We start from the raw sequence: 72,089 nt of genomic DNA, 5'->3' as shown, positions 1-72,089 counted from the left end.
GGAGGTACGTGGCGCTCTTCCCACTGCGCTGCAAAACCGAAACAGGAGCAAGTGCTACGAACACGCCTTATGTCTTTGACTCATTCAAACTACGTCAAGAAGCTACTGATACAACGAAGGCACGCGAAGCTGAACGTCAACGAAAACGACGAACAGAAAACTTTAGAGGAAGATGTTGAATTTCCCGTGGGAAAGCTGTGGCGGGAAGCGCCATGAGCCCTGCAGCTCAAACAGAAAAGAGTACAAAGAGGGCGGGCAGCGGGGTAGTAGCGTGAGCACGCAAAAAAGAAAGACAAGAACCAGGAGGTGTTCGATCAGGTAATGCCGGTGTCGGTCTCTTCGCTGTCTGTACATTTCTCTACATTTCTTTGTCTCTACATGGGGGTTCACACTACGTTCCCATTCGTGCTGCGATAAATAAAACAACATAACGGCAACACAATTGAACCTACACGGAACCCCTATGAGTCTTCGCATCCTCCTCATGGTTCTCCACGGGAAGAAGGTGTCATTTTCTTTTCTCTTTTCAGTCACCTTAAGAGGTGGCGGATCTTTGGCGAGAGAAGTGTAGGCATTTTCGCAGACTGCAGTGCGTGTGCATCTACAACGCGCGCGAGACAGACCGTGTCGGTGCACACGCGGCGACGGTTCATCAAGTTAGTGTCGGCCGAACATGCGCGCTCAAACGCCCGCATCACTGAAGATCGAGGGGCCACAAAAATGCGGTGGTATAAGACAGAGGGCGGTGGTGCGGGGTGTGCATGCCCAGAGGTTGGTGGAGGCCGGGAAGTGTGTGGTGGCAGATTGCGTAGGTGAACGAACGGAGCAGCATGGAGTCCCGTGTCCCGCAGCGACGTTCTCCCGGCCATCTGCTCCTAGACTGCAGCACACTACCTCCCGCCGTGACTTCTCAAGCATACCGCGACTGTTTCACCGTTCACCAGTCACGCCAAAGGCCGCCGGTTCTTATGGAATTTAGTTTTATTAGGGTAGGACAATAAAACCGTTACTATGGTTGCTCAAACTGCTGTGTTACTTTTTCGCCGGGTGTTCTGATGCTTACGAACCTGTTTTTACGAACGGTAATTTTTCAGCATGAATTACCGTTTCTGACAAAACGTCCACCAGAGATTGGCAGTATGTATGTTCCAGCACCCAGCGGAAACCAACCTTTCAGAGCACCGTATCGAGCAGTCTTTGTCCCCACGCGCGTCCACAAAAGTTGTTGGGCATCAGCTTCAGCCGCGGGAGACGGGCACTTCTGACAAGCTCCTGGATCATATTGTGAATGTGTCGAGTCCAAGTCGCTGAAGGCATGAGGGCCACCATAGTCCGAAGCCTACTGAGAGAAACTTCCCCCACCCGGGAATCATTAGGGTGCATAGACGCCTGTGCACCTGATCAATACGCATGGTATCAAGTTGACCAGTCACACAGGACACCAATAATATTGATATTTAATCCATTCAGATGGTGTGCCTGTTTAGCACAGTAGTTAGCACACCTGGCTCCACTCATCCGACCTGGGTTTTAATCCCACTCTAACCCAAATGTGTTTTTGTTCATTTTCTGTTTAACGCGGCTCCTACTTTGGATTCATTGGAGTTGGCCAGGACGACTACGGCCAATCGTCGCATTTAAAAAAAACGCCAAAGGTTTTTTTTTGTAAAACGAATTTTGGCTTTGTGCACGGGATTGCACATGTAATAAATATGCGCACACGACGTTGAGCTATGTGTCTTGGGAATCTTCAGCGTGAATTGCGGCCGGTCGCCCTGTCACTGGTATTTGCACGGAAAGACGAAGAATCGGAAACGAAGGAAGAGACGCAAGCAGAATGCAACAGTGGAGAAATCAGGAAATCATTGTCTTTCGCCTTCAGAAGATATATTCCAGGGTTTAAAACAAGCAGTGGTCGGAAGGGGAGCTATCGTCAGCCACCAAGAAAAAAAAATATTGCTACGCCACATCGTTCTGTCGAAGTTTGAAATCTCTGAATCAGGGCCAATCAACAAAAGAATGATGCGTGGGAAAGTATATACGTGGACAAGTCGGTTTGACGTTGTACGCAGGAATGCTTGAAGCACGACATCTTGTACACTGCACTGCCCTCCTGCGCTCCCTGCGCTCGAGTAGTGCTGCTCATATTCAACTTAGCAAAATGACTTTCGAACTGAAATAATATCACCTCAGAAACACTACCCATTTTATTTCTGATGTTACAATTACGTATACCGACCAACATTTAGCAACTCTCGTATGGCTTATCAGCGATAAAACAATTCTCAGCGGTGCGTAACCTCAGTTACCACGGTTATGTGTCATGGGCCAGTTAAACGCAAAAATTTGTATCTGTCTGTCCCTTGATTCAGCCGTCCGACTAAAAGATAAAGGCATTCTTAAAGTACATCTTTATATAGGAAAAAATCGAGCAAAAATTGCAATGTTCATTGTTCATTTTTCATTGCTTGAAACATTGTGCAGCTACAAATTCTGGTGGCAGTGTTTATACTTGCAAACTGTAGCGGCATAATAAAATAGTACGCATATTTGAGGCAAAACATCAATACATAGGTGATATTTCTCGTGTTCTTATACGCGTAAAGTTCGTGGCTGCTTGATTTCAGTCAGTTCAGATAAAATGCGCCTTTAACGTGTGTTTTTGACCCAACAAATCAGAAGAGATCTCCTAGCGACCTCGGGGCGGGATTCTAAGAAGTCACATCGTAACAAAACGTACCATCAGATTGCGCGAGCCCTGAAACGCGGCAAGATTGAGTTGACTCAAGCAAACATCTACTGTGTTTATCGTGGAAGGAATACGATGGGGCGGGAAAGCGGGAGAGGTAGCCTGGAAAGAGAAGAGATGTAGCTATGTGGCAAGGGTTGCAAAAGACTATCGTCCTTCAACCACATTGGCAGCGTGCTGAGCAGATCCGTGGTTATTTTTTATTTGGGAAATGTGCGCAACTTTAGCGCCAGTTTTCCTTTTAAATGTCAACGTAATGTCATTGTCAATTTTTGGAGACTATCGACTCGTGCCCTAATTATCACGTAATTTCTCATGCCTGTTCGTTTTATACCTTCAGACCATTGTGGCAACGGTTTTGTGTAGTTGTATTTTACCCTTATTTATACGGCTTCGGATATGTCTAGTGTTGTAAAGACGCAATAAAAATGTCGAGGTTTTATTTTTCTGTTGGAGACACCTTTCCTAGAACCTCTGGAGCAATATGCACTCAGCTTTACAGTGATGTAGGATTTCTTGGTATGCTTATATATCTTGCCAGAGTGAAATTCGCGAATATTAAAAAGAACAATACTTTCTGATGTTTTATTTGGTTTGTTTTGGGTGTTAGAGCGCGCGGAACCCGGTTTTTATTTTTTTGCACTTTAGAAAGCCGTACGGCAGTGTTAGAAAAGCTTCTGTCGAAGCTACTACTGCTAACTTACTGTCCTTTCCGGTTTAATATCACGCAAGTGAACGGACTCATCGCTCTCCAGTTGTTCTTCAGAACGCATTTATACTTTGCGTGCGCTCCACTCGCCTTGAAGAATTTTTTTAAGGAGCGCAACCGAGCGACCACTATATCGGAACACTTCCAAGCGATAATTACAATTCGTATAAAACGGGTACACGTGTGGGATGTTACTACAAATCTTTTTTTTCATATGTACCTGACTCGTATGTAATTCAGGGCCAATAGTGCGCGTCCAGTAAAATACACAGAGAGAGAGAGAGAGGGAGAGATAAAACTTTATTTGTCATCGTGTCTGAGCGAATACACAGAGCCTTTGTGCAATTTCAATTCGCCTAACAAGGACTGGAACGTCGTCATCGGTCATTCATTCTCCCAGACAGTGAGTCACACTATATTAAGTACAAAATAAAAAACGTAGCCTGCTTCGGGCAAAATAAAGTTTAAACTATTACAAAGCGTTCCCTGGTGTAGGTTTTCTGAGCACCTGAAAACCTTATTGATGTGGTTGTACCACCAGGGCTGTCCTAATTTGCCCTATTTGCTTCCCGGGGGGTAGACTTTGACTGTCAGCCTGAATCCAACGACATTTCCTTGTGAGCGCAACTTCAGGGCGTAGCAAATGTGCATCTACGTACACTTAATGAAACAATGAGCACCGTCTGCTCTTGACAAGATGCCAATCATAGCGGCGGTCAGGTTATTCAACACGTAGACATGAACTGCCGGAACTATGAGTGCTCGCCATGAGTAATAATTCACTGGCGTTTCAAGCCGCCAGGTTTCGCGCCTAACACTACAATCCGGATAATACCTTGAAGTGGAACGTTACTGGTATATGAAAGCTGCAGCTGCAAGGCCAAAAAAGTTAGAGAAAGCGGCTTACGTTTTTCTCGCTGACGTCAAACTTGTCAACTCATCCCTAGTGACAGGCAAATTAGCACCGAGTCGAAATTTTTGTGCGGAGTGGCTGAACAATTTATCTGAGCAGTGACGTATTTCACTCTTTGTCGAAATTCAAGCGTTTTCTATAAAAAGTGCCATTGGCGTGTAACACACATATGCCCTTCACCATGAATTCTGTCATGATGCTAGTTTTGGTCGCGCTTCTTGCCTTCGTTGCTTTTTCAACGGTGGGAGCAGGACCCGATCCAAACAAACTCCAGAGAGATGTTCCTGATGCTTTCAAGGTAAGAAAACATCAAGTAGACTAGAAATAAGACATTGACTTGAAGCGTCGCGGTAGGGTTACTACATGGAGGAAAGAAAAGTTTAGGAGAGGCCCTGGCGTCACATTTGTGAAGCCGAGTCCCGCCATGACTTGAGCTCACTGAGCCCAGCACTCTATCCCTTCATCCTTTGCTGTTTCCGGTTTGATTTGACTAACATGGCGTCGCCCTGTCCTCCTGCTTCGAAACAAAAACAGCTTCGTCGCTAATTCCTCGGTGCGATGCCATGTTCTAAGCTGTTGAGTTCGCCTTCAATTTCCCCATTCTAACCCTCACCCAAAGTTTCAATCGAAAAACGGCATTCGTTTTTGAGATAGAAGGACGATTTTTCAGCTCTTAAGCTTGGCAAAGTAGCGTTGGTCGTCGTCATAGCAACAGGCTCGCGGGATGGTGAACGCAGACGACGGGAACATTGTTTGGGGTATGTTTGGAGTCGTACACCACTGCGGTCTTTGCGCGCTACGTCTCAGCAGCGATAAATTTCACTTCACTTCACAACGGAGAAAAGCAAAGTGAGCAAAGAACGAACTGTGGCTCTCGCCAACGCTGAGCGAAGGGGATTTTCCCGGCAGGTCGCCGGCGGCGGCAGCGGTTCGCTCCGCCGATCTCGACGCGACGTAAGCGCCGCTGCGGCCGGGGTAGTTAAAGGGACACTGAAGTGAATTTGTCAAGCTTCCGTTTTTGCTTGCACTGCGTAGACTGGCTCAAATTAGCACCCTTTTCATCGTTTATCCGGTTGACAAATCGGTAATTATTTTACAAAGCGCGAAAGAAGAAAAACTACCATGCGCGGTTTGCGGCGGCCGCACCAACTAAGGCTGTGACGTTGAGAGGAGGGGCGCCGTGATTGGACGATGCCCAGGGTTAGCAATCAAACAAGTTTCGGTTTCGGTTCTGTAAAACATAACCAATGGCGTTGTTGGATGGGCATTCTCAATATCTCAGTAATCATCGTACCGCGCTTCTGCCATGTTTGCGGCTGTAAAATGCACAAGATAAGCCTCCCAGGACGGCTTGTAGTCGTAGCATTCACTAGCCGAGACCTACGCAGTGCATGAACGCCCTCCGCGTACCCGCAGACGCCCAAATGTCATGCGCTTTTCCCCCATATTTGGAGCTTGCCTCCCTCATGCCTGTATCGTAAAAAGCGTGTTCGCACCAGGCCAAGGGTCTGTTCATTCTGGCCTGTGCCCACTGCCTGCAAGCAGTCGGTGATTATGGCAACAGCACGCCAACGAGAACTCGCTAGCGCGCCAGTGCCAGCCTGCGCGTGTTTTGTGAACTAGTTCGTGTAGACATGAACGTTGCGGCCCAAAAAAAAGTGAACTCAATATAGAAAACATCGGCGGAAAACATAAAAGTTAACTTACAAAAAAAAAAAGCACGTACCCGCGGGGATTCGAACTCGTGACTTGCAAAACATTTGCGGGGAACTACATAACGCCTCAGCCCACTCGGCCACGAAGCCGGATCCGCAGGCCTTCCTAACATAGGGTATATATTGCACAACTAGTTTACACTTTCATTTAGTTTTGGCATTTCAAGCAGCTTAGGTGACTATTTGTTGTACTGCGCTCGTGCAGTAAGCGTCGCCCGAGTTTCCACAGTAGCTCACGTCTAGCAATTGCATTTCGTAGACGGAAAAGCGTTCGCAGTGCGTAGTCGTGCTGCTGACCGCTGTTCTTGTTCGCCCAGCGCAAAAAAGTGCTTCCCGCGCCCTAGTTTTACGTTGTACGGTAAAAATATCAGTTGATTTTATTTATTTAGTACCTATATTAACTTCGCTGACTCTTCTCCCGCCTTCAAGAGGCCTTATATTTTCCTACTGGCGTACCAGTCAGCGAAGCGTCGCATGTGCGCTTGTGCAGCGCCTGTGTGAAGCGACCTTGACTTGGAGCTAGGTATACAGTGTACAAACAAACCAAGTAAAGAAAGGCACATTCTTCCATTCACAAACGTGTCCTGGCTTCGTTTCAACTAAGCGAACGAATTGCGGCCAAGCAATTTTTTTTAACCTCCTTGATTGCGACGACCCGCCGGCGGCCGGCGGACGAAACGCTGGGCCGACTGACTCTGTCTGAAGGCCGGGGAGCCGTGCAGTAGCGCAGCCAGCCAATTGCCACCTCATCCCCTCCTGACGTCACACAAAAACGCCACAGAAAATGGGCGAGCGTAAAGAGAGGAGGACAGCATTTTCGAATTAGTTTTTCTACTAAATAAAATCGCGTAAACGCGCCTAGAGTGGTCGAAACATGGCCTGGGGACTCCGGACTACAATTTGCGCTAGTAATCCCGCAATGTTTACATATCACTTCAGTGTCCCTTTAAGGCCGCCTCCGACGGCAGAGTTTTCAAACTGGCTTAATCTAAAAACGTTTGTCGTAGCGACTGCGCTGGTTTGCAAGCGTAGCCAGGCGGCACATACCAAGCGCCTTACATGTTTGTTCGTTCTATTCACCGAGATTTGGCCACCGCAGTTGTAAACAAGTAAGCAACATTGTCCATGGGCTCAAGAAAAATGACGCCACTTCCTCCTCACTTTTCGCAATGCATTGGGATCCTAGGGGCCTCTCCTGAGTATTCTTTCCTCCATGGGCTACTACATACTTAGTTAGAAGACGGTAATATCAAAAAACGCAATAGAAACGCAAAAGTCCTTCTGTCTATGCACATCTTCTAGCTTACCCCTAGGAACACCAGATGGCGAAAATTACTCATTCCTAAACTAGTCTACATAAGCCTACAAGAGTGAAGACCAGTATTGCCACACAAACACAATTTAAAAAGAACTACGTTGCTTCTTACTACGCACACGGTAGTTTTGTACGTGTTACACGACACTGATTCATCTACGAATACTACAAGCCAGAAATTGCTCACTGCACAAAGCACTATTTTCTGTCTAAAAAAGTTCGTAGAATGAGGAACTAAGTAAATAAGAGCGATGCACTAATTAGGCAACAGCCTACAAACTGCATAAATATGTTTCCCAAGCTATGCGATACCTTTGGTTTTCTGGTTTTGCTACCGAAGGTGATGTCAAGAATAATAAGCATCTTCCGTTAAATGGGTGTCTTGTTTTGTTGTTTAAGCATGTTTTCAACTTTATGCTCACTACCGCTCAATATGCCTTCATTAAGTGACCTACTTTTTATTATACTGACCTCCAACCAAGAAATGTGTCCGTGGTGACCAAAGCCGAAAAAATGAAGTAAAATGAAAAAGTAATTTGGAGAACAGATTGTGAGCAAGAACAATTTTAATAGCACAAGTGTGTTCATTGCATTACATTTTTACAATGCAGGCGAAGACCCCAGGTTCTTCCCTTTTCTGGTACATAGGGGCTGTCGACCACGGTTCTTTAAAATGCATTTGGTTAAGGCAAAAGCTTTCGAATAAGGCACCTCTTTAACTAGGTCGAAAAACTCGTAAATAATAACCACTATAACTTATTCATACCTCTCCTTTCGACAAACCGATAATGTGCAAGTTTGGCTGTTTGAAATACAAATTGATCATGCGGCAGGCGTAAGTGTAACATGTTCTTTCTTATCGTTTGAACGAAGCGAATAGTCGAATTGGTGTCTTTAAAATCTACCCGGCATCTTTCTCGTTTGACCATGCTACCTTTTATGAGTCGGCTTGAAGACTTTTCATAGAGAGCTCTATGAAAAAAGCCAACTAAAGAAAACAAAAAAGCTTAGGGCGCGAGAAAAAAAATATACCGTGGGATAACAAAGGTACCTCATAGCAAGCAGCATTGTGCCAATGAACCTTTGAAGTCAATGGTAAAAATTGCAAACAGGGCATTCGAAGCTTTTCGAAATATTGTGCCATGTGTCAGACAACACACCTACTCTATTGTAATCACAATACTCTCAGTAATTCATTTAGGGCCCATGACATCAGACGAAGGACGAGAAAAAAAACCGCGTGAATAATTTTGCTGCACAGCTTTAGTAGCGATGTTAATGCGACACCGAAGCACGATAATATTTGCGTCTATTCTTGCCCACACCTATTTACAGGAAATGATTATTCTGCACAAACATTCGTCCAGGCAGTGCGAAACACAACCGCAGTATGCGTATTGCAACATACACACATTCTGTAGCCTTCAAATAACTCACACGACATGTATACTCCAACAAAATACCTAAGCAGCGGGTAAACAGTGTATTACATAGGTGGAACGCCTTTTTAAAGAATTCTTTTAATCTGCAATGCTATTTCTCACCTGGACAAATAGTGGTGGAAATTTTTGTTGGCGTGATTTCAAGAATTGCGATGAATGAAATTGTCATGCTACCTTTGGTAATACCAATATTATGAAGAGTTCGATTCAAATATTCCCCAATTTCCAGGCATTCGCCATTAGTGACTACTTCATTGCAATCAGTGACATAGACAACGACCAACGGTTGGAATGCCTGACCGTGGTGCGCAAAGATTTGGATCCAGAGGCCAAGACAGTGACGTACATCTGGTCGATTAACCAAGGACCCGGACAAAAGAGGTAAACGCCACAAATATAAGAGGACATGTTTCCTCTTAGGTATATCAAAACAAAAATGCTGCTTGCTGAACAGTTCAAAACGACGCTTTGCACGTTTGATATTTGTATTGCTAAAGCATTTCCCGCAGGCAATATTGCTTTTTCTGCACTATGAGATATTTCGCTTTGTCCTTTTCCTCACAATTCTGCTGCTTCGCAGACCTTTCCACATATATGGTTGTTGTGTTTATAAATCGCCTGCACAACGGGCAACGTCTCGAGCTTTAAAAAGTATCTTCGTCTTTCGACACCCTGTAGTCAGGTTCAAAATTACAGCCAAACGGCACAGTTTCACCGCGAATAATACTCAAATGTTGACCTAACGCGGTGGCCCTGTGGGTAAGACGTTGTGCTGCTGAGGCCAAGGACACGCAGCCGGTCCCGGCCGCGTGGCTGCTTTTCAGATGTCAGCCGTTAGCGAAAACGCCCGCGTGTCGAGATTTAGATGCACGTAACGATGCCCAGGTGGCAAGACTTGGAACCATCCACTATGGCTTGCCTCTTAAACCTGGCGTAGCTTCGGCGAGTTACGCCCGTTCTACGTTGGTTCGATTTTACCCGCGAAGTCCAGCTGGGGCACCGCCCGTGCGGCAAAAACAATCTATTCTCGCTTCTGCCCAAAATTAAGAAAATGTCCGTTTGTTGCATGGCCGGCACTGCAGCTCCGACCTCGGACAAAAATTCGCACAATGTAGAGCGATCTTTAAACCCCACCATCAATCGTTCTTGGTGTAGCATTAGGTTATTGCTACACATTCTCGCCTCACTTTTATGTCTGCAAGAAGAATTTTCAGCCATATCTATGTACCGGTCACATTGAAGTACATGCAAAATCGTAATTCACCAATCGCCAAATGTTGCTGTACTTACCAAAAACATCTTTTTTTTTTCATTTTTCGCAGCTTGCTTTTGCCGCGTTACCGTAGCTTGCGTGCTATCTGCTAGGGCAGTGTCGTAGAATAAGCGGCGTTCCTGCATTGCGCACACTCGTTATGTTCTTCTTAAGCGGTTATTAGGATAACGCTATGTTCAATTCAGTTTCACTGTCAAAAACGTTATTTTGCTAGTAATCCTGGCAAAATCATCAGCAACTAATCCAAGAACAACCAAAGCCGCTGATCAAACTTTTTCGACCAACAAGTAACCAGTGAATGTGTAGAGAAGATTCCCGGTGAATGTACATCAGATGCGCACCCAATTCTTTCAGAAGCTATGGTAAAAGATTACGCTAACTCATCAGGGGCGACACTGGCTGTAAGTTCGGACATAGCCACCACAAATTATACGTGCGTGTTTTAGGTGTGGAGTACCTTATGACACCACAATGTACGCCCGCGTCCGTGCGCATAGCATTTACAATCGCAAAAAATCACAGAAGCGCAAGAAAAATTCGAGCGTGTGTCTTGTTGACCAGACAGAGTTAGTGTCAGTCCTCTTAACCATTGGCCTACGACAGGGAGTTAGTACCCGAGAGTCAAACGGCTTACTCCCTCGCCTGTAACGGTGCGGAGTACCTGAGGACTTCCCAATGTCCGTCCGCGTCCATAGGCGATCACACCACCATCAAGCGAAAATCAAGCGAAATTTGATTTGAGCCGTGAGTTTCAGTTTCGTTTAAGAATAATGACGTGCAACTCACGGCTTAAATCGAATGATGGTCGGAGCGCAAATCGGAAGTCGTTCGGTACACAACTTCGATGTCATTTCGAGTCGGCGTACTCCGCTCCCTCGCCATTATTCACGGAGTGGAGATGCTGCAATTTTTTTTCCGGATACTTCACCAATTTCAGAAGTGTTTTAACACTGACTGGGAAAATAAATAGGTGTTGGTTTACAATAAGACACAAAACAAGCTCACATGACGTCATTTTTTAACGCAGAAATTTGGGCTAGTTGGTGATACGACTTCGACATGGTAAACGGCGCACTAGACGGGGGCACAAGAAAAGATAGTGACACGGGACGAGCGCTAATCCCGTGTCACTGTCTTTTCTTGTGTCCCCGTCTAGTGCGCCGTTTAGCATGTCGAAGTCATTTTTTAACAGGCATAATACTTTAGTCTTATCCTTTATAAAGCGCCAATGAACTCGGTGTTGCAGATATGCGAGCTAAATTAAAAGGTTATGTTTTTTCCATCTTCCTAATTTACCTCAGTGTAGCATTTCAAATTGCTACTATTATTTATAAGAAAAGAAATCGCAAGAACACCTAAATTGTCACACTTAGCAAGAACTAAAATATAAAATCCAGTTTGCTTTATCAAAATAATAACCACTGCTTCTGGTTGCCTGTTGAAAAAGATGTTTCATATTTCCCATGCTTATCGCTCGACAGTTTCTGGTGGTTTTCACGTTGTTTCCCATACAAGGAGCTCATGACGTGCTTATACATACTGATCTAAACACTCAGCTTTCTTGAAAATGCACAATGTGATGTAAAATGTTTTGGCGTTGGCCATAATTACTAATTACGGATTCAGAGCAATGCTGATGCGTTAAATTTGTCTGCCTTTTTCAACACCTACGCCAGCTTTGCATAGAGAGCATTTATCTATTTCTCCTAGCTTCCTAACGTGTCTTCAATGAAACACCGATAACCTCATTCTGATTGAAGCACATCAAATAAAGATTTTTCTGACTTTTTTAGCGGCAAAACACCTTAAGGCAGAGACTTGTCCGGAATCCGGCGTTCGTGCTCACGGGGCAGCACCGCGCAAATTAAAACATCTGTCAACGAAAGGTTCACAAAAATGTTAGACAGACAGAGAGAGAGAGAGAGAGAGAGAGAGAGAGAGAGAGAGAGAGAGAGTGAGAGAGAGAGAGAGAGAGAGAGAGAGAGAGAGAGAGATGCACAGCACCGTGTGAATCGAAACATCCGTGACAAAAAGGTTCACAAAAGATTAACAAGAACAAAGTAAGAGGTTCAGAAAATGTTAGAGACAGAGAGTAAGAGAGAGAGAGAGGTCCTGGAGAGCTGAGCTAGGCATGAGCGAAGAGGAGTCGATTGGATTCGATTTAAATGGATTGAATTGGATTGATTTTAAGTAAATTGAATTCTATTGGATTGGATTAGATTGGAAATCGCTTGAGTAGCAGTAAGCGCTCTCACGGGTGATTTGCGATAAGAACGATCCCCATTGCTTCCCCCACACATCAGGATTTCTTTTGTGGAGATACGTGAATTTTATTGACTACCCTTTAGGATACGCAAAATTTTAAAATCTGGTCTTTTTCAGAAAGCATTACGCCTTTCACTATACACAGGGAGACTCGCCCGACACTGCGTATTTCACTGTTGGAAATGGTAAGGATGATGGCGTTTGTTGCTTGCACATCAGTGCTTTTATGCAAACGTTGTGGCCAAGTTCAGGAATGGGTACTTTTTGAAATCTCCGTACCCCAATTTCAAGTCACACGTCCCTGCTCTTTTACCTCCTGACCTTTTGTACTTCATAAAAGTACAGAAAATCAACAAAATAAAAAAATCAAATGTGGCAGTATAGTTCACTGACAGAGCCTTTTTCATTGGGTTGAGTATATAATTATCAAGTGATAGGCACTTTTTATCTTCCTTCTGCCGGAAGATTCAGAATAGTCCTGCAATGTACAGCACAGTATTTGCGACTTCATTCGTAGTGCTGGCAGAAAAAGCACTGTTAATGCCAAATACAAATACATTGAGTGGTTTCGCACAAACATTTTTTAAACGTTCTTGCTCCCAGTCGAGAAAGTTAGCAACATTGTACAATTTATTGGAGCCGGCTTCGAAAGATTTCTACTTGTAGTGTGGTGGCTGAAACATCCGAGCTCGAAACTGCGGAAGCAAAGGTTACTACAAATTCTCTCCGTGTTTAAATAATTTTTGTTGATTTGAGACCTCGCCGGTGTTTTTGCTGATGCGCGCGCAAAGAAAATAGCGGTGCAGCCCTGATAGTTGATAGTTCACTCACTCGAGGTAACTTTCTCTGCTGAAGGATTCTGAAATCGTACGCAAAAATTAGGTATACAGCCTCATTGCAATAATTAAGGGCAAGGGCAAAGCTTACATAAACTCAATGATTATTCGAAATCTAAAGATATGGTATTTTTTCTTCCAGAAGATATGTAAAAACTGCAACACGCAATCGCCACAACCATTGTTGAGTGCTTTTTGCTATGCATGAGCATGCACAGTGCTCTGCAGGACAACACCAGTCACGGCTCCCGAGGCAATCGTCAGAGGCGACAACAAACTGTTTTGATTCTGCCTTCAATGCACATCAGCTGCCCGGCCAGGGCTTTGTCGTATCGCTCACCAACACCTCCAAAAGGTGCCCGTTGGGAAGGACACACACAAGATACGTTTTAACTGGTGTGACAGTGAGAAAGATGTTTTTCGATAACCCAGGGTGCACGGCCATGCTGGCATTCCTGACTGAATGTGACAGAAATGCTTCCGGCGTGGTGCGTAATCATGACATCAAAGAGATGGGTAGCTAGAAAACTTGTGCTCCACGAAAAGGTCTGATGTAAGATCACACAACATGGCCTCATCTCGTTCTGCCAATTCACAAACGCAATTTGTGTTTGTGCATTTATTTGTATCCGAGCACCATTACGACTCGGTAGAGTGAACCCGATGATAATAAAAATCTCATTATTTTAAGCAAAATTTAGGGTAGGGTATACGTCGTCGAAACATCCGCAATAGTTCCGGCGAGTCATGTGGCCGGGAAAGCCGGTATGTGCCTGGACGATGCCTCCTTTTGTTGTGAAACGGGTATACAGGAGCCTGACGACCGTGCTGGTTGTGAACGGCATCCACCAATGGCTTAAAATTTGGGCTGCGTTGGCTCGTGGTATTCTACCATTACTCGTAGATTGATGTTGAATACGTTTCAGTGCTTACCACGTTGGTTTGCGAAACCTTTAGGTATGTAGCTTAGAAGTGAATGGGGCGAAACGACGTACACACTGTTATAAAATTACCTCTGTCCGTGTAACCTGCAGTGAGACGCTAACGCCTATTCCCTACTTCCCGTTTGGTTTCGATGCCAAAATAGCCACCACAATTCTCGCAATCTAACGCTAGGGGATTGGCCAAGTATGTCGACAGCTGCCACAGCGTCCCAAGAATAATGCCCCAAGTCCCCTTTTTTTGCTGTGGCAGTACACCCACACACGATTCTCGCACGTCTACTGGGCTGTATTCGTCAGGGTTCAGTACCCCTCCTGTCGAAAGTTGAAGACGAATTAGCAATTGACATAAACTACGCATAAACCAGCTACCCACAGTGAAGCTTTCGTACCTGTAAAGATGTGTTCTTGTTCTTGTTTGCGAACTGAGGTAATTGTTAGAGGCTACACCCAAAAAAGTCCCTTCTTTTCTTTCAATACGGTCTGGCGTAATAGATTACGCTGGCTTTGTATTCCGTGGGAGTTGCTCGCGGCCGAAATCCTTAGCCCATTATAAAATATATGGATTGTGTAAGCTGCCCTGCGGAACTGGGCTACACGACTTCTAACAGCCAAAGCGCTGTATCTGTGCCTAAACTGGGTTCTAGGCCACCTATACTGCTCCCCCTATTCGAAAATATTTTAACGCCTTAAATACACCTGATTCCGAACAATGCAGTAATATGTTCTCAGGAGAACGTAATTATGCGACTGTGAACTTCGTAATTTCTTTCGCAGATACCAGAGTGGAAGTGAAGCGGGTCAGGTTCAGTGACTACAAGAATTGCGTGATAACAGAAAGCTCGCACTTTCTTGAAGGTAAGTCTCACATTCTGGCATTGCTCTAACGGTGACTGCCAAAATCTTTTCTCGGAGTTCTTTGTACCGCATTTGAAGAAAACTCTAAGACAGGCATAAAATCACCGGCGCCCTCACTTCGACTGAGTTACGGGAAAACAGCGTTTTAGGCCCAGCGGATATACTGAAGATAGGGATGCCAACTAAGTGCCCTGGATGACTGTTGCCTGCTGCGGCAGGTTGTGGACGCGTCCGAAAGGGAATCAAGGCGTGGAAAGAAGGCGCGGAAAGAAGCCTTGTTCTGCAGCATTATAATCGTCTACATTCTCTTTTTCTTATGTTCGTTTGTTGCAATACTGTGACTGTAAGTATTGGGCCTTCCGAAAACTTTGTATAGGGATAATAATAGGTAGCAGGACGCCAAACAGTGCGGTGCCAAGCAACGTTAAACTAATATAACTCGAAGCTGCGGCACCACTTGAGAACGCGAGTATACAAAGCTTCACACTAGCCCCGAATTGAGCCGCATGAGTACTCGGTTTCCAGCCGCCGAGCAAAAGAAACTATACAAAAGGTTGCGTAGCTACTTCTAAAATTGCAGTTCTCAATCACTAGATTAAAATGACTAAATGCCTAAAATAAAAGTATCCAAGTCAAAGGTGACACCGCATTTACTAGATTAATTTCAGTCCCCTACAGCCTTCGAGCATTCCTGGAACTGGTAATCATTGTGGTCATTTAGCATTGTGGAGGCCGATGCTTCAGTTTATACGTAAAAACAAAATTAACAAAGTTTCACTTCAACACAATTCTTTAGTTTTAAAGAAGATTTCGTAATAAAAGAGTGTGACAAGCAGTACCAGTCACTTCTTAAATCTACTCGTCGCAATTTCTACTCTCACACCCTAACATCTATGATAACTAACAACCTTCGGAAATTCTGGCGCGTAATCAATCTTCATTACCGATTATTACCGATCACAACTACTTTCATGGAGGTCACGATGCCTGAAATCGTCATTACTGAGGGGGGAATCTTACCTTTACTCAATAAACTTCCAATTTCATCAACGTGTGAGCATATGGGCATTAACAATATAGTACTAAAAATAATTCATTAAGCATTGCTCCAGTACTAGCAGCACTTTTCACTCAGTCATTATCTGAGGGTTCAGTCCCGCATGACTGGCGTATAGGAAAAATTGCACCCTTCTTCCAATCGGGAGATTGTTCTTCACCACTAAACTACCGACCCATCTGTCTGACTAGCACCGTTTGTAAAATTATCGAGCATAGCATACATTCTCAAGTTATTAGGTACCTGGAAGATCATAACACCATTTTTAAATTCCAACGCGGTTTCCGCAAAGGTTACTCGTGCGAGACCCAATTGGCCGGATTTACTAACGATTTATACACTTCAGTAGACTCCGGGTTGCAAGTCGATGCAGTCTTCTTAGATTTTTCTAAAGCCTTTGATCGCGTTCTTCACCATAGACTACTCCTCAAGCTATCTAAATTTAACCTACATCCCGACGTTCTGGCTTGGATAAAAGATTTCCTTACTTCTAGACTTCAGTTTATATTTGTCAACAATCACGCATCTGCTTTCGCTTATGTAACATCAGAGGGGCCTCAAGATAGCGTATTAGGCCCATTACTTTTTCTACTTTACATTAACGACCTTCCCTCGTGTGTATCGTCCCGTGTTCGCCTATTTGCTGATGACCGTGTAATTTACCGTACCATTTTTTCTGATAACGACCGTTGCAGTCTCAAATCTGACCTAGATACTATTAACTCTTGGTGCTTAAGATGGTTGACGCCCCTTAATTTATCCAAAACAAAGCAAATGTCGTTTTCAGGTGGAACCCCCCATTTTGCAACTTCTTATACTATAAGTCAAAATGCAATAGAAGTAACGAACACCTATAAATATCTTGGTCTTCACTTCAGAAATGATTTAACATGGCACCACCATATTAACGTTATCCTTGCCTCAGCAAACCGCTCTTTAGGACTACTCAGGCGTAATCTAAAACAAGCCCCATCTCATGTAAAAAGACTGGCATATGTCACCCTAATTCGTCCAAAAATAGAATATGCCTCTGCAATTTGGGATCCTCATCAATCATATCTTACAAATAACCTCGAGTTATTACAGAACCGTGCTGCTCGCTTCATCTTTTCTGATTAATCTACATTTTCAAGCGTCACAACATTCAAACCGCGAGCTGAACTGGATAAGTTATGCGTTCGTCGCGCTCATGCTCGCCTGTCCCTTTTCCATAAAATCTACTTCCACCCAACACTTCACAGCGATTTCTTTCAGCCTCCATTAGCCCCATTTTTCCACGCCGGGATCATCCCAACAAAGTTAAGCGCCCACTGTGTCACTCGTCCTTGTATGCACACTCATTCCTGCCCCACACCATATCTCACTGGAACGATTTACCCTCACATATAGCAACTCAAACTGACACTACTAAATTTCAAGAACTGCTTCGCCAACCGTGATGATTTGAATTGTACTGTTTTTTGATATGTATTATTGTTTACCCACCGCTGTTCACTTTTTTGCCCTTCCTCGTTTTTCTGTATTCGACTGTACTTAACTAATTCCGTAGAGCAATTTTCTTGTCACCTTCTTGCGCAAGCGCAATCCGTTTATTCGTTCAAATTATTTTTTAACACATTGTAGTCCTGCCATATTTTGTAGTATTAAATTTGCTTTTTTCTTTTCTTTTTTTTCTTGTTCATTTCTATCCTTTTTTTGAACCCAGGTTTTCTTGTTCTTTTCTACTTTTTCTATTTTGTCTAATACTGCTTGAACATGTGTTTTCAGTGCGTGCATGCAACCCCCCCCCCCCTATGTAATACCCCCATTGAGGGCCTTTAGGGGTAATATGAAATAAATAAATAAATAAACCTGCCCGAGTATTCCCTGCCACGATTCCCACATTCTTTCTGCTGTCGGCCAGTTTTTGGCACTCTTACCTTAAATGTCAAACCAGTTACTTAGCGCTTTCGCATTGTTCCGGGCCACAGGCTATATCACTCCTGAGTAAGGCAAGCCACCCGTTCATGGGAGATATACTGAGCCCCTTAGTGGTTGTGACTAAATCTCGAAAATGAAATTATTTTCTGAGGTGTGTCGATTCTTGCTATGTACATAAATTGATGCTGGTACAAAACAAGTGGTTCGAACTTTTACTAAAATTGAATGAACAAATCTCTAGCACCAGAACTCTGCTAAACACTGTTTGCACTGGTCATTCGAAAATCGGAAAAATAGATTGGAACTATATTACTTTGAAATACGCAGAAAGCACGCGATTGCATTTATTCCGGCGGAAAGTTTCAAGTTCTGAACGTCTGTATGTTTCCTACATTGAAGGGCACCCAACGCTGCCCAGTGAAGTAAGCGATTTCCCACAAACATGGGCACCTTTTCTTGCATTCCAGCTATTCATGACGTTCCGATAAAAATCTTGCCTGTCTTTTTTTACCAGAAAAGGTGTGTCACTTTATTGCATTAGGTAAATTGTCTCGCAACAAACTGGATAACCCTTACTTTTAACTACTGCTCGCTATACCTGTCGCTTTTCCGCGTACGCAGAATGCACGCTGTGGGTTACGAAGGACGTGGTGGACCAGGTGCCACAGAACTGCATCGAGCAGTTCGCTGACATCTGCGGAGAGGCTGTGAATCTGCGTGCCAACAATATCTGTGAGGACGACTACACTGACACCGCAGATGATGATATTTAGGAGCAGCATTAAAGCCGACCCTATTTGTCATTTGTACAAGGGTGGCCCATTTGTAGCTGTAGCATTTCTAGCGTAAACAACTGACCTGGTTCCGGCAAACGAATTTTTCGCATACGATGTGACTCATCACGCTTGTATGAGAATAAATAGAAACATTTTTCCATGAAAAATAAAAATAAAACAAAAAAGAAACATTGCCATTTCACAATGTATAACAATAACCATCGAAGTTCGCCACACTGCAAGCAGTGCGCGAAAAAAAATACGTTTGTTTCCAATTTGCGATTTAGTATACTTTCTACGTGAATAGCTGAATGAAACTTGACGAACTCCAGTTTTACTTTAGGGGGCAAAGTTGGTGCTTTGTTTTCCCCTGCGTCGTAAGCATGTTACTGTTTGCGTAACCGACCAACTCCACAGAGAACTGCACACAAGTCGCATCGGGCCGTGGGAAGCCCACTTAAATAGGTCCCTCCCAGCAGAATGGGTGTTTCAATAGTGTTCGTGCGAAGCCTGCATGCACGTGCTGTCCTCCAAATCTACCCTAAATGACGCGTAAAAATGACAGTGGGGTGATAAACGCCACGCTTTGCGAGCAGTATACACGGCTCCGTGGAAGAAGCGGCACCGGTGGAGAGGAAACTTAAAGTTGGGCTGTATCCATACTCTCTCCATAGAGAGGCATGCTTCACAGTGTAACACACAATGTGTAAAAGTCAGCTTACAAAGACAAAGCTGATACAGATCCCCTTAAAGATATGGTAATGCCGTCGCATCTAGTTTAAACATGGAGATGAGAAGGCCTAAAGTTTTTTCAGTTATGATGCTCTCTTAGAGCAATAAACAAAACACACAATTGAAGTGCACAAGAACTTCAAGGGAGTAGAGAACTGCGAGTGTTTTGGTCTCGCCTAATTATATCTAATTGCCTAATCAAACTAGAATAAGCGGAAGATATGGATTTATGGTTGATGGTGTCCATACACGCCTTCACAAGGGGCAGGGTGCATTCGAACTAACAGTCCATTGAATGCTTTACACAGTATTGTTACATGCAGGCAGGACAATGATGAGACGAACAATCAGTGATGGCGAATCGATGTATTTAGAATGGGTTGGGATCTATTTGCAAGAGTTCACGGCGGAGCCAGCGAGGCAGCGTGAATATTGCGTGTGTGTCTACGCTACAGACGCCCCTATTCACTGTATGGGTATGTGTTATGAAATGCCGCCCTTTGTAAAAACGGATTTCCGAAGACGACGTTGAAGAAGCGCTTGCTTGTGCTTTGGTTGCCATATTGGCCACACCTGCGGTTACTCACGTTTGGCTTAGCCTTCCATCTAGGTGTATTGCCTAATAAACCCCCTTCGTGTGTGCTTGGAGACAACTTGCGTCTCCATTTCGCTGGACACCACAATATCAAACACCATGCGCATAGGAACCATGAGGAATAAGTCATGATATGCTGCCTCGGAATATACGTAAGATAGCCTAATGCAAATGCAAGAGCAAATTAGTGGAGATGAGGAGTATCCAACGGAAACTGGGAGTCTATACGCCAATTTTACTGTAAAGGGACGGTAATAGTAAGAAGAGATCCGAACCTTAAGGGTTGTAGGACTACACACTGTGCAATGTATTTGATGGTGGGTCGGGGGAGTGATAAAAATGACTTTATACGCAAGGTACGGAATCATATTCATAAACTAAAATTACAGTTTTGAAGCACCCGAACTGGTTCGGAACAATTCTTTCGATTTGTGCCCGTTCGGGTTCAGTTCCGAAATGGCTGAAAACTACAGGTTCGCTTCGGTTCCCCTTCTGGGCGTAAATTCGGGCTCGGATCCTGTTTTCAGTTTGGTTCCGGCTCCGATTCAACACCCTGGTTTCTCATGCCTGCCTTTCTGCACAATTGATGAGCGCAGTATCTTTATATACCAGTGATTAAAACCACGCCTAGTCCCGGGATTTTATTGGGCTATAGAGCAAACGCAGATGGCCCAGCCGCCGGCGGATGATAACGCGCAAGCCAACTGGCCGTTTCACTCTGCCCTATCACGTGGCACCGCAGCAATGAAGCCCTCAGCAAGAGTGTTAAAGGTGCAGCTTGCGCGCTGGCGGCTGTAGTTCATTGCGCCTCGTTGAAAAAAGAAGCAGAAGAAGAAGATTGAGTGCGCAAAAAATTGCATATGTCAAAACACCACATACAAGAGTACCAAACTCAGTAACTGTACAGGAACCTTCGAATAGTTAATACAGCCGTAATTATTACACAGAACACTGGCAGAAACAGCGCATTGGCCCCAACATTGTTTGGCAGGCGAGCTGTCCTACCCTAAAAAAACATTGGCACCAGCAGAGGTAGCGTTGGAGAGCTCTCACTCTAAAATGTTTGTAAGCAACTACCGGGTATAGCAAAAAGTCTAAAAGATATCCCCGCAACTAAAACTGAGCAGACGTTTCGCACGTGTAAATAGCACCGAATAGCCATCAAAAATACAAAATTCAGTTTGAATGCAACACGTTACAGGAATTTGTTATTCGGCTCTCCTGTAAGCCAATACACGAAGACTAAAAGTTACACACAGCCCTTAGAGTTCGCACACCCGCTTCTATGCCCACAAAATTGTGTATTCAACACCTATTGTGTACACAAAGCATGTCCCTCACAAGACGAAATACCTTCGGATTTGCGGCCTCTAAAATGTGGAACTACGCACGAGTAATGTCAAAAAATAACATAATTTGTCGATTCTACACCCAATCACTTTCTGAATTTGTCTTTTAATATTACTGTCCTTGAGCCCTTTGTATCGCATGGATTATGTTCTTCTGTCCTTTTGTTTGTTTCCTTCCTTACATATTCGCACCATATCGTAGCGTTTGCCCTGTATCTTCGCACTTTTCGTCCAGCTTACATACCGGTGCTGTTTTTAGAACCAATCTTATTCCGTATGAGCTTTTCCGTATTCTTGCAGTAATTGTGGTATTACACTTTTGTTATTTCATTGTGTTTCGATTGCTACTACGTGTTAACTTCATTGTCTCTCTAAAAAGGTAAAATTTGTTTTGCTAATCCTACGATGTGTAAGAATGATGGGCGTTGGGTTGCTTAGAATCATGAGATGAATCCGGCATGGGACAGTTTTTCTAAAGAAGGGGAAGGACTAAGCTCCTGTGTTTAGAATTATAGGAGGACGTTAAAGGTACTGCGTGATCTAAAGTATTCTGTGACTCTTTACGGTTGCGCGCTTCATGACCCATGTGGAGCGTCGGGGCGTACACCCTCAAATTTTGGAATTTAAACTTTGTTTTGCATAGAAACAATCCATTACTCTCTTATGAACGTTGGAAAAAAATATCTTAACAGGCCGTACCCCATCTTTGTAAGTATAACATTAATACAGCTAATGCATTCGGATAACCCTGAATTTCTTCATTTAGCCGTAATTAAGGGACGCAAGATGGCTGCTCCGATGGGCAGTTTAGGGTACCCTGCCAAATGAATGTGAGCCAGAAATACACTGGTCTTGTGTGATGTTCCACAATGGGTAAAACGTACTTCTGGGAAAAGTTGTAACATTTTTGTATACAGACGCACTGTTCTGTGTCGTGTTGCTTTATAAGCTTAAATTGTCATGATGAAGGAGGGCCTCTAGCAGCGCGTTACTTCTGAGACCGAGGTTCAACAGCCAAGTTGCTTGTTTGTGGGGGTTAACAGGCCAACAAATAGTGTGGTAAAGACCCTCAATGCACATCACCAGAAAAGGCACGAGGGCTGCGCCATCTTAGGGTGCCACAGCCCAGTCCACCTATTAGCTTACGTTTCTAAGCTCAAGCCAAAGCTGAACCAGAATAGTCCGTTTATTAATGAATTTTCTCCCTTAGGTCGATGTTGCGCGCGATACTTTGAGTAGGGAATCAAACTGACATGCCGGAAGAAGCACTGCGAAAATGTGTTCGGCTTTCGGACGTTAACATTAGGTGCGCTTTAGTTGAACATTGCGGCCGTGAAGAAAATTAATTTGCTTGTAGGGTTATTGGAGAAGGAAAGAGAGTGCTTTAGTGAGGAACGCCTAAGGAATTTCGTAACGACCTCTCGAAGCACTCACTTAGCATGGCATATATTTCTAGACGAAAAAAACAATTAGCATTCTAACAATGTTTCTCGCATGTATAGCTGTTTACACATACAAGGCATCTTTTTGCGTCTGCTGCTACTGAACGATGAACATATTCACATACAAACACGACATACATGCTTGCGGGTTGTAGCTGCACTCTTTGTTGATAGTTTGTGACCACAGAAATTCTTAACAAACGACAGTAAACATGGACACCATAAATAATTTATACTCCAGGTGATGAACAGACAAAATGTGGGCGGAATCACTAAGGGCAATGTCCACGAAAGCGGAGCATGTAGAGAACGGCCAAGAGCTTTAGAGAGAGAGAATTAGAGAGAACATACTTTATTTTCACCCCAACTGCAATATACCCGACCCCAGTAAAGGGAATACGGGGCTGAAAAACGAGGAAAGTTTATCATGTGTATACCCGGTACTTAGATGAGTGAAGCGTTGGTGCCATAATCTAGGTGTTGGCGAAGAGCCGGCTGTGGGGCTCTAGAAGGGCGATTTCATTTGACGCCATTATAATTATCCACATCTTAATTATTCACACTGCACTTCGAAGTTTACTCCCAAAAATTTCTAGCCATGCCTGTAGGGGATTTCTCGAGTTCACGTTTCTGACTGCAATTTTTGTTGGCGATTTTGCTTTCCCGCCTATTGACATGCTCTATTTAGTTATTAATTAATAACCAAACGGTTAAACAGATAGCCCACTCATCTCCCGCAATGTGCAGTATATTCTTGGCCCACCCGCATTTATTTCCTGTACTTTAACTAGAATATCTTCCGCGGGGGATTTTCGCTACTTTACCTAGGTGTTTTCAAATCTCAAGTCAAACCAATATGACTTTTTGTGTAGCAGCCGGGAAGGTCGCCTTCCGAAGGAAGCGAGAAGCAGACGTGGTGCTGGTTTGGAGTTTCAAGACGCATTTTCCAAAGATGCGAGTGCCGAGAGTTCCCCCCGACGAGGGAGAGGAGGGGGAACCACCCCGCGTTCTTCTAAAAGAGAGGAAAAAGGGGCCCCCGAGAGAGCAGACGTAGCATGCCGCCAGGGCTAATCCCAGGAGTCGTCCGTACAACAAGTTGTTTTCCGAAGCGGGTAGGGAGAGGCGCCGGCGCCGCGAATACCAGTGTTTCACAAAGGCGCGCTGTCGACAGCCAGCTGCAGACCGGAGAAAGGAATGCGGCGGTGCAAAGCAGCTTCCGCTACATTTGTATGGGTTGCTAGAGTGTACTTCCAAGGTGCTGTGTGGGGCCTGAAGGCACTGCCCGTATACTCTACTGGACGTACTGACTGTACACCAATTGTTTAAGTGTGTGGAAAATTCAGCTTTAACGAAAACCACAGGACTCAGGAAGGAAACACGGATACTGCCAGCCAGCATTGTGTCCGTGTTTCGTTTCCGAGTCCTGTGTTCTTCGTTTAAGGTGAATTTTCACGTCGATATAACAACTCGGCCCAACCCAAGCAATTCTACTGTTTAAGTGACACAGGAACCTTTGCAAGCGAAATTATTCAAATTTTCCCGAATACAGCGAGGGCCATACAGCTTGTGCACAATGTCTTTTTTAAAATTTAGACCATCGCTAGAAATTTTTGAAGTGCATATATAGTAATTTCGATGGTATGCAATTTCTTTGACTAGTTAAAAGGCATTTTTCGAACGTTGTTTAGTTAACGCTACTTTGAATTTCTCAGCCTCGGTTTATATTCCCGTAGCTACACTTTTCGAGCAGTGTTCATGGCACATGTTCTGTGTGTCCTTGCGCAACTGAACCCACGAGAAAACGACATCCGCACACACCACATGCATTTGATTTTGATTCGTGACCCGCATGATTGCCATTGGTTATTCTAAATACCCCTTCTATACCGGCACTTTATATTTTTGATTAGATTACGCCTCTTTATCTGACACCGTTTGTTATAGGGAACCATGTAGGGAACATTTTGGTCGGCCCTTGAAGATAACGGTGCACGTGGACTCTTCGTACTATTCCTATACCACTGGTAGAGGACTATTATTTATTGTATGACTCCTGAATGCACCCACAATCACGGTTACGTCTACTGAGTCGTATTTGTTTTTTGGTGTGTTTTTCTAATGATATTTATGTGTGTTTATTTTAGTATGCGCACTTTATTACCTTCTTGATTAAATAAATAGGATCAATGGTATTTACATGCCAGAAACGCTGTGCAAGCTCGTGTGAGTTGTTGAAAGTCTGCCACGTCACTCATTAGAGTAAGGGCTTTTGTGTAAATAGGTTTTGCGGAAGGATGCGTGGTCCGATGTTATCGTCTTGACTTTTGGGCCTCATCTATTCATAATAAATATTTCTGTTGCGTTTCTCTCCTAACTTGGCAATTTTACAGGCGAAGCTCCTCTTGCTCGGGCCCTGTCCCGTCCCTCGTTGCTGCTGTATACGGCATGGCACAATAATGCTGATTGTGGCAGGATCCAACTAGGTATTGGCCAACCAAAGATTGGCCGAAGAGTACAAAACGTTCAACGCACTCGTTGCTACCCAACAAGGAGAAGAGGAAGAAGAAGAAATTGTCGTTTGTCGCCCGCGAGACGCTCTGCAGAAGGCGACGAACGACGCTCTGCAGCAGGCAACAAGACGCTCAGACAAGACGCTCTTCAGAAGGCGACGGCCAATGTGGCTAAAATGTCACACACTGAATTCGCCAACTTACCCATGGAGATTCTCCTCGTCCAAAACAACCCCAACATAACCACCACAAACATCGACGTCGTCGACGGGCTTGTCAACGGAGCGGTGGAAAACTTGACGTTTCGAGTCTTTATATGATGTGTGGGCGAATGTTTCACGTTGACTACTTTAAGCATTGGAGCTTCGCCCCGCTCATCATCATTCACTTCGTTATGATGGGGGAATGTTTTTGCACTAGTCCTTGCGGCAATGATTCCGTCACCTGTTCCACCACAGGTAACCCTCTGTGGTTTAAAATGTAGGCTGTTACCTGACATCACTACTAGATTTTCTTATTTCGTCCTCGGAGGGCCGTTTTACCTCACCCTTTGTTACGTTTTGACTCTGTCCACTACGATAATTTGTATTAAAGAGTTTCCTAAGTAAAGCTCGTATGCCTACGAGTTTGAATATAATTTTCTGGTATTGTTCAGTATATTTTCCACTTGACGGTTTGAAGGTTTCAGGTTACAGTCAAAATATATTTTTAGAGTACATATACCCTCAAGGATTATACACTTTCCCGTATGTAAAAACTGTATGTCCTTTCACAGTGGACAATAGCACACAATAGAATCTGGAGTGATAAACACGCAGGTGGATTTGTAGAAAAGGATGTTCCAACGAAAACACAGCCAGGGCGACCTGGTGTTCATGAATACGAAATTTGCCTGTAAACCATAGAATTGCTTGATATTGAAAGCAAAGTTATTGACAATAATAGCATATTAGACCTTCTAACCAAAATAGGCAATACAATCACACAATGATCATCTTAAAGCTTCTGGATTGTGTAACATAAAGTTCAATTTGGGAACTACAACACTGCTATAATTAGAGCATAAATATCATAACTACAAGATTACATTGTTTGGGTCGATAATAATTATTATACGAATTTGTTCTGAAAAAGCAGTGTTACCTCAGGATCTGTGTTCCTATTTATGGAAGTTTCGTTTGTTCTTTGTTTTGATAAATGTTTCTTTCTCGTCTAAAGTCCAGAGTAACCATGCTCATACAGTCCTCTCTGATTACTGATTCTGACAGCCAAAAAGCGGTTCATCTGCGGCCATGTCCGGACGTGCGGTCTGAACGATGTGAAATTGTTCTTAGTTTACATTTTCGCGTTTTTACACGCGACACCTGCCAGAAAACACAAGAACGATAGTAAATAAGAAAATAGAAAATACTGCACAGCTGCTCTGCAACAACTGTTTTTTTTTTGCTTTCTCCCTCCATAGCGCTTCGGTGGTCTGGCAGAGAGTGCTTTCCGAAATCCAGCGGACGAAAAACGCAGGAAGTATAGAAGGAAAGCTATCAGAGTAAACGCATTTTGCATTCATATCATGAGCTCCTTCAATAGAAATATGTCAGATGTGGCGTTTTGTATAGGCACCGCAAAAAATCTAGATGCATATAAAGCTTTGCGAGAGCTATTGTACACCACACAAGAACAACATGTAGAAAATGGTGTACAAACAAACGTTTTAAGGTTACAAACAGTAGATAGGGCGCCATATATGATAAACTGCAAAATGATATTGAAGAATATATGAGAGATAACAGGTCGACCTGCACGCAGGTGGTATGTTCTTTGGAGAAAGAAAGGAGAAAATTTGAGGACACCGTAACACTTCTTCGGAAGTTGTTGGCTTGAAAGCATTAGGGTCTATATTTTGAAATGAATATACCTGCTTTGTGTATGCTACCATGTTACACAGCTGCTGCTATCTGCAGAGAGGTTCAGAGTCCATCCCTACACACACCATACCGATGAAATTTGTATAAGCAGTCTAACGAGGAGGAATCGCAGTCGTTCCATGCAAAATAATGGCATGGTGCCCAGAGGGACCCGTGATCATTGGTGCTCGAATGTCATCTCATTATCGTGGTCATCTTCCACCTTTATTACCCTTTTCACCTTTGCGCGCGTCCTGGAAATTTGGTTTGTAATTAATTATTGACCTGTTGGTATTGTTTGACCAGCTTATGGTATCGTGTGCCGTCTGTCAGCCATGTTGCCTGCCATCCACCGGTTGTTTCGTGAGTCCTGTATGACGGCCTCCCGACCAAAAAGAGGAATTATTTCTTTCGCATTAAGAGCACGTACCACTATGTGTGTTTTAGGGAGTCTGCGTAGCTATTGCGGTTACTCCTTCTCTGCGGCCAGTGTCATGCACAGTCATTAGTACGCACCCGGTCCACTATAATAGATTATACTAAGGATAGCCTGTTAGGTTATTGCATCACTTTCTCTGCCAAGATGTGGCCGTGGGGACAAATTGGAGCACAAGAAATTTGTGTGCCTTAACAAGGTGAATACGCTTTTTGTCTGTCACAATCAGCCGATGACTCCGTAGAACGCGAGGAAGTCGCAACGGGGGTACACCAAAAGCGGGCCCTTTATTGAGATTAAGAGGAGTCAACAGCAAAGAACAACAGAATGTGGAGCGAACCATAGACTCAGGTGTGATTCTGCATCATTTAAAAAGCATAAAAAACGTTTCAAAAATAAGGACTAAACCATCGAGTGAACATTCGCTAGGTAGGTCGATCGAGGCAGCTGTTGCCCTGAGCTGTAACTAGTACATCCTCTCTCGCGGAAAGCTGGAGAGAGGTGACCCAGTTTCCGTTTTAGGTCCCGGTAAAAAAACATCCGCCATTTTCGCTGAAGTACCCATTGTGCAACGTCGTCCTTGCTCTGGTTCCTTTCTCAGTCCAGCCTTTGTTCCCCGAATCATAGGAGAATGCCTGAAATGAAAGAAAAAGTGGCCTTGATCACAGGTATGTGACAAACTATATAGTTAGAGTTCATTTGAGTAAAAATATCAGAAAATTGGAAGTAATAATACGGCGTAGAAGTGCTGCCATTGTGGCCAGAGGGTATCTGCACAGCCCTGGTCCTGTTTTTTAGGGTTTGTGGTTCCTGTCTGTTCTGCGCTTTTATAAAACATTGTTAAACCGCCGAAAAATGCCCGGTAATTGAGTGTGAATAAGAAAACACGAAAAGTGGATGGTCATTAACATATCGAATAAAATAAAACTGCTGTTAGGCACGTGAACAAAATTGTGCGTATAAAGATTACGAGCTCTACTACTCTCAACACGCCCTGTGAAGTTCTGAGCCGCTATTTACCGCTGTCACCCTTTGCAATAGCACACAAACATGGTGTAATTTCTATTTTTTTTCGAAACCTATGGCTTTACTTATGAATAATAAAAGGGAGCTGACTTCCTTAAACGAGCAATGGAAGACACCAAGGTAAGGGTAAAGTTTAGGGGTAGAAAACTGCTGTCACGGATTTTAAAACTGCTTTAAAAGGACATTGCAACTGAACTAAACAGAAAGACGGGGAAGGTACGCCTCCCAGGTAATTAGGAGAGGCATTTGCGGCATGTTTCCTCACAATTAGGTTTTAAGAAATATGTTTCGTGGATGGATTTTAGTCGGCTTTTAATTAATATTTGTTTGCAACGGCATAAACTGCTACTGCAGACAGTGGCACTAGTGGTACAATCTATACTCCACTAAGACATCTTGGAAGGGAAAGTAGACGGCACTAGTGCAGAGTTCACTACTTGTCATTAGGTAATTATTAACTTCGAATTTGTCACTCCATGGAGTCTCATTAGTTCCTCTAATTTATCTTCCTGCTCTAAATATTATCTCTGTAGAGTTGAGGTACCATGTCCATCCTTATTGGGTAACATACGTGTACTGCAGCTATCTATCCTACCACGCGATATTTTTTCTGACCCTAATTCCATGCCGCTGCGCCCTGCTTGGATTCGACGATGAAGGGACTAGACTTGCTGCGACCATCGTAGACAAACCTGCGTTTCTTACCCATTCTTTCAGTCAAGCCGGCATTAAAAATACTTTTTTGTGGAGCCTAGCCGGGCATCGCTGCTACACAACCAATGCTTGCCTTTTCTAACTAGAGTTACCGGTGTAACAAAGAAATTTTCACTCTTCACAGTCATCTCACGCTTGGTATATACCACGGCAGTGACCGACGCCATACCTCTCAAACAGTCACGGTGTCACATAACAAATCCGTGGAGGTCCCTTGTGTCATTTAGCCTTCTCCGGTGATATACCTCCAGAGGAACCAGCCAAGTTTAGCGCATAGCGAGGAGCTAGTGCAAAAAGGACCGGCAACAGGATATTTTTTTGTATTCACAATTGCTCGTGGGATTCGGCTGTTTGATACCCGGATTCCCATGAAGTTGCTGTAAATATCCACATATGAAATTGGACCTGCATATATGATTAGAAAAACAACTTTGTCATGCAAGTACGAACACCCCGAGCAGAGCCCAAGGGCTAAAATCAAGTAGAACATCTAGTGCAGCGTTCTTTGGCATCATTGCAGACAGCAGGACCACGCGCTCACGTTATTCGGCAGAAAACGTTGTTATCAGCCACCAATATACCACTCAAGCTTAACTCCTAAGGAGATTCGAATGCATAATTTTGGGGCACACTACACGAACAAAACTTTTCACTAAGTACTGGGCATGAAATTCTCCCGCATCTTTTTGGTCTTTAATCATAGGCAACGAGACCCAGCGATTTCCTTCTCCTCAATGATGCTTAAATTAATCACATAAAGTATATGAGCAATAGACAGCTTCAAATTGGTCGCTGTAGTATGTACTACCGCGGAAGAACTGTGATTAGATTAGGATAATAAATAGAAATATTTATTTAGACTAAAAAGGGATAGCAATTACAGTGAAGCTGCTTGCCATACCAAGATCAGACGAAGACATTCCCATTGTAAACGCCCTCTGAACGACCTATTTCGTCAGATAGGTGTAAATGTAGGCATCGAATCATGTCGACGTCCAATGCGGACTTCTTCGTGTCAAATAAACTTGGTCTTGCCATCATTGAAACACGAATTAGGGCACATGATTGGAGAAAGCTACAACTTTTCCGCAGACTGCAAAAATGTAGTTCTGGAAAGTCCATGTTTGCCAAAAAGGATGAACTTTTTGGGTTCGATCACCAGGGTTTATGGAACTAGAAGCTGCAATGTGGAAACATATTTCATCACGAAGGTGAACATTTTGACAGACTTCTGTCTGGTTGGGAAGTTACTGAACTGAGATTTAATTATGCTACAACCAATACATAGACAAAACCCGACGTTTCGAAGCCCGCTCGGCTTCTTCTTCAAGCGTGACTGGGGCCATAATTACATCTCAGTTCATATTTTATCATATCTTGTATATTCCGAAACAACGTCGATTACAAATCGCGAAAATATTTACTAGTCATTTGTAGATGTGGAAGTTGGTCTCGTAAAATGCAACTGTTAAGGTAGAAGTAGTTCGGCCCGGAAAGGAGCGTACGCTGAAGAACTGTTTCGACAACACGGTGGTTTATTCGCCGCCCACAACAACTGAGGCCCAACGGTTTAAGACCGACGTCAGGGCCGATCTTCGAAGACCGGGTGTCTTTCCCGAAGTATAGGCGCCGACATGTTCACTGCTGGCACTGGCTGATTTCAGCTGCGGTCGCAGGTGGTCTCCTCAGGAACCGTGCCAGAAGTCAGGCGCCATCCACAGCGGCTCCCACGGCTCAGTCCGTGCGGTGGTAGACTGGTGCCACAGATCACCTCCGAAGTCCCGGGGGCCCTTGCTAAAGGCCCAAGCGTGGCAGGGCCCCGTTCGTAGCTCACTGTTCCCGCCCACTCATCTCCAGCTCTCCCTCACAAAACGGAGCCAGGCTCAGGCGTGCACGCCAGTTATAAAGGATTGCCTGTGCCACCACGCATAGTTCTGCACAGGGGTAATTGTGCGACGCCTTCCTGGGGCCCACATGCCGAAAACAGAGGCGTCGTTTCAAAGCGACGTGCAAATGCCTTAGAAGTGTTCTCGATTGGGCCTCTGCATTGAGGGCCGAGAAAAGGGTGAGAATCCCTGAAGGAAGCACTCCCACAAGGGCGCAAAGCGACATGCACTTCCCCCTTCCCCCTTTCGTTATGCTTGTAGTTAGCATGCTCAAATTACGCGTGTACACCTCAGCTCACGTGTGCAACACACGTTTAAAAGTAGAGCCCAAAACGTAAGCACTGGTCTGCCTTTAGTTCGCTACATTATCCAAAGAATGCGCTCTGGCCTCGTCTTCTCGAAGCACCAGGTTTTATACCACCCATCCCCAAATTTACGCGACGTTTTTAATGTTATTACCCTGTTATTGACCCTTTCGAAGAGCAACGACTTTTGCTTCCATTTTTTGACCATTTTATGTGCCGTCTGTGTGCTACGGTGTCCGGATTCTTTTCCTAACGAGTTAATGACTGATTTTGCCCTAGGACGTTTAACGAGTCCCCTGCCACGCAGCTGCATCATCAGGCATCGGAAAAAGCACAGCTCTGCACTTCGCATCCATGGGAATCTGGTTCTCTCTGATGGCTAGAAACGATGATAAGCTGCAAATGGTGGCTGACGCCTGCCGCGAATCTGGAATCTCGCAGGATAAGGTATGATGTCCTAAAGTCAGTACGTATTTAAGTAGCTCTGAAAACGTTGCTTTAGGTTGCTCGCGCACTGACAATAGCGCATTATATTCAATTATTCCTACCACCATGTACGCCTTTTCAAACGCCTATGCATAAATCCTGATTTGAATAATCCGGAGTAACCAGTTACGTGCATAGCTCCATGGCATCGAATCACGTGGTTCGAAGATGTCATGAATGTATTGGGTGAATAAAACATTCACCGTGCGTTAGCTAGGGACAATTTCACAAAGGCTGTATGGCTGTTTCTTTTACCAAAAAGGTACATTTTATTGTTTGTTACAAGAACAAAACAGAACCCGCCCTCTTCGGTAAAACACTTAGCCCGACCGAGGACAGTCAAACAAGAATAAACCAATTGAGCTACCACGTGGACTGTTTGGATGGGAGGCAGCGGTATAAAAGTGCTTCTCGGCGACCGCCGGAGTCATGGACAACATAGATAGAGAACAAAACTGTAGGCTCTTGATCTGCCCGAGTACCTCAAAAGGATGCCGTGTAGCTCTTGTTGAAGCTGTGAAAAAGACAGCACTCAAGCGTCGGAATTAAGGCCACAGCTGAGCACCGCGTTCTTAGTTTCCCACTTTTCAAAATGTTTTATGCTTCCAACTGTGACTGAACATGTTCTGGAGAGTCAATTTTATTAGATGCAAGCATCTCATGCTCGGGGCTGTGTCCCTCCCTCCCTCGTTGTCCGCCGTCCGGACTCTACTGCGCATGCGCGTCTCTTCAGCCCCGTCAGCGTTTGGGCTGACGTCAGCGCAGTCCACTATAAAGAGAAATGGTTTGGCGGCGCCCGGTTTCAGTCCCACGACTCTCCGGCCGCGACGAGAGGTACATGGCGCTCTTCCCACTGCGATACAAACAGAGACGGGAGCATGTGCTACGAACGCGCCTTATGTCCTTCATTCCTTCAAACTACGTTCAGAAGCTACTGATACAACGAAGGCACGCGAAGCTGAATGTCATCGGAAACGACGAACTGAAAACTTTAGAGAAGGATGTTGAATTTCCTGTGGGAAAGCTGTGGCTTGAAGCGCCACGCGCCTTTCAGCTCAACCAGAGAAGAGGACGAAGAGGGCGGGCAGCAGGGTATGACCGTGAGCAGGCAATAAAGAAAGACGAGAGCCACGAGGTGCTCGATCAGGTAAAGCGGGTATCGGCCTCTTCGCTGTCTCTACATTTCTCTGTATATACATGGGGATTCACACTACGTTCCCATTCGTGCACCGATAAAGGAAACAATATAACGACAACACAATTGAACCCACAGACTAAGAAGTCGAGGAGTGCTGCGCACTCTGTCTAGGAGTAAAAACGTTTGTCCCATATTTCGCTCCCTTTGGAAGCATTGGGTTACTCTTCCGAGGAGTAGCACGTGGCGGTCAAAATGAGACGCGAATCACTCCTCGTGGGATTTACTTGCTGCTTTCGAGGTGGAGTGCTTGAACCCTGTGTGGGAATTGCAATGTCATCTCCAAGGCAGCGTTCCGTCACTCCCTTATGGCGTGAATAAGCTCTATTGGCTGCGGCGTTCCCGGATAATGCAGAAGGGTGTTACTACTCTCTCTTAGAAAGCATCCCGCTCCGCCCCAAGAGGCTTCCACTATTCTCCTCGAGGCAGCGTGTTTTAGCTCCGCCTGCTGCTAGCCCCCTCCGCCCCCTCTTCCCCACGATGGTACTATGGACAGTTACAAGCAAACAGAACAGGACAAGCTATTTGAAATATGGAAAAGAAGAAGAAACTAGCTCAGACTTTCTTTTTTAAGATAATACCACAATAATCGGTTCGTTCTGGAATTGCACAAAAATCGCAATTTATTTGGAATTAAAATATCAATGCATAAAAACGGTTCCTACTCCACATGCACACAGGAGACGTAGCGCCTATTTAGGATACATCCAGGAAAAATTCACTAATAAAAATGTAGCAAAGCAACTGAAAACACCGAAATACAAAGAATAAATTAACACAATAAAAATTACATTAACACCCCAAAAAATAAGGTACTAGCATTAGCACAAAAAGCGTCAGTAGAGATACAGCAGTGGGAGAATATTAAACAGTATTAAAATACAACAAAATGTCATTAGTACATCGGTGAGTGCTTCACATGAACTAGAAAGCCAGTTGTTATTTATGACACATTAAAACATTTACAAATAAATGTTGCGAAACAAAACTCTGGGACTAAAACAATTCAGTGTCGATTACTATAAGCGCATTACAACGTGCAATCAACACAAATATTCAAAACCAGTGACACAGGAACTTTGCAACAGATACATGTTGGTGGGACAATAGGAAACCGCAGAAAACATTGCCACAAGGTTTTTCAGGCAGGGTGGTTCTCAAATGTGGATGCGCTAGTAAGATTTTAAAAAAGGCATAACTTGGTATTAAAAACAAACACGTTCGAGCTGACTGCTCTGCTTTATAATGTTGGTGGTGGCCTTCAGAACAGCACCGACCAGGGCACCAGGTCCCGCCAGCGCATAATACAGGGCTGCGCTTTGTAAACAATGTGCTACGAACGAAGTGGGCTTTCAAGCAGACGCTTCGTGGGAAGTTGGACTTGTCCTTATCGTCATACTTGCTTCGACACAGTACGACGCGTGTTGGCTAACTGCTGCACGCCAGTGCGTCAGCGCGACATCATGAAAACGCGAGCAAGTCGTATATTCATGCATTTGTGCGTGCGTGCGTGGAACTGGTTTTTCTTTCGGACGGACATCACAGCGGCGGCAGCGCGGAGGCCGATTCCTGAGCAATGTGCACTGTGTAGCAGTGCGCGCGCTATTGGCCGGATTGACTCGCGGCCGACGCAGGCTTCGCGCCTTAAGCTTGGGATCTTTCGCTGCTATGACGAGCTTGGATTTATCTAACGGGCGAAGAAACGCTGGCGGGAAGTAGAGGTAAGCAATTAGTCCACCTCGTATTCTTGTGTTGTGTATTTAATCAAGCAGATTTGCTCTCTAACTTCGGTCCGCGGAAGCGTTCAGCCCTAACGTTTTTGTAACTCATTTTGACCGTTGCTTAGATTTGAATGGCGGCTTTTGTACCCGTGGGCAAACAGCGTCGATTCTTACACCATTTCAATCCCTTTGATTCGTGAAGTGTTCGTATCCTAGCCGAATGTTTTCGCAGGTAAGAAGCCCTGTTGCGCGAGTAGTCGTCACGCTACCCTGCACTCTTAGCTCGGCGGCTAGGGTTAGCGTGGCTGCCGTGCAGTAGTTGTGGCTACCTGCGCGGTTCGAAAGAATTGCGTACAATAGGCTGAGTGTTAGGAGCGCGTCTAGCGCGTGGCGGTCACTAAAATTACAATTTTAGTGACCGCCGCGCGTGCAGCAGCAGGCTGAAATGCTGTCCAGACAGGTTTTTGCGTTTTGATTGAGGGCAGGATGCACGGAAATGGGACTTCTCGGGTCGTACGCTCCGCACTGTAAAGGGGTAACTACATCGGGGTGTAAACAATGGAAGCAATGGACACGTAAGCACTAATGTGTTTGGGGCGCACTGCGTAGGCAGACAGCTGTAGGGCGCGCTGTCTTACATTACATTGGCCAATTGGCGCAATGAGCGTGGCTGCATCCAAGGTCACCGCACATTCGCATCTGGACTGGTGACTGCGCGAAGCAGTATTGCATTCCAATACGGGTTCAGTGCGTGCTCTCGGCGCAAAAACTAAGCTATCACCCAATAAACTGAATTTTACGTTGGCAACCTCGTAAATTTTTTTCATTGTAGAACTTATCTTTCTGTCATTCTCTTTCTGCCGATGTAGGAACCACCCGAAGACGCTACTTGCCCGAAATTTTTTTTGAGAGAGAGATCACCGAGGCGTGAGAAGGAGTGGCCGTCGCATTCATAACACTTCTCCTCACACCCTTGGACATCGTGGATGGGTTCCCATTGCAGCTGTTTCTGTTTTGGCTGTTCAGTGTGTAATAAGCTTCAAAGGCGACGCACCTTCTTGCTTCTGTAGACGTCTTCTTCTTCTTGCTTCTTCTTGCTTCGTTTTGTTTCTGTCTGGCGTGGTCAGTAAGTCGCCCGCCTGGTCTTGGCGGGTTCACCGCCTGTGTTCGTGTTTGCAGTGGACGCGCAATTCACGGCTCCCTGAAGGTGCCTTTTTCGCGCTTGCTCGGCCGGTTCGCGTTACCTGACCCGCCGGATGTATGACGCGTTACGTATCGTGTTCCACGCCTGGATGCCTATCTCGGCGACACAAGCCACGGTAGTTGGTTTGCGTCCGTGTTGCGCTTGCGGCTTGAGCTATCCGAAGAGCGCGGACATCACTTCTTGCAACAGCATTTTCCTCAATCAAACTCAGATTTACAATCCTTTTTTTAGCTCAACCAGGCGCGGGACCAGCGTACGTTTATCAAGCTCTTTGAAAGCGGCCGTCTGCAGCGGCCCGTAGATTGGTTCCTTCGGTGTGCCGCCTGCCGCAACTGAACGCTGCGAGCAATCGTTTCACGAATTCATATTCTTGCACGTTTAGAATGCGTGGCAGAAGTAATCTGGTGCTTTTTACACAATTGCTTTATTAATAAATTTGTACGCAAATTAAACATCGCTGATTGGTTGGTGTGCGTAAATGGTAGGAGTGCATCTCCATGCTTACTCCCGCACTAGAAAAGAATGAAATTGCAATTTTACTCTTCCTACTGGAGATGGGAGACGATGCGCACATTTACTCTTCACTGGTGCGGGAGCAGAACTGGGGCAGCACTCCGCCGTGCGCGAGATGAGTACGCGGTCAGTTTTGCTCTCCTTCTCATTGGGAGCAAACATTGCATCCAACTCCCCGCAGCTGTCCAGGGGAGTCCGCCAACACTTACAAGAGTACAATGACTGTTGGACTCTTCAACTACTCCCCCGATTTCTTAGAGTCTACACAGAACCCCCATGATGCTTCGCATCCTCCTCATGGTTCACCACGAGAAGATGGTGTAAGTTGTTTTGTAAGCTGTCTGATTATCGGCTTAAACACTTGTTACAAAAGGGAAACAGACGGCGTGGTGCGTAGTGTCAGATGGGATCCTCGAGAAGGATTAAGCAGTACGACGTGAGTAGCCGGCACCTGTGCTGTCACGGCCATTACCACCGTTATCTAAATGGAGCGCTTCACTTAACCATTCCTCATATCATTTCTCTTTCCACCATATAGCACAGTAATTATAACGTGGGGGAAAAATTGCATCTATCCTTTGGCATGAATACGGTAAATGTAGCCTGAGTAACATTCAATATTACTGTTCCATCGACATGCTAACAGCAGAGCTGTTGACGCTTGTAGCTCCGCTGTCCAGCGTTACCTGACAAGAATACCAAGCACAACTACCCCGTGCACACGGGCGTGCACCTCATGAGTATCTCCCGGCATAGCAAGTTCAAACTTCGAGAAAACTCTGTGCAGAATATGTTGCGTGATATCTCGCGTGCTGTTCTCCCCACCAGTTCACGTGCTTTCACGCTTGAAGTACGAAGCACAGACTCTGAGTTCGTGAACCCGGTTGCCGCGAGTGCTAGCGCGTACTAACTCGGTGCGCTTAATTAAGGAGCGATGTGAATTCCTTTCGGGCCTTCCAGTCATGGAGAACATTCAGCGGCAAGTGAGAAAATCCAAGTGGCGGAAAACAGCCGAGTCTTACACGAAAGGAGAGTTTCTCCAGGTTCTGCGGTTTCTGCAATGTGCGCAATGTGCAATGTGCGCAAATGTTTTGTGAATATTTAGTAACTGGGAGTTTTTTGCCCCGTCGTAGCTCTGTTTTCCGAATTTATTCTTGCACCAACGAGACTGCGTTAATACGGTTCCTCTGTAGAAACCTGCTTGCGGCCTACCATTCTTCGCAGCATCATCATAATTGTGTATGCTGCAAGCTCTTGGAGCATATTATATTCAAGTCTATGTACGCGTATCATGTGGGCGAAAACTTTTTTTCCCAAACCAGCACGGCTTTCGGCAAAATCTTCCTACAGTAACCCAACCAGCAGAAACTGTCGACGACTTCACACGTGCCTCAAATAACGGTGCTCAGATTGACGCAACATGCCTGGACTTCTCGAAACCCTTTGACAAGATTCCTCACATAAAGTTAATAAATTAGCCCACCTGGGAGTAAATTGTAATGTAATACGGTGGATAAGCTCATACTTAACAGGTAGAAGACGATATGTGGAAAGAAATGGTTGCAAATGAGAGGCGCTCAGGCTTCCGCTGGGGTACTGCGAGGTTGCGTGTTAGGGCCGATACTGTTCTTAATTTATATTAATGACATTTCACGCAGCATAGACACGGGTACTACAGTGCAACGTTTTGGAGATGACTGCTTAATTTACAAATAAATACACAGTAAGACTGACCAGAAATTTCTTCAGTTCAGTTCAGCTCAGTTTCAGTTTATTATTCGTAACAAAGTATACAATGTGTGAAAAAATATTATACAGAAAGGGGTCCCAGAGTTTAGCACTGTAATGGGACCCCTTGTAATTTAACGAGTAGAAGAAAAAAACTTGTCAGCAGCAGCGAAAGCTATGAACAGTGTTATTATGAACGCAGTAAATTAACACAACAAAAATTATACAAGAAAAATAACAGAGAAAGTCACAGTAAAATGTTGTATACAATAGTTAGCGGTAAACCCACATTTAATACACATGAACACGGCAAAACTTTGGGAATACGGTGAGAACCATTTCAATAGAAAACATACTGCATACAGTGATGTAATGAATGCCTAGGACTCTAACACTTCAAAATGTAGAGAGAAAGTTGAATGGCGTATGATTGTTCAGATATGTATGATCGTAGTAATGATTTGAAGCGTGGAAGCGATAGCGCAGTTTTTACAGTGACGGGTAAAGTGTTCCAAAATTTTATCATAGTGAATCGCACAGTCTGGGAGCCGTAATGTGTGCGCACTTTTGGCAGCAAGAAGTTATTCTGCAGTGAAAACAGCGTAACATTCCTTATGTGCCAATCACATATAAGAAACTAGGAGTTCTAATTAAGCGATTTGCGGTGATTCCCAAGTTGTACTTGATGAGTTCGTTTATGCGTAAAAGATTCAGCTGCAAGAAAAGGGGTGTAACGTGAGCATTGTAGGACATTTTTTGAAGATGTCAGGAATTGCTGTACCGAATCAAAAATGGGAATAAGACATGCTAAAGTAGTTGCTTTGTGCGTGACAAGAGTAAACATGTGTTAAATTCTGACTATATTTTATGCTCTACCCACCTGTCTACAGTCAATGCAATAAAATAGTTAAGTGTAACAATATCGAGGAATTTAAATTGGAAGACCCACAATGAAATCATCTGTTCAGTAGCTTAGAAAAAATGGTTATATGGTGGAAATTAAGACTTGTTTCAACCCATTTAATCTAGCAGCATACCTTATGTATATTAGGACATCTTCGGAATATGGGAGCATTGTATGGGACCCCTAAGAAATCAGCCTTCTAAATATGCCGGAAAAAGTACAAAGGCGAGCCGCCAGGTTCATTCTTTTCAAGTACTCTACTACTGAGTCGCGAACAGAAATGTTACTCTTTGCCGAACGTCGACACTTGGCTAGGATGGGCGTCCTCTTTTTATTGTCGAAAAAATAAGCTAAACGTGAACACAACAAAACACCTAACGCCACGTGGCTGAAGAAACCTGAGAGGAGCAAATGAATGTACATACGAAGTACCTCAAACGCGTGTAATGTGTATGCGAATTCATTTTTTTGTAATACAATTCGCCAATAGAATACATTACCATTGCCACTTATTTATTATAACTCGCTAGAAAAGTTTGAGGAAGGGCTCAAGGAATTCTTTTTGTAACCTTGCTCTACCGGCACTGATTGCCCTCACTGTTTGTATGTATGCTTTGACGGAAACATTGTAAATTTTGCTAGTAATTCTGATGTGTAATATGTATGCTATGTAACATAATCAAGCCTGATCTATTGTTGTTTATACTGCTGTAGGAGTTACACATATTGACACTTAATTATCCTAATGTGTCCCACCCCTGTAACGGCCTAAAGGCCAAGAGTACTCTGAAATAAATAAAACAAACAAATTATCACTCGCATATACAACGCCCAGTGCAAGAAGAGCGAATCTTATGACTTACTTCCAACTAATCGTACCCTGCGCAGTATGAATTCATTCCTGACAAACAATTTTTCTTGCCTGAATACCACGCAGAGATATAGGTGTTCGTGGTTGTGTTGTCTCATGTCTCGGTAGCGACATCCTTACGTGAGTGGCTTAAAGGAGCCATGAAGACAAAATACAAGTTTGTTTCATTAGAAAGGCTGCTTTGTCCTGATAAAAATGATACCGATTTCATCGCAAACTTCCAAAAACTAACGGAGATATTAAAGAAAACGTGTGGAGCTGTGGCGACGCGCTAGCCAGTTTCCAGCAACTTTTCTACGACGTCACAGAATCTTGTTTGGGTGATTGGCGGCGGCCGAACTAATCAATCGCCACGACGCATGACTGGACGATTGTAGTGAACCCGCTAGTTCCATTTGACCGAATCACTTGAATGCTAACGTGCACCTAACCCACTGAAAATTGTTTTAGTGCTGGCTCATATGACGTCACTCGCGCCGATAACACGTGACTGGGCCGCGAAATTTTAAAGTTCTTAAGTATTTCTGGCGTTTTTATCGGTTAAAAAACATCTTTCGTGGCCGGAATGGAGCTGAATGAGGTACTGAAGCCTAACGCTGTAAAGTTAAACAAGGTTGTATTTTCTCTTCATGGACCCTTTAACGGTTGTCGGTTCTCGGCCGTACATATCTATGCCTAATGCACCTATTTCTTTTTGTTCGAGATAGGACAAGAGATGACGCACAAATTTGAGACTCTCGCTTTTTATCTCTATGCATTTCTGCTACTATTATTATATCTGCGGCCTATTGGGCCATGTAAGTTTTTTTTTTTTCATATTTATAAGGCCCAAGCTTTTGAGCCAGAAGTAAGTACCGGGTGGACGAAGTAGTTTATCAACTTTCTATTATGCGTGGCGCGTTCCCGATTGTTCAACCTTGCACAGTCCTTACCAAATTCTGTCCAGTCCGCAGTATTTTCTTCCCTGCTTGTTTCTTGCGGTATAGACTCAATACTCACTATTTGTACAAGATTAGTTCGTCCCCCCAACATCTGCATGTTTCTTCAACTGTACGAGTTTATTGCTATTGCTTTCATTTCAGGCGGAGGGATTTCTGAGTGTTGTGCTTAAACCCCTCATTGCAGATTTTCTGCATCATCTGTAGATAAAGCGATGTCGTAAGTCATAAGTGTCTATGAGTAGATATTAGGAATTCATTTATTCACATGAAAATTCTGTGTGGCTGAAATATTATCCAGGCCATCGTATCCCTTTCCCTTCTCAGCGAAGCGTCCTGGATCCACCCACTACGCAGTCTGATGGCAATTTTGTCGACATGGCGGCCTCTTGTGTAAGGCCCGTCATAACTGGGAACATTACTGTTTCTAAGAGGCGTGATCGTTCCAGTGCGCGGGATGCAATACATATTAAAGGTGCCCGAGATATGTATACTTTACTTACTGGAGTCTGCATGCTTTTATGAGAGCTGGGTAATACCTGAGTCAGAGGTTTTTTACGATATAATGTCCTTTTAGGGGCTCTTTGTAATAAGCCGCATTCTCCGTTACGAGGTTGACACCCTAAATGCATTCTTTGACTTCGCTCATTTTCATCGACAAAAGAAGTCCTTCCCGCATTACCTTCTCCTAACGTATCCCTTTTGACTTTCCCATCCGTGTCGTTATCCCATCAATACTTCCACTTTATCCGTCAACCAGCTGAAATGCGGCATTTCGCCCCGACTTCACACACATCTTACATACTCGGCTGCGTACTATAATTCGACGTTCTATAAACACCATTCTTTACAATTTCCCTTCCAGCCACATCCAGAATACTAAGCATCACGTAGTCTGGGAAAGACCTACCTGCCAAACCTCCTCTCCTTCTCGTCTACTGAGGAGTGAGAGCGTGGCATGAAAATAGCGGTGCGAGGACCATGCTCGCCTCACTCCTCGCGTCCGGGATGCCGCGCTAGCTCGACGATTTTGGAATAAACAAAATTGGCTCCAGTCCACGCTGTGGAGGTGGTTGGAAAGCAAAGCTTTAAACGACACCCAGAAAAACTTCCCATGCGACGTCACTTGAATTAACACACGTGGCTCTACAAAGAATGACACTAGAGATTCTGCCAGCTGTTACCGAGAATTCGCGGGAGCGGCGTCTTGAACGCTGCGGCAGCGTCGGCCACGGCCGGGCTAGAGCGGCGGACGCCGCCGCTGTAGCCAGGCCATGAATCGGGAGAGGGAAAATGGAGAGGAGCGTCCTTCCATTAGTGAGACAGCGGAACCTAGTCATCCAGATGCGCTAGCTTGGAGCTATACCACCGCGCGACACAAGCGCAGACACCGAAACAATTTGGCGTGTGAGCTTAGTAATTCACATTTATACCGATTTGAACTTGTTTCTTTTGTAAGTTTGAGAATTGGGAGAAAGCTGAGGGGACTTTTATAATCGCTATTTATCAGACCCAGTTGATCCTTTCGACTTTGGTAATACCTCTTAAAACACAACCGAATTGGTAATAACCAGTTTAGAAAACGTAGTCCCATTCGTGGCAAGCACTACGCAAAAGGTAGCGTTTCTCTAGAGGCCAGATGTCGGAATCGGGTTTGTAAATTGTTTTCCCGCCTGCAAACCAATCGCTAACTTATGTTATTGGCTAGGAAGCACGCTCAATTTCAAGTTACAAACAACTGTGCTTCCGTTCGTGCACTATTTACATTGGTCAGATATTTATGGGCATCCTTCAGAGAGTGGGAGGGCACCGATTTTGCATGTTCATTTTCTCCCCGTACGCGCCCTAAACCATGATCGGCTTAGCCTTGCTAGACACTGTTCGCGTTAGGCTAATTTTACATATGAATGCACCATGTTACCCACCGTAAACTGGACATTCGCATTAGGCAAATGACATTAGAGGTACTTTCTCGGTTTATTAAGTGATGTCTCGTTGAGGCTCGCATTGCTTAACAAATGTTGTCTTAAATCTTTTAAATCAGTCGCTTCAAATTTGCCACGTATATTTATATAGTTCGGTTTCTAAAGTCATCATCAGATAGTGCGTTTAGACATTTTAAGGAGCGCTGCCTTTTCTGTTTCTTTCCCCCTTTATGCTGCGCAGGTCCTTGTGGTACCAGGAGACGTGTCTGTTGAAGTCGATGTGAATACTGCGGTGGACAAGACAGTGAAGCACTTTGGGAAGATCGATATTCTTGTAAGGGCACTAAACTAAAGATAGCGGAACATCCCAAAAAGCTCTCTACCGCATGTAGTACACTAACAGATGTGTGGGAGAAGGAAGAGTGGTAGGGGAGAACACGCTTAGGGGCGCGGGCTCTCGGCGTCCCCTGTCGTCCCCGGTTTCAGCACCTCATGTAGTCACTATACTAATAAAATACCGGGACACTCGTTTTTCAACGCCTCGCGATACTACGTAACGCTTAGTAAAACAGTATAATGAATAGAACCGGTTCAGAATAAACTAGCATGATTCAAAGATTTGTGTCACGCTCCCTGTCCGCTTCAGCAATCGCCAAGCATAAGAAGAAGCTATTTGTATACGGGCTATAACTTGTATTACACTTATGCACCCGCCGTCTCTGCACGCTACCACAGATCGGGTGTGGTAGGTCGAAGTAAGAAAAGCCACACTTACCGGGTGCTGCGGCCTTGTTTATCACCAAGAACGAGCCTCCTGAGCGAGCGAGGCGCAAGCATTGCACTGCCGTCGCGCTGACCCCTGCCACTTCCTCAAACTGGGAAGGTGGGCATGCTAACTGCTTCAATCCGGTTCAACGCAAGAGAGGACACCACAACCTCAGCAAGCGCTCGATTGCTCCTCTCACCGCCGCTTCACCGGTGCCAAATTAGCGCGCACTGTGTGGCAAGAAAGAGACACAATCTTTCAAAACACTGATACACTGCATGCTTCGCCCCTCCCCAAGTTAGCGTAAATGGCCCCGGATTTTTTTAACTAGCTCACTTGTTTTCGCCAGGATAGTTTTACATTTCCAGCCATTAATAAATCTACGTGTGTATTCATGTACGTTGAGTAAAACGCCATCGTACTCGTGCGCGGTGCTCCCGTGGCTCCAGCATTCTCAATACCACGTGTGTTCTTTGGGCGAACTTAGACCGCAACCATTCTTTTCAGCCGTTTTAAATTCCTTTCTTCCCATTCATCGTCTTCTCGATATCACTTGTCAGCGTCGCAGGAAGCAATCTCAGTGGTGTAATTGAGGATCAAGTGAAGAAGGAAGTAGAGAAAGTTTATTTTTAACTGGAAAACTCACCGTGCTAGCGAAAATTGTACACAACCAGGAAAAGAACGGACAACGGACGCGCCATCATGTGTACGTGCGTATTGCTACGTTTGTGCTGTGCCATGTTCTGTACAGCCATGAACATCTTAATTGAAGAATTGGAAATTGTCAATTTCAAGTGCGAAATTTCTGTTCTTGATTCTTCGACACCATCTTAGTGAGAGCACGCGTCTATTAAACCCACGCACGAAAATAAAACGGCGACCCCATGGTTACACAATTAAGTTATCATTGTTATCATCGACCTCTCTTTCCCAACTACAGGACAAACGAAGCGTAGTGAGGTTAAGGCTGTTTCCTTATTCCGTATCTGCTAATAATCATTGGTTCTACAAAGTTGTTTTCAATGACACCGGTAGTACTATTGGTACAATGAATCCCACCCTCCCAGACGAACTACTCATTATTTGAGATTCCTTGCCGAGTTCCCGAAGCACGCACTTATCCGGTATCGATTACGTCATCGTGTTTGAGATCAGCACTGAACACTAGTTCAATATAGTTATATTCATCAACCTCTTCAATTACCTTTTTCAACTTAAAATAAAGGTGCCGCTTTAGCACGAAAGTTACAGTACATTCAATTGCTTTGTGTTAGCCCTAGTTCCTTTTACAGAACTTTTTAGGTTCACCTTTAGCTGCACTTTAGCTCTCGCTCTCCTGTCGTATTAATCATTACGATGTTGTCAGCGAATCTTCTGTAGGTTTAGTACAATCGCCTTCCTTTAACGCGCAGTCCAGAAGAACTGGAAAATACCTTCGAATTACTTTTCAATTAAAGAAAGAGCCCAACAACAGCTTTCCTACAAGTCCGCAATCCATACGCCTTCTTGGTTCTATTCAAAATCTCAAGTTGCTTTCTCAAGTCGAACGCATGACACTGGTTGCCATGGCAATTGGGACTTACCCGTGAAATCGAAGCCTGGAGCACCCCCCGCACGAACTGCTATCACGGCACTCTGCGCAAGAAAAAAGAATGTTGAGAGCTTTTAAGAGTGCTTTAACTGTAGGCTGCATCAGTTCCGATGACGCCGACATCTGTACAGAACATAGCATGTATTTGTTGCTGCAAATCTGAAATTTATGGAGAAGGGACGACCACCTTGATGCTTTTTATTGGAAATACCGTTAAAATTACTGATAAAATTGGCTTTGGCTTAGAATTATCGCATAATTTCTTGTAATTATTGAACAGTTGCATGCAAAACTATCGGGACCAGCATTTGACTTCCCATTAAACGAAGGTTCCAAATAAAAACTTCCGTTCCAATTAGCCAGTACACGCGGAACATTCATTAGAGTACAAATTTAGCTTGGCGTTAGTCACAAGACGGAGTAGCTTTTATACTCGCTGCTTTTATACTTCCATGTTGTCGCATCACATCTCTGTGCTGTCTACAGTGACTATTCCAATGCTTTACGCACGCGTTTTTATACAGGTGAACAACGCGGGAACAGGGAAAGGTGGAAGGATTGACGCATCTTCGCTGGATGAGTTCAGCAGTATGTGGGCCACAAACGTTCAGGGTGCAGTCTGCATGGCACGGAAGACGCTACCGTTTCTGCGACAAACTAGAGGTGTGAGAGACGTAATGTTTAAATAGCCGTACGTATTGGATACACAGAGCTTTCGCGGGGTATTCTAGTCTGTTTTTTAAAGTCTGCCACCTCTACCCCCCAAGGGTTCTTTCGCGACCATTGGTGTCAACGGAAAACTCCCGCGAACAATTATTAGAATTTACTGGCGGCACCAGGAATCGAGCCTGAAACTAATAGACTAACAAAGCGAGAGCCCCTTGTCTTACCGACTTAGCTACGAGCCCAAGCGGAGACAGGGAAGACAGGTGGAGCACTCACCAAGCACACCCACTGATTTACCCCCTACATTATCGCTGAATGCCACGTGTAGCCTCATGCGACCTCTTGGGCCACTGCGCGCTCCGCCCACGTCACGTCTAGAGACCCCATTTGCTTCTTGCGCATGAGCTAGGAGTTTGAAAAATTAAAGGAAGCCCACACCAATGCATGACCTCTCAATTCCAGCCCGCCGATGTGCTAAAGCGTGTGGCCTCCAGTGCTAACGTGAAAAATCGCAACTCCCCCTCGTCCGCCCTCAATAAATGGCACATCAAGGAACCCATTCAAATGCTCCTTGATGGCCACGCCGTCCCAACAAGCCCCAGAATCAAGATCCTGGGCCTACAGCTGAAGACCAACACCAAGTGTGACGTATCCTTGGAGTGCCTCAAACACAAGCATCAATCAAATCATACACATGATTAGGAGAGTTTCCACCACGAAGCTAGGCCTCAAGGAATCTGACACCTTTCGATTAATTAAACCTTTCGTCCTCTCGAGAACCACTCACGTAAACCCCTGTCTTAGAAAGGGGGACATACATATAATGGTTAGAAAGGCGCTTGAACAAACCATTGGTCTTCCCATGAGTGCGTCCACAGAGAGGCTGCTTAGCAGGGGCTCCACAACACGGTGGAAGAGCTGATAGAGGGCCATCTTTCTAACCACAAGCTCCAATTGAGCAGAACTGCGGCGGGTCGCCGCATCCTTTACCAGATTGGCTGGGCAGCGCCGAATGTCACTCCGCTTGATGTACCCCCTGAACTCTTCGGGACAAGAACTAAAGGTGCCCTTTGCTTAGAAAGATGAACCCCTCACACGATGAGGATCGCCGTCATGCACGACCTCTGCAATCAACACCACCCAAGGTGGGGATCATGCAGTTATCTACATAGACGCCTCCCAACATCGAGGGCAGTAGTACGCCATCATCGTGGCTACCTCCAGAACCAACCTCTGCACGTGTGTCTCACTCAAGACCCAAGACATGACGGCAGCAAAAGATGCAGCCAAAGCCTTGGCTCTCAACCAGGAGTTCGAAAGGTAGTCCCCGATTCCCAACAAACCTTTCGGAATTGCCAATCGGTTTGGGTGTCCCGACCTGCACTGCGTGTGCTAAAAACCCGCTCCCCAAACGGTTCCACTCAGCTCATCTGGACAACGAATACGCCCACCAACAAGCCTGCGCTTTTACCCCCGTGCTATGGAGCTGCACGAGGACAGTCACCCGCTTGTCTCGTACAGGGACATGACCCACTATTATCGCTTTCAGAGACAGACCCTACCTTCGCCTTACCCTGGCCTTTCCAGAGAACAACAAACCACACGGCTCCTTCATACACCCGACGCGTTCTTACCTAATGCACCTGAGTCGCTACGACGCTGAATGTAATATTTGCTCAGAAGTAAGAACACTCCGCCACATAATCAGGGTGTGCGACTTAAGCCCTGGGTACCCTGCTCTCTTTCCGTCAACTACCCAACAAGAGCAATTGGAGATGCTGCTGTCAAGTCCCTCTCTGCCCATCCAGCTTCAGCTGGTAGACAGAGCTGAGGCGGCGTGGACTGCATATGGGCTCCAGTGAAGAAGGAGCCCCTCCCTTGGGCCGCAGTGTAGGCCATTCAGAAATCTGAATAGACGTATTTCATCTTCCTGCTCCTCCTTCTCCTCGTCCTCCAGCTACTCCTTCTTCGTCTCTGCCGCCGATCTCGTAGCCTCCATCCGCGGTGACAGAGGTGGAGACGTGAGGTCGTCTAACGCCGGGTTTGAGCTTCCTTTAATTTAAAATTTTTTTTTTTCATTCATGTTTCCAATAACCAACCTGCGTTCATGCATCATGCATTGATTTAGCCTTCCCAAGAAAATCTCTTCGAAGTAACAAAGGGTGTGGTTAAGTGTAATTCACTTTTCTCTGGTTTCACTATTTGTAGAGCGACCTGAGTGAATTTAAGTGTCGTCGCATGGGCAATCGTTGGGGGTGCCATTTAGAGCTTTGCGTTTCTACCCCATTCACTAGGTGGATTGGCACAATTTTTTTTATTTTTCTTCTTACGAACCAGGGCCTTTAAGCGGTGTAAGCATTTTTAAATCTCCCGCTGGGTATACAGCAGTCATCAGCATCATCGTGCAGATTATCCCGTGTTAGTAAAGTAATAATACCCGTAACGGGCAGCCATGGCTTCGGTCTCGCTTCGGTCGTTCTTCCGTTAACATTTAGAGGCCAAAACCCCGGAAGACGACTGTAGGCGATGAAGGAGACCACCGACGTCCCCTCCGGCTTGAGGTTCGCAGAACCCCGCTCTTTTTACCGTTTCTTACGCTGCTCAGCCCCGCCCTCAGCCGGAGGTCAGCATGGCTGGCCCGGACCTCGTACCGACAGCCGACCGAATGCGTGCGACAGATAAGCTGCGCCGGCAGCAACGCATCTTTCGAGTAGCTAGTGCAAGACTGCGCAAGGCAGCGAATGAGCTTCTGGAAGCCCCGTCTCCATCTTCGATCGACCTGCAAGAGGCCATTGACCAGCTGGAGAGCAAGTACACCGCACTTCATGAGGTAGACCAGGAAATCATCGATCTTCTTGAAAGTCATGAAGTTGAAATTGACTACTTCGAAGCCTTGACGTACCAAGGAACGATATGTCATGCCATAAACCACCTGCGCTCTGCCTTGAAGTCTCCGAAGGCTGTCGGCATGAGACGTAAAACCCACATCACTTTCGCCCATGAAGATGATCCTCCTCAACGCGGCTCACGCACATCGACCTCGGCCGTTGTCTTGCCGACGCTACAAGTTTCTGCTTTCGATAGTGCGCAACGTGGGCCCACGCGGATTGAGGACCATGTGGAGGCGATGGCCGACAGAACCCCGAACATTCCCGATATCGGCAACGTGAGCACTCCAAATCGTGTGGAGCTCAGCTTGCCGGTGCGGCAGACAGACGTCTTGAGGTTGCCGTCCCTGAAGAGGATCGAACAAGACAAAGGCAGATGCGACCACTTCGCGCTCACCATGGCGTCCGCAATTTCGACTCCGGATAGCGAGAGGCCAGAAACTTCTCTTGCGAACTTCGGCGGTATGGCGGTGCAAGAATCCGTTCTATACAAAGCTGAAAAGGGCTGTCTACCTCAAACCGGCTGCATACATCAAACCGAACAAGATCAGGCCTTCTTCAAGTTAGCATCGAGCGTCCCAACACAAGACGGGTTTGAAGAAAGTGAGGCAACGCCGTCCGCAGACACGGACGACTGGGCTGCTTCCACCCAAGCAGGCTACAAAAAACGTGAGGGAAAGGACGTGAAAGAAAGCAAAGCGCCACCACCGTACACGTTCGAGTATATCTTGGTTCCAGACTTCATGAATGAGAAAGCATTACCGCTGCAGCATCCTGAAATCCGCTAATCACCAATCGTCAAGTTAGAACAGGACGCTGCTCCCCGGTTCAAGTCTGTTTCGTTTTGCCGTCCTGAGGTTGAGAAGACCGAACCACTATTGCTAACCATTTCGGGTAACTGTAACGAAACACCGAAGCCTTGTCGAGAAACAGCAGTAACGCATATTGAGCTGACACCTTGCATAAAAGCAAGCTCGCCAGAATCTGAAACAGCAATTACAGAAAAGAAAACCCAAAGAAGGCGCAAGCCTGATTTGCAAACAACGCTCCAATCGCTGTACCAGAGCTACCGCAGCAGCGAAAACCTTAGAATTACCCGACATCTTCGTCACTACAGTTTTTTTAAACATTGGGGACTGGAAACTTGTCATCGAGCTTGAAGCATAGTTTTGTTGTCGAAAGCTTCAGCTTGGTGGCGCTCGGCTGTCGGGAAAGCGGCGAGGCGGCGGTTTCACCATTGGAAGCAGAAGGTGACAGCATTTCAGGGCAGCTTTCGAAGGAATGAATATGGCAACGACAACCAATATACTACGATTGCAGACGGAGTGTAAAACCCCACAATGATTTTCTCGTGAGTGGGAGTGGGGAGTAAGACGAGCCGTCTCAACCTAATGAAATTCAGCGTCCTTTGGAGCAACATAGGCACAGCCACGCCATCGTGCACACCGACAGAAGAAGCATTCGTTGTTCCCAGCTGCTGAGCCGCACACCGACGAAGCCATCGCCATACACCGCGACGGTCAGGGCAAGCTGCGAGATACGCTGAGGTCGAGCACCCTGTCACATGTTTCGCCATTGTTCAGTTCAGTTCGCCATACGAGGCAGCAGAGCTAGGCGAGGCGCCAAAGGGCAAACCTCGCAGTGTCGTGAAGCGCCAAAGATCTTGAAGACGGCGTGTATCTGATACGCACGTTTAACTTGTGCCGCAGCTCAGCGGTGTCCCAGACATGGCAAAGCGGCGCCGCCGTGCATACTGCTACAAGAAGCCCACCTGCCGCTCAAGATTTTGGATTCACTGCGGGACTCACGGCGCGCGAATCGTCCAGAGGTGGACGCACTCAAGCAGTGCTACGAGAAACTGCATCACAGGAACGTTTTCGAGACACAGTGCCACCTAGTAAAACTGTTGAACAGCTAGAAGGTTCGGTGTGTGGGGCAGCGTTTGTTTAAGGCCAGATACGAACGTCGAGGGCGCGGAAGGATGTTGAATCTCCCGATAGATATGAGCCACTCAATCACCATCATTGTCTAGACCGTGTCAATAAATCTGTCATCCCCGCTAAGGGCAGCCATGGCCCAGGCCTGCCTTGCGTCGTTCTTCCGTTAACATTTTGTTAACGTTCCGTTAACGTTCCGTTAACATCCCGGGTTTCGGCCCCAAAATGTTAGCGGAAGAACGACGCAAGGCAGACCTGGGCCATGGCTGCCCTTAGCGGGGATTACAGATTTAATGACACGGTCTAGACAATGATGGTGATTGAGTGGCACATACCCATTGGGAGATTCAACAAGCATCATGCGTTTTCTGCGACAGAACACTCACTACCCCTACCTGGTATTCGATAATAGGAACATTTATCTTCTCGTGCATTTCGAGCCTCCCACTCTGTTGGAGATCGAGAATTTAAGAGCAGACACGGCCCCCTGGGCAGTGCTTCTGGGTACCCTGCGGCCCCCGCACATGGCGTCGGTATTCAGCTCAGCTCTTCCATCTTTCAGACTACTCGCTTGAAATGTACCCCAAGCATTGGTGGCACAAGCTCAGTTTTGCACATGCATCGCTTACCGCACATCATAGACAGACAGGTTAAGGAACGCATCACTGCTTCCACTTATAACGAACAGCCTGAGGAAGTATATGTAGCCATTCCGAACAGTGGCAAACACCCTTGCGTAATGAAATACGTGCTTTAGTAAAAATTCTCGCATTTATGTTGAATGTCCTAAGGTACGAAGCGTTACGTACTTTAGGCCTACGTGGCTGATCTAGAAAGCTCTGCATCTTTCTCTTTGCATTCTTGACGAGTAAATATGTTTCAGGTTGCATCGTTAACGTCTCTAGCGTTGCATCGCTTACTGTGGTGAGTTCTTATAGCGGTTCGTTGCTCCTATTGCGACGGGAATGTCGACAATAGGAGTATTAGGACGCGCTGGAAAGATCGCTTGCTATTTTTAAACAACCTCTCTGACATCCTGTGTACGGGTTGTTCAATTACAAAACTACGTTAAAAGTCACAGATGTTGCACTTCAGCAGTTCCGATTTTACCATCTAAACGTTTCTTAGGCTAAGGTGCGAGATACTTCGATTAATCGTTTTCAACGTTTTTTTAGCGAACGCACCTGTTAAACTATAAAAACGTGGGAAATACTCTGACTTTTTAGGAATGGTTACAAAATAGGATGTCAGCCGCACTTCAACAAATCGCGGCTTTTCATGCAAAGTTTAAACCACCTGGCTTTGCTCTGGACAAGTAATGGCAGAATGCAGCTCCCAATAATTAGTTTAAACGCGTAAACATTTCTATGAGAATCTGCGAGAAATATTGTACGCCATACCATTTTGCGGCATAGCGAAAGGCTGTGTTAATTTTAATACCGCAACATGTAGAGCACAACCATCATTAAATATTTAAATTTTCGTCTAGAAGTGCGGACCTGGCACATCTCTTCTTGAATGTTGACTTCTTACTTAATAATCAACGGCGTTTGTTTTTGCCTTTTTTACACAACAAATATAAATACTACACAAAATGTATTTAGACAGCTAGGAGAACAAAAAATATTAGCCTATTGTACCGTGCAGCAAACCCAATAACGCATGCATCAAAGTAGCATAGTATTATACTTACAAATATTTAAACAATGTTGCTTTGAATCCTCACACTGCGAGTTGCGGAAAAAAACAAAGGCTCATTTCGACGCCGAAAGAGCGCAGAACTGTGCAATCTTTGCGGAGACGCCACTGTACACACCCAAACGTTCACATGCAAGTAATATCTTTCCGCATTTACACAATATCAAGCAAAAATGACTCATAGCGAGATGTTTACGGAAAAGAGTAACCCAGTCAGTAATCTCAGGCATTGCTAACAATGCATTATGCGTACAACCATCACCCAAATACACCCCAGTGCGATGGGTACCAATGCCATCGCGGCGATTTGCTAAACAACATCTCCAGAGGCTGTACATGCCGATCAAAATAAAACACTCTCAAGGCACGTCGGTGCATGCCTAGATAACAAAGTATTGTACAAAAATGTCCAAATTACCATTAAATAAACGTTTAAGAGTTTGCTCAAAGCTGTTCCAGAAGTTCTTGTTAGCTCTACACAAAAGGTACTTGCCTGCCGCGTGGGCTGCCAGGTATGATCCCGAGGCAGTTACACCCGGGCCATAGTCATGCGGGCCGAACCAGAGTCAAGCGACCCATACTTGAGTAGGTTCCCACCAAGGACGTAGTTTTACTTCCTTGGTTCCCGGAGTGAGGAACCGCCACAGTTCATCCGTTCACTGTCTGAGCGCGCTCCACAGCCAGAACCAGCAACATCGTATCAAACACAGAACCTCAAAAATACCAAATGTTTAGGCATTTTTCATGTTTATGCATGCTAAGAGATGTTTAAAATTACTCACGTTAATGCAGACTTGTGTATTTCTGCTGAAAATGTTATCATTTCACTCTTTATTGCAGCTATACAAAGCGCCTGCTTACAGCATGAGTAAAGCAGCCCTCGACCAGCTTACTAAGCACGCAGCTCTGGGTAAGTCTACTTCGTTTTAATATTCATTCCATCCTCAGATGTCTTGCAGCCACAAAGTGCGCCCGTCGTAGAGAAGGCTTTGGCACAACCCAGAAGGCTTGATTAGAGTGGCCTCTACAAAATCTGGTTTCAGGTGTCGGAAGATAGGAGCACAGAAAAATGCCGCTTCACGAAAAGGCTTACTGGCGCGGTACTAGTGCCACTCGACCGCCCTCTCCCCTCCTTGGTCTCTACCTTGGTGTCAATCCCGCTACTTGTAGCAGCCTCTCTGATACGATTTTCGCTGGTACTCGCAGGCAGTTACTGCCAATCGCAGTCGCGTTTATGGTCACGGTGTTCGGTTTCATAGGCTAACTTCTTTTTTTCAAATAGCCAAGTTCCCAATCACACCGAGCCCTGAGCCACGGCCGCTCGGTAAAAGGCCATCAAGCGGCAGTGGGTGACCACTATGTAGTAGGGTTGTTTTCTATCTTTCCATTTGCCTCGTAAGGTATCATCCAAGGCCTTGCGGCTTTGCTTCACCCCCTCATAGAGGGCGGCTTAATGCAGTGTTTAATGGGTTTTTTAACTTCCGTGCTGCTACTTTGTGGGTCGGTGTGTGCCGTACCGGTTTCCTTTACCTCCTCATACAAGTCCGAGGCAGCTTAGGAGAAAACTTCACGAGAAGATATCCATATACATCACGGCTGTAAATAGACCCACTTGCTTCTCCTGGCCAACGCCGACACACAGATGACGCCACATTTACTCACGCATGAACGGCTACTATGGCAGCTTCAGAACCCTGTAGTATGCCTGGAAGGTCAGAGACCACCTCCAAAAGGAACACATTGCGACAGCACGTCGACGACGAAATATTGCGCGAACGCTAGAGTTTACGCAATAAATTGGCCATTTTTCTACCGAGTTCAACATTCCTAGGCGGTAGGTGTCGAATTATGTAATTGTACTCACGGTGTTTGAACGTGGCCGTCTGCATAACCTCGCCTGTTCGGATCAGCCCAAGGGTATGTGTCCTGGATATACTATTTTGGCTATCTATTTGAACATACATGGGCTATATTATATAAAGCGTAAACACAAATGTCTTCTCCCATAATCTCTTCCAGAAAATGCACCATTTGGCGTCCGCGTTAACTCTGTAAAGTAAGTCGCAAACACTCGGTTTTTTACCATTTTGCAATTTCTGAATTACGTAATTATGGGGTTATTTTTTCTCTCACTCTTGGATTTCTACCTCTGTGTTTTGTTTGTTCCCGCCAACAGCTCATAATGCGAGCACTCATGTCCTGGCAGGCACATTTTCAAGGAACCAGTATCCTTAAGTTAAAAGTTCAAATACATACGAAGTGAGCGCTTAGCTTCACGTGGGCTAGATGTAACGGGGTTGCGGAGGGCTGAGTGTTAGTTTAGACCAATTACAAACCATTGGGACTCCGAGAATTGTTGGCTCACGGCCGTTTTCCTCATCTCGCACTTCAAAAAACGCCCGCCGCTGACCGGAACCGAACCCTCGTACTCAAGTTGACTAACGAGGAGACGTAGTAAACACGTTGCGGAGTGTAAAAATTGGTGCGAAAAATGAAATTCGCCGTAAAGTGATTCTCGAAACAACGAATTTTTAATGGAATATTAGAAGAAAAATACTTGTTTACACTGTGGAAAAATTATGCGCCATCAATAACATATATGACCATGTCTCTGGGTCATTTTTATGATCGAATTCGTCCGATCTCTCTTTTGACGAAGTAAGCCAGCACGTCAATGGCTTCTACAGTGTTAACTAACAGCCTTGACTTCCTCAAAAAAGATTGTGGTGCATATTTCCGTTAAAGGCCAACTGCAACAAAAATTTAACTGCCCCAAATTCTGCTTCAAAGTGTGGTACGCATCATTAAACTCTCTTGTGACCGAATGTTAAACTCTACAAACGCACAGTTTTCTATTGAACCGTTATAAAAGAAGCCATTCCATCCGACGCAGCACATAGCGGAGTGTCGCCATAACGTCTGGCCACTGCGGCGAACTTCCGTACGTGACGTGCCAGTCAGGGGGCCCTATTCTCGACTGCACAAATTGCCGGCATTTCGCCCATGTTTTTTTGCGTAAGCACGACGTAAGCAATCAGTGACGTGCTGCACCTGTAGCTATGACGACATGCCGTGTAATTTGACGAGTCACTCATAAAGATCGCTACCAAGGTATCCAATATTGTGCAAGAAAGATATAAAAACACTTGGCATGTACTATAAAAATTAAGACGGTAGCTGAGGCTGACAAGAAAAACACATTTCTGGAGGTAAAACTTGGCGCCAACACCACAAGGCGATCGAGTAACGTTGATCCAAAAGCGAGCGAAAGGCGGATGTCGAGCTAAAGAACATCACACAATTTTTTTACCGTATCTATTTATTTCTTTCAATCGCTTTTATTAACATAGCTGGGCTTTCTGCTTCAATGCAAGCTTTGTTGCGTTATCACCTTCCCTGCCGTCACCACCGCCACGCCACCGTCTGCTGCTATGTTACAAGTTTATGGCGTGATCACAGAAAAAGACGGCCGCGACCATCGCTTCTATGACACATAAGAGCAGCGAAGCGCTACGCCTGATAACCGCGGAGCGCGCCGATGTCGCCGATTCACTCATTCGTCAAGCTCGACTGCAATCAGCGCTGTAATGAACTAAATAGTCACTTTTCATTGTTATTTTTCTGTTGAGTTCGATCATGTGACCCAACAGCTTACTAGGACAAGTATGGACAAATGCCACGCATTGCGTTCTCTTTGTCATGGAGAGGCTTGTACTGCCCTCTTATGTTGCGGTTACGCCAAACAAATAATTTTTATTTCATTGCCAAACATAAAAGCAAAATACTGCATGTTATTTGTATGTTCCATGATCGCTGACTTGGAAGCAGTTGAAACTATAATTTGTTTCGGTAGGAAACATGCTTTAAACAGCGCGCATGCGAAACTGCGCCTGCTGCAAATTGCCGCACATTTCGCGGTGCCGTAAGCCGCGACAATATTGTGCCCTATTTTGCTTGTATTTTGCGACAAAAACAGCCACCATTTCCAAGCTGTTACGTAGCATTACGTCACTTTTACGCAGGCTGAAGTTGCCAATGCATGACGTAATCGTTCCCGCCAACTGTTTAAATTACGTCACGCCTTCTCAGCCAATCACAGAGGGGGTGTGTATTACAAGCAGTATTGTGGTTGAATAGCAAAGACGGGCTTACGTTGTCATGTCCGCTGCATTTAGTCTGGTTTTTCATTGCCGGCCAGGAATTATGCGCCTTTAGTAACGAGAAATAAGGCAAACTTTAGAACTGGTGTCCGTAGACGACATGAAACATCAAAATGACGAAAGCTCACACAACCGCTTTGTCAACAGGAAGCACGTGACCAAAATTGAAAGCCAATCAGAAAAGACTTCCGGAAAATTGCCTGAATTGCCGGCAATTTGTGCAGTCGAGAATAGGGCCCAGGATTCCCTTGCGGCCGTCGCCTCTCCTAAGTAGCCATCTTACGTGCGGCCTCACGCATGTGAGCAGTGTTGCCAATTTAGCTATTTTGTAGCTAGATCTACCTACTTTTGGACTCATCTAGCTACCAAAATTTTAATTTAGCTACGAGTAGCTGTTTTAGCTCCTTTTTTGTGGCACGTAAAATGGTGCTGTACGGATACAACCGATGGTTTCTGGGCCGAAGTCGGTTCCTATAAGGACGCGCATGGTGACAACCCCTTTGCCGAGCTGGCCACGCTCGCCATGACAGTGCTGTCGTTGCCTTTCTCAAACGCTGGAGTAGAAAGATGCTTCAGCGATATGAGCATCGTGAAGAGTAAGCGTCGTAATAGGTTGGAAATTTACACATTGAATGCACTGCTAAGTGTAAGGAATGGGCTTCAGAGGCATAAAAAATGCCATGAATATAGCTTGCCTAGTGACGTGGTGCTGTAGAACAGACAATTGGGCTAGTTGGTAGCTGTTCATCTTGAAAGTGGAAGCGCTCACAAAACAGGAACGAAAGTAGAAAAAAACATAGCGCCGTGTCGTCTATGTTTTTTCTACTTTCGTTCCTGTTTTGTGAGCGCTTCCACTTTCAAGATGTAGTGACATGGTGGCAAAAATCGGCACGATGGCATCGTACTGAACGGCTGCGGACAATACTCTGCAAGCTGCAGACATTATCGAAGAACTGTGTGTACAGCAGGACTGATTGTTTTTATGTGCTACCATTGGTTATAATTGTTTTGCTCTACGCCTTCTACTGGAGTTGCTAATAGATAGTTCTGTTTTTGTTCGCCAATGTGGTTGATTGTTCTTTTAGAAGTACGCCGAAATCTCTTTTGTACGTTTTGTGTATGAAATGTTATTCTAGATGGTTTTGTTCGTTGCAAATGGGCAATTTTATTGATATATGTTCAAAGATGACGTGCTCCCATTTATGCGGACGGAAAAGTTTTGTTAATAAAACCACCATCCAAAAAGCTTTCAAATGTTTTTGTGATACTTTTGTGTTCATCAGTGTGGCCGTACTCGTGCTACTGCATATGGCCAAAAAAAAACATAGAAATGCTTTGCGTAGGGTTTAAAACGGGCACTAAAAATTCTATACTTGATTAAAGAAGTCCTTAGGGTCGAAGCAATTTTTGTTTCTTTTATTTTTTACATTTGTACATTTTGAAAAAAATTTCAGTTTCGATTTTATAGGCGTCTGGTACGCCTATAAATGTCATTTTTAACAGGTTTACAGAGCATTGATGCATCCGGAGCTCGTCTTTTGTGAGCGCGCAAGTCTTTACGCGTTGCGAAAACTACGACAGCCATAAATTATTGGAATCAAACTAGCAGCACATTTAATATTTGTTCATACATGTTTTGCGTAGCTGCCTTCAAGAAAACATGACTTGAGACCTGTGTTTCATCTTTGAAAATAATACAGCTGCCAATAAATGCTTTACACACGCAGAATATGTTAATGAAGCGCTTGAAAAAATATTTAGCTACATTTAGCTCCTTGCTGGATTTTTTAGCCACTTCTAGCTATTTCACGTTGCCATCTAGCTACTTTTGCTCGCCAACATTTGGCAACACTGCTTGTGAGCAGAGTCGCGGCCGCTGGATGCGAGCGCACGCCTTACGTCGCGTGGCCGAGGCAGAGTAATTCGTGCCTCCTGCATGAATACGTGCTTTCATGCGTTTCCGTAATGCAAGAAGCTGAAGAAGCTCTGGGTTGCCGAGACTTGAAATAGTTTTAGCGGACCGTTTTCGACTGTCCGATCCAGTATCGGCGGCCCACTCAGGGCAACCGTACCCAATGCCCTTCGCGGCCACGCATGCGCAATGGCGCTCCCGCTTGCTATGGGAGCGGAGCCGACCGTGAAAAACGGTCAGCTAGTAAATTCGACGAGTGCCGGTGCCGGTCTACGCGAGGAAATACACCGACGGCGAGCGATTTGCACAACACCAATTTCGTGGTAGCGACGGCGGAGCAGGCTCTCGGTTGACTCGCCGAGCACGCGAGACGCGTGTACGGCCTACGCGAGGCGATACGCTGTTGGAGCGGCCGGTCGTTGCGTCGGCGCGCGAACTACTACTACGGCAGCTGTGCGGCGCACTGCAAGCTCGTCGCCGGCGTCTACCAGGGCGCAATACGCAGAACGGCCGGCTCGAGACGCTACGGTGTAAGAGAGTTTTAGCTGACCGTTTTCGACGGCCCGCTCCGGTGTCGACGGCCCGCTCAGAGCAACCGGAGCCAATGCCGTTTGCGGCCAAGTGCGCCACGCATGCGCAATGGCACTCCCGGCTTGCTATTGGAGCGGAGCGGACCGTGAAAAACGGTCAGCTAAAAGTCTCCAATGTCGCGGCAGATCGGGACGCGAACGGGTGCGGCAGATAGCTGTGCAACGCACTCTACGCTCGTGGCCGGGCGTCTAACGGGGCGCAATACGCAGAACGGCCGGCTCGATACGATACTGTGTTGTCGTGGCTGATCGGGGCGCGAAGGGGTACGGCAGATAGCACGATACGGTGTTATCGTGGCCGATCGAGGCGCGAACGGGTACGGCAGATAGCTTTGCGGCCCAATGCACCATCGTGGCCGGTCGACTCTTCGAAAGCGGGAGTGGCGCGACAACGGCCGACGCGAGGCGATAAGCGGTTGTCACGGTTATCGCGCCGGTCGGGGAGCGCACAAGTACAGCACGCGGCGCACTGCACGGAATCGATTCAGTTCAAACAACTTCGTCAAAATTTAAATGAAAAATAGTCGCTGTTCGTAACACTTCTGTCACCAAAAAGATAAGCGACATTTGGCAGCATTGAGCCTAGGGAAAGGTCGCTGCTTCACGACGCCAGTGAAGACACTGCAGTGCTTTCGCCGCTGCATGGCATCAGTATCTAAAGATTTGGCGCGGGCACCCTGCTAACAGGAACAAAAGGGCCCGTGTAAACAAAAATAAAAGTTTGGATTTGAACTTTGATAGCATGCTCTGTAAGCGGTTTCTTACACGCTAGCCGGCATGTTTCGACGCTTTCCACCCACGGTAGCTTTTCTTTTTCTTTTCTTCTCTCACAAACACAGGATTGTTCGATCGGTACAGGGCATATTGGCTGCGCCGGCGCCCATCTAGTGCTCAACACTGCCTTTTGTGAACCTATTTCTTAGCTCCCAGCTTCACCACGACGCCTCGCGATGCCTGTGTTTTCAATTTACCGGACGTCTACACGCGCGTCTCAGCAGCTCGCAGCGAAGCAATAATGGTTGCACGAACTTCCCAACCCCTCTCCGAGCTTGTTTTAAGTGTTTGAAGAAAAGGACACCCCGAAACACGTCGAATGCACGCCGTGGTCTCGCAGGCAGCCACGGGAGAATCTGCGGGCTGCGCGCACTCGAGTCCTGAGTGTAACGTCACTTCCGGCCAGCCGTAATGGGAGCCCTTTTTTTCCAGATTTGGTTTGAAAAGAGCGTTTTTGATGTTTTGCGATGCAGCGACGCACATTTGGTCCGCCAAAGTTTGCAGGAAGCAACTTTTAAGGTAATACTACCGCAAAGTAGCGCATTTGGAGCAGAAACGTTTGTTGCAGTTGGACTTTAAGCACGCCAAACAAAAATTTAAAATATCCAAATTTAGTAACACCTCAAGGTACATAAATTACAAAGAGGGATTATATTTTATGCTGTCAATGAATAGGTTGCTTTTGCAGATTGAGTTTCTCCAGTTCATTTCAGTGGACATTATGTTACGTGTGTAACCCGTGCCAGAGCGCAGACGTTGCCATTCGAGTCGTATCTTACTGGGCATTGTTAAGCGAAAACGTGATGTAGGGGATAACTGCTTCCTAGGCCCGGTATTTAATATGAACGTACATGTTCAGTATGTCAGCGATGGTTTTGGTAAGCCGTTTTCTGAAGCAGTTCGTCAAAGGGTGGTACTCACTGGCATTTCGTTGAGACTTGCCGCACAAAGTGGAGACTTCCTGCAGCATTTTCGCAGTGAATGTTCTTCCACGGTTCGTAATAAGAACTACAGGAGCCCCATGAAGCAGAACTATGCTTGTGTGACAAAATTCGGCCACCTCAAGCGCCGTGGCCTTTCCAATGGCTTTTGTTTAGCCGTACATCGTCAGATAGTGTCGACTGCTATCAACATGTTGCCCGCTGTAGAGGTGAAAAGGGAGCCCATGAGGTCCATGCCGGCCTTCTGGAACGGCGCTTCGGTAATTTGAACTGGTTGGTGAAATCCGGCTTGGTGAAGCTTGGCAGTTCTGGCAAGTTTGAACGCAGTGTCCCAAGCTTGCGGAGAGCTTAGTACAGTAATAAGCTTTCTTGATTCTTCCAAAGCGTGCACTGAGTAACCGAGGCGGCCAGATGCCGAATGATCATGACAAGCCTGCAAGATGGCGTTTCGTAAAAGTGAGCGGACGAAAACACGATATTACTGGCCATTCAGGGAGAATTTTCTTTTGTATAAAACGCCGCTACGACGAGATGGCCCTGGTAGACCTCTAACAAGGGACGTGGTTGGGCTAGTAGCGTCGCCTAGCAAGAATTAAATTAGTGGTAGCAGTTGTTGGTACCCCTGCTGCTGTTCCGAAGTGGTGGCCGCACTCAGAACTGGAGACAATGGCCCATTGTTGGTGTCGTCTTTATCCGCTGGCGGAGTTCCGAGCGGTGATTTCGATAAGCAGTCTGCATCAGAATGTCTCTTGCAGATTTGAAGACGATGGTCATATCACAATATTGGAGTCTGAGACTCCGGTGTGCGAAGCGGCCAGACGGGTTTCTCAGGTTCGTAAACAAACTCAGAGAGTGATGGTCACGTATGACCTTGAACGCACGTCCATAAAGGTACGGCAGAAATATTAGAGAGTTTTAGCTAACAATTTTTGAAGCTTCGCTATGCTCCTAACAGCCAGATTAGCGCAACCGGAGCACCAGCGGCAGAAGGGCTTTTAGCTAAGCGATAGCCGTTGCTCCCGTAACTGGTCGTGCCCTATGCGTGTGAAAACCAAAACGTCATCGCAAACTTCCTGATACAAATTGGAATTTGATCGCTCAAGTAGTGTAAATTACCATATTTACTGCCTTACTTCGCCTATTTAATACAATGTAGTTGCTTACACTTTATAATGGTTCGAAATTATTTTAATTTAAAGAAGCCGCTAAACTTTCCAATAGTCAAGACAAGGCTGTCTTTCTCGGCGCTGCATAGAAGCAGCCCCTCGCTTCGGTCGGCGTTTTTCGCTTCCGTACTAAAGCTCGTTGAGGAGTGTGGCACCTTTGCCTATTCGGAGGAGCTGTAGCTATTTCGTCGCTCGCGTTTCAACTAAAAAAACAGAGTTCACGGGAGTTCGCTCGCATCGCGGGGAAGCCGTGTTGATAATCCTCGCGGTAACGTAAGCTGCCGCGACGTTCCATTGCCCCGGTCAGCGGACGGAGCCCCGCTCCCGTATCACCGCTAGCGGCCTTGCACGCCACGCATGCGCAATGGCGCTCCCGCTAGCTATTGGAGCGGAACGGGCCGTCAGAAACGGTCAGCTAAAACTCTCTATTAAAACTGCCCACACAACAGCTAGGCATTCGTTTTTTTGTGGATGAGTAGTTTCTTTCCACTCGCGACAGCGTTGGGCTTGCGGGGCCGCGGTGCAACAACTGATCGAGGCCAGAAAAAAAAGAAATGATGATGTATTTCGATGAGTTTGCACCTCATTACTGGAGGCAGTTAGACAGAGATCCCTGGCACAAAAATTGACACGTGTCGTCTTCGTCACGGCTCGCGGGTTGATGGTCATACCTGTCAAGCCTATGACCATGATGAGGATTATTGTACGACACGCAAGAACGGCGCACACCAGCTCCAGATGATTGGCACTGCCGGCAGAGTGAGAGAGAGAGAGAGAGAGAGAGAGAGAGAGAGAGAGAGAGAGAGAGAGAGAGACGTTTATTTGAGCCGCTGATGTGGCAGGGGATCCCTATTTCGGATACAAGCAGGTGAGCAGAAAGCCTTCGCTCTGGACGTCCGGATAGCCACTGGCCAACACTTTACGCTGCCTCCGCACCATCTGCGCTCGAGCGCGAAATATACACGTAGCAATATTTTACAAGGCGAGCGGCGGGTAGAAAAATCATTTTGACGGGCAATTCACCTGTATCTTTCAAAGTATGTGAAAAACAGCTTTAAAATCCTCTATTCTGAACTTGGAACACTCTCACAAAACAAAAATGTAAGACTGTCTGGATTTCGAGAACTCCATTGCTCCCACCGTTTCTGAATGTTTAGCAACTTCTAATAGGAAGGTATAGTAAGAAAATTGTGCCTGCTATCATTACAGGAGGTCAATAACGCAAGAACCAGCTTTGGGGAAATTGAAAATATATAATTTTTAAATCGTTACTTAGGGATCGGCGAACTAATAGAGATTCTATAATAACGACCTCTATTACTTTTATATTCACTGCTGAAAAAAAAAGCTCTACAATGAGCCTGAAACAGGTTCTTCAAGGCGACTTTCCAAGCCATTTATTTCTTGGATCTTTTTGGTCTCATAACTACAAGAAAATATGTCTCCTCACCAACTTCTATCCCCGTCTCGCCGCAGCCATACTGCTAATGCTGCTGCTCACCCATTGCGATTTCTTTACATTTTATTCTCGACCTTATTCTAGACACCTATATAAGTTTCTGCTTGTATCTATCGCCCTGAAGTTTACAACGTAAATGTGGTCGCTCGTTTCTTTTTCTGGAACGTCAACTTTATGAAACTTTCCATGGCCTCCAGGGCCAACGCCAATTTGTTTCAGGTGTTGGAGAAAGACTCACATTCGGGGCCGCTTGAGTCGCCAGTCAAAGCAAAGTCTCCATTGGATCTATGCTCGAATTTCAAGTAACGGAAAAAGCGTAGTATTTTGTTTGACAGCCGTTGCCATGACACTATAGAATGTAGTACTTATACCCCTTTTTTGTATGGTTTGGGGCTGGGCTGACAGCTCCTCAGAGGGGAATGTATTCTTCCACTTGTTTAGTATTCGTTACCACAACAAATGGAGAGTCTCTTAATGTCTGCGTACCTTCATAATTGATTTCTTCGTATTTCTCTTTCACCGTATGACTAAGCTGGCAGAGGGCCGTTCCTGCCGTCTTATTTGAAAAGGTTTTCCTTACTTGTTCCACAATAACGTCATCCCCTAAGGATCTGCTGTTGCTATAGTTACTCAAATCCCTTTCGTTCCCCAATTACTTTTGTCAAGTAGGGCCTTACAAAGGCTCCAGATATTTTTTTTGCCTGTTTTATGCACCGGGTCAGTGGAGGGAACCAAAGCGTCTGCTGAGTGGGTGCCACAAATTCAGTCGCAGTTTTCTAGTTGAACAGCAGAGAAATATTTTGGGTGACAATGTCTGCACGCACGAAGGAAAGCTCTTGGTTCGTGTGGAACGTTCATAGTACGATTGCACCTGTTATTGTGTACGGTTCGTAATATTCGTTGAGTTCACCCTCAGTCGACCTAGGTAGGATTACGAAACAGAGCTTGTAGGACCACCCTTTTGAGTTCCTCTGGTTGTCAAACACATCAGTTACTTCCAAAACAAGGGAAAACATACAACACCAAACATTGTGATAATGTAGGTCATATTTCGAACTCGAAAGGAAAGAGACGATCTGCCAGATGGCCTAACAAGTGCCTCCGCACAGTAGACTGTGCTTCATATTTTATTTCTTACGCAAAGGTTCAAGCTTACACTTAAAAAAACGTTGACTGCCGCGTAAATACGATTACTGCAACAGACGTTGCGAATGCATATTACCAGTAGTCAATACGCTCGATATCATGTTTTACGCGTTGTTTCTCTTATGCTCCAGCCCTGGCTTCATCAAAACAGCATTTGCAAAGGCGCCTGGCTTCACTGACGAGGAATTCGAGAAGGTTTGTTAAGAAATATCTGCACGTTATTCTTCTTTTTAAGCATGGCAATCAGCATTGTTATACATTGTAAAAAAACGGCAACGCAACAGACGAGACAGAAAGAGAAGAAGAAACACACATGCGCTTTCTTTCTTTTGCATTTGCTTTCTCACATTTATGTGCCAACAAGCTGAAATTTCCACTATTTCGCTGTAATATTATACCCCGCGAGAAAACCTGCAACGATACACATGAATCAATGTGGTCGTTGCTTTGGGTTCCGGAATTCATCATAGCGCGAACGAATGTAAATTACACCTGTGGTTTCCTACCTTGGGACGTCCTTTTGTATGCCTAGAATATGTATCAGCACTTCATTGTATTTTTGAAAAAAAAAACTTTCAAACTTCGAACTTTTGATCTATAACAACACAGGCTGCGGTTTTCAATTTCCAAGACAATTACAATAAAACTTGTGAAAACCCTTCTGTACGTGCTACCATTGCCTGGTTCTCTAAATTCTGCGTATATTCTCTCACACTTTTTGTGCTCTCCATTAGTATCCAATACGCAGCAAGTCGTGGTCTCGGCTTGCAAAACCCCGTTGCACTTGGTAATGCACCACGAAATGGAACCTACAATATTCAGTAGGTACGCACTGCTCACAGTTGTGAAGGCTATCGTCTTTTTTTCTTTGGGTGTGTGTCTCTTACAAAATTTGACCTCATTTTATTACACACTCACTTTACTAACAATGTTGCTGCGGAGATGTATTATTGCACAGTTATATTCCTCCACAATTCTGTCATTTATTTACTCAAGATACCTGGTAGAATCACGGGGAGCATAGATTAAGCGGAAGCGGATAATATGAATAGACCAAACATACGAAATACTGACAGAGCTATGCAAAAATTAACAACCGATGTGGCAACTCTGTCGAACACACACAAAAAGTCGAACATATGTTCAAGCTCAAAACACTTACTCGGAGATACCAAAAACTGTGGTAGACTCTGATCTATTCTATTTCAGATATACAACACGCTTACCATCTTTTTTAGTGAAAACTCGTTCCTGACTTCATTAGCAAGTCGGTACACCTGCACACTGCTGATATTTGTTTGAACTATGTTAAAACCAGTGCCCACTCAAAAGACTTGCTGGCTACCATTTAAGTGCCAGTATTTTTTTTTATACTCAGATACTCCAAAGCACTGTAAAAAGGTTACCCAAGATCTTAGGACGTATTATGACTTCCTTTTTACCCGAGACGTATTGTGAGTTCCTTTTTATCCTGCGCAGGATAGCTGGCGCAGCCACGAAAAGGTCAGTGGCAGCTGGAGGGTGCAGGTCGTATTGCCGGATTTTGGGAAGCTTGACATAGATGTAACCTTAAGCAATACTGCGAAACGGTAGTCAGCACGACCGCAAGTCTAGCTTTCAAGCTGCAAAAATGCGAGTCTGCAACGCAATGCTTGAGACCACCTAATCATTGAAAAACGGCAAGTGCGAGCTTCCCGAACAAGCACTTCGGGAATTCGACTGTAGTCACAGATCATGGGGACTGTTGTGGGCGTAGGCTGCAGCCATAATCCACAAACAAATTATGGGAGCGAACGCTAACGCGTAAGACTTGATGGTAGCGAAGCAGTACGCTACCTTCACAGCCATCACCAAGAATTAAGCCCGGGATTGCAGCTGATTTGCTTTTTAATCGCTGCTGCAACGACCTTTACTCCATCATTGCTGCTATAAGTGCGATCTTCTTTCATTTTGTGGGGAAGTTATAAGTATTTGACACCGCCTTGGAAGGGCGTAGGCTAGGTGTGTCTTTCTCGTTCCGAGCAAGTGTTCCTACGATTAGGGCAATCGCTGGAGATTTTTATTTTCGTTCCGAGTAAGTGTTTCCACGATAGCAGCGAACGAAGGAGTTTTTTTCTCACCAGTCTTGGCGAATCTCCCGAAGTTGGTAGGCTTGCCTAGATAAACGTGTGCCGGGGACGCTGGGCGCTCACTGCCAAGCACGCGCACACCAGTTATCGGCATTTTCATGCCTTTTTAACTGCGGGGCGGTCGCCGCAATCTTGGCCAATCTTCCTAAGTTCGTATGCTTTGCTTGACAAACTTGCGCAGGAGACGCTGGGCGTCCGTTGCGAGGCACGCACACAAAATCACTAGATATTTTTTAGGGTTTGTTAACTGTCGGGCGGTCTCATGGAGGCCTGCACTCACATGCACGCGCTTTCTTCGACTTTTTAACTGCTGACACAAAACGTTAAGATTTGTTAAACAGCTTCGCTTTTAATAACGACGACCTCTGCACGGCGGTCAAGATCAACTACTTCAGCTGCCTCGTGAACGGGGCAGCTGCAGCGGTCAAATCGGGACTCGAAGCAGCGAAGAACGCCGCAAGGACATCATTGAGATGCTGAAGAAGCGCCTCAGAGATTACCAGAAAATCATGCAATGTCACATGCGTGGGCGTCTTGATTTGATGCCACTATCAGTGTGATCAGACGTCGGACAACTGAGGCAACTTTAAGACACGGGCCAAGTTGATATTTGAAGCCTCAAGGCAATTGCGATGAGGTCAACTACATGTAGCACCATGCTGTGTAAACTCCTGCTAAGAGTCCTGCGGTGGAGATGGTCCTCTGTTTCCGTGACGGGTGCAAGACGTCATTTGCTTCAGCTGCTTCTTCGTCTAATCCACACGGTTACTCAACCGGTAAACAACCCTGCTCAAGCAAGTGCTGCAATTGCCTTCATAATACCTTAGCCATCAGCTCATGTGTTGGAAGAATTATAGACCCACGTGTATACAAATTAAAACTATTGTCGCTCACTTTTTACAAGATGGTTGTAAACGTTTCGAAAGGTACGACATCAAGTAACAGGTAATGCCGCTTCAACGCCTCAGCTAAACGAAAGGCTCGGTTCGCAGCTTGTTTCTCAAATTAGTGTATAGTTAAACTGATGCTGCATACAGGCTACGGTAGCCTGTATTTGAAACTACAATTACAATACAATACGTTGGATCATAGTATCGCTGGAACCAAAACTGATCCTTCGCTGAACAGCGCTTCTACACTATGCTTCCCTTTAGCCCCCCACCCCCAACGCCACCCCTCACCCTGAATAGGTAATACCCAGTGACTGCGTTACTGTAGCAAGAGAATACGATCGGAAATCGTCGTTGCATAGAAGAACGCAAGTGTACCCACCAATGTGAATCGCTTGTCATACTTTTATCCCAGACATTTACGACAAAACATTTAACAATTTATTTCCGTGTTTCCTATACTAACTTCCGTAACACTTCTTGTGGAATTGTCATGCTTTACATTTTCTATAAACGTGCCAGCCGTGCGGGCATATGCACCTTCATTTAAACAAAGCAATCGAAGCATCGGTAGCGGAAATACGAATTTCGTATCTATTTTGCAATTATTTTCGCTTTCCTCTCCTAAGTTTATTACGCTCTACAAACGAACGAAATAGCAGCATGCTCTTTGGGGCACGAATCTTGTCAGGATCGACTGGGAATCTACGGAAGCCGAGTCAACTTTTGGTAGGCCGGTGTGTTCTTGTCGTTGTCGACATGTTATGACAACATGATCTCAGGATTCGGCATAGGAGTCAGTGGTCGTCGCCAGTGGTGTGTCTGCTGATATGGCTGCGGCGTGACGCAAAAGGGATCGTGTAAGCCCGGTGCCGTGACGGCGAGCTCCCGATTTCTTTGCTCACTTTCGTTTCAGGTTTGACATGGGTCGACAAAAACGAACACTTCACCCTTCTGTTATGGTTTGGTCGACAGTCGCATTTACAATACCTACCACCTCCCGTTTGCTCTACTCGATGTAGGCCGAATCCACGGGGACTGCAGTAGAGCAGTGTGGTCACCGCGAAGCCGAGCAATCTACCCCTGGCTGACTGTTTCTGGCTTCCTCCGCCAGGGCCACGTGCATGCGCAGTCGCGTTGTGGATGAGGCAGATTTCTGGCTAGTTCACTGCGCACACTCGGCGTAAAAACCGAGCCATCGCTCGTCAACGTCGGTTTTCCCGCCCTCAACCTCGACAAAATTAAAATAGAATCCTTCGTCATCTCTAAGTACTGCTCTAAATACTTGTGCTGATTTTCCCCCATCACTGCGTTTATAGGCTCGTAATTTCTGGGGCAGGTGCTGGTTTCCTTGGGACACTTTTGGATTGTTATTGTGACACTTATAATATCATCAGATAAACAACGGCAACTGATTTTCTTTTCGATGAAAGCCCAAGCTATCACTTTTTGCCCTACAGAAGGAAGCCCAGAAGTGTCCCAAATTTGACTGGTCGGCTGAGATTCTTCTGGACTACGTGGCTACAACTTTTCTGCTAGCGCTTTCATAGAACCAAAAGAGCATTTACGAGGATTTACACATCTCTACCTGAGGCGTGAGGAAATTCGAAACGCCGAAAAGCGCTTTCAGAGACCAAATTTGGAGTGAAGCATGAAAGGTTATCCTCTACCTGCACCACCAGTTTCTCTTCGATTTTGAAAACTCATCTGGTCTGCGCGTGGCTTTAATATTTTCTAGCCATTTTCGGTGAAGTATTCCTTTCTTATGATAGACGAAGCATAGAAAACACTAAGTCATTTTCGCCTTTTTTTGAGCGGAAAGAACCTACAAATGCTTTCAGTGCCTTTTAGTGTTGGTCAAGCCAATCCGAAATATTTTACATGCACCAGCGGTAACAAAGAACGAAAAAAACTGTTTTTTTTTGTAAGCGAAGCTTGTATTGGCTGACTATGTCACCCTCGACGTTGATGTTGGCGGTGTACGCCAAAGCTCCCTACTCAGTTCCTTCCTTTCCTCCTCACCGACAGCTGGTGGCCGGATCAAGCCATACTTCTAAACAATCACCAGCTCTCCCTCCCTCCAGAGAAGGAAAATTGTGGTTAGCTAGCTCCGTGCGAACCGTTTCTCGATTTCAAGGCCTCCCCTTCCATGGGTAGGGCGCGCTTGGTTCGCTTTGCCGAAATAGCAGGCAGCGCTGAAAGAACGACAACGGGAGCACGCCCGTAAACCTGCGCGTGCTCGGCAGCTAATCCTGAGAATTGGAAATTGGAAAGTCATGCCAAATAACAACAGTGGGCCCTGAGAGCGCTTCAGGAACCAAGGCTTGGGCATTTGGTTTCAAAGGCATTGCCCAAGAGATTCGTTTTCGGTTTCGCAGTGTTGGACAAGATTTGCGTGCACCATTGTTTCCGAGAGGAAACACAACTTGTGTTTTTCAACATACGGTACATAGTAAATAATATGCTAAACACAGCCCCCATCTGTGTTACCTCTCGTCAATCAAATTACCGCACAATTTTCTGCCTTACCCTTCGGACTTAACTTGTGCACGAAGGTGGAAATGTGCACTTAACCCGTAACCATCTTTTCCACCTCGTTTTTTTTTTTTCAGGTACTGGAGCAGACCATGAAGACGCGTCACTCCATGGGTCGCATCGGCAGCCCTGAAGAAGTTGCCCGTTGCATCGCCTTCCTGGCATCAGAGGACGCTTCCTTTGTCACGGGCGTCAGCCTGCCCGTCGACGGTGGCCTGCTCCTTATGTCAAGCTTCGATTCCAATTCAAGGGATAAATTTCACGGCACAGCCTCAGCCACCTAAACATAACTGTGGTACTGAGGATTGAAGAAAAAATTAATGGGCTGTCCGTACAGTGCGTACAGAAACCTTAAAATGATTTGAAAAAATTGGAAAGTAGTGCAGTACTCTTGTTGGACGACCAGAATGCAGTTGAACACCCATTTCCACCAATCAGGACACAAATAAAGGTGTCGGGCCTTTATACTGCATTTAATTTTTTATAAAATCATCCCAGGCATGCGAACATTTTGTTGCGCGTATTTTTTTTTCAAACGAGTAGGGTGGTGTTACGGGTACCAGCGAAACCTGTAGTCTTGTCCTGTTTTTTGTATAAAAGAAGGCTTTCACTTTTGGCCGTTTAGTATTTATTGAATTTTAAGTCATATTCGCACATTTGCTTTCCTTGTTGATTCTTTGAAGTAGGTACTTTTGTGTCTGCCAAGACTGACTCCTTGTCTATTTCTGCCCTCGATTTAAATACGTGGGAACGTATAAAAGAATGGCAAACACTGATAAAGTGAAACGTGGGTTTGGATGGTAAAATGTCTGGCATTTATTGGAAGGAATTAAAATATTCTTTTTCAGCTATTCAGACTGGAATCCGGGAGACAAGGCAATATGGGAAAATACTCCTTGCTCTTAGATATTTCGCTGAAGCCTAATCCAAGCGATTTCTAATGCCACATTACGCGAAGAGTGCGTACGTGGTACCATACGTTGATATAAACTCGTTTAGCTAGCGCTTCTTTTCGAGTCTCTAATTTTGTGGTTGGAAAAAAGAAAGTAAAGTGCTTCTAATAGGGCTATACTATTAAAAAGGCAAAAACGAAATCCGCATTGTTAGGTGGGTGTTTTCGGCTCCCTCTAAAAAAAAAACATACATGCATTTTTCAGCTATGATGGATTGCAACCTACCAAAGTAATATTAACCAGAATACATATCTGAGGAATACTAAGGTTCAACGCATGTGAGTTTACATTTGGTTTCAAGCTTGGGCTAGCGGAAATAAAAAATATATACGTATAAAAACGATATTTCCCATAGTTCTTGTAGCTATGCAATTCTTACGTAGTGTCGTTTGAGTAAAAGTATAAACACCGGTAACGCTACCATGGTAGATAAGAGCGAGTGAACACAAGGCTGATGCATATACCAACGCCTTTTTTACACTAAGGATAGGCAAGAAACTTTCTAACAGAAGACATAAAGCCTTCACGAAAATCTCATGCACACATCTTCATGGCCACAGAAAATGTTTTTGGTTTAGCCCTTGCAATTTCCCTTACCACACCTTACCACCATGGTCATGTACGTTCTATAGTTCCTGGTTAACACTTGACGATTGCCAACTAACGGAAGTTGGGTTGGTGTATGAAGGTAAAGAATTATTTAACTGAGTGACGTCTTGAACAGTTCAGTTCGTTACA

The 72,089-nt window shown here is 45.3% G+C and overlaps 2 protein-coding genes across 2 annotated transcripts; both read left to right on the top strand.

The window, feature by feature from the left end:
- Window positions 1–4,548: 4,548 nt before the first annotated feature.
- LOC144145666 (uncharacterized) lies at window positions 4,549–18,946 on the top strand. The gene is made up of 5 exons (XM_077677332.1): window positions 4,549–4,669; window positions 9,073–9,224; window positions 12,499–12,566; window positions 14,936–15,016; window positions 18,615–18,946. Exons 1-5 carry the CDS (start codon window positions 4,553–4,555, stop codon window positions 18,764–18,766), a joined length of 570 nt encoding a protein of 189 aa, XP_077533458.1. The 5' UTR covers window positions 4,549–4,552; the 3' UTR covers window positions 18,767–18,946.
- A 9,419-nt stretch (window positions 18,947–28,365) lies between these two features.
- LOC144146731 (putative oxidoreductase TM_0325) lies at window positions 28,366–71,686 on the top strand. The gene is made up of 10 exons (XM_077678659.1): window positions 28,366–28,402; window positions 31,973–32,112; window positions 43,392–43,484; window positions 46,032–46,170; window positions 48,888–49,071; window positions 51,868–51,922; window positions 53,537–53,606; window positions 54,716–54,752; window positions 64,976–65,039; window positions 70,476–71,686. Exons 1-10 carry the CDS (start codon window positions 28,366–28,368, stop codon window positions 70,680–70,682), a joined length of 1,026 nt encoding a protein of 341 aa, XP_077534785.1. The 3' UTR covers window positions 70,683–71,686.
- Window positions 71,687–72,089: the final 403 nt, after the last annotated feature.

The sequence above is a fragment of the Haemaphysalis longicornis genome, unplaced genomic scaffold (assembly GCF_048455015.1).
Source record: "Haemaphysalis longicornis isolate Haplotype H1 unplaced genomic scaffold, Haemaphysalis longicornis Haplotype H1 scaffold_7, whole genome shotgun sequence".
NCBI lineage: Eukaryota > Metazoa > Arthropoda > Arachnida > Ixodida > Ixodidae > Haemaphysalis > Haemaphysalis longicornis.
Note: the sequence above shows the minus strand (reverse complement) of the source record. Positions and strands in the feature narration are given on the sequence as shown.

What these genes read in the sequence shown, in the direction of transcription:
- LOC144145666 (XM_077677332.1), top strand. Translation starts at nt 4,553, where the DNA reads ATGAATTCTGTCATGATGCTAGTTTTGGTCGCGCTTCTTGCCTTCGTT. An exon ending in ATGTTCCTGATGCTTTCAAG is followed by an intron (nt 4,670 to 9,072) that starts GTAAGAAAACAT and finishes CCCAATTTCCAG; the next exon opens with GCATTCGCCATTAGTGACTA. An exon ending in AAGCTCGCACTTTCTTGAAG is followed by an intron (nt 15,017 to 18,614) that starts GTAAGTCTCACA and finishes CCGCGTACGCAG; the next exon opens with AATGCACGCTGTGGGTTACG.
- LOC144146731 (XM_077678659.1), top strand. Translation starts at nt 28,366, where the DNA reads ATGCCTGAAATGAAAGAAAAAGTGGCCTTGATCACAG. An exon ending in TTGGGAAGATCGATATTCTT is followed by an intron (nt 43,485 to 46,031) that starts GTAAGGGCACTA and finishes GTTTTTATACAG; the next exon opens with GTGAACAACGCGGGAACAGG. An exon ending in CTGACGAGGAATTCGAGAAG is followed by an intron (nt 65,040 to 70,475) that starts GTTTGTTAAGAA and finishes TTTTTTTTTCAG; the next exon opens with GTACTGGAGCAGACCATGAA.